This window comes from Talpa europaea, assembly GCF_964194135.1.
Source record: "Talpa europaea genome assembly, chromosome: 1".
Taxonomy (NCBI): Eukaryota; Metazoa; Chordata; class Mammalia; order Eulipotyphla; family Talpidae; genus Talpa; species Talpa europaea.
The window spans coordinates 32,547,941-32,619,044 of record NC_140073.1 but is presented as its reverse complement, the minus strand read 5'-3'; the positions used below and the strand labels follow the sequence as shown (position 1 = coordinate 32,619,044).

At 50.4% G+C, this 71,104-nt stretch overlaps 1 protein-coding gene across 1 annotated transcript; it reads left to right on the top strand.

The window, feature by feature from the left end:
• Positions 1–14,989: 14,989 nt before the first annotated feature.
• LMO1 (LIM domain only 1) lies at positions 14,990–49,653 on the top strand (the record flags this gene model as incomplete). Its single annotated transcript, XM_084246895.1, has 4 exons — positions 14,990–15,014; positions 44,888–45,101; positions 47,820–47,945; positions 49,548–49,653. The coding sequence occupies 4 exons, from the start codon at positions 14,990–14,992 to the stop codon at positions 49,651–49,653; spliced, it is 471 nt and encodes a 156-aa protein (XP_084103021.1).
• Between the last annotated feature and the right edge of the window lie 21,451 nt (positions 49,654–71,104).

Below are 71,104 nucleotides of genomic sequence, written 5' to 3'. Positions count from 1 at the left end.
TGCTCTTCATTTAACAGTACCTCACAGACATCCTTTGCAGTTCTGTAGCTGTAAAATCTTTTAAAGAGCTGCATGCTATTCTACAGATTGCTGGTATAGTTTATTTGCTTGATACTTAAATACTTTCCCATTTTCTGTCACCATGATGCTGAAATTAGAGGATTATCTTAATATACAGATGATTAGCTACCATAGCATATATTCCCACTCATAGGATTTCAAAAGACATGGGCATTTTTAAGTTTAGCAGGTAGTGCCAGGTTGCCTAACTCAAATTATAATAGCCAGTGCCACATTACTTGCTCAGGAACAAGCAAGAATACCTACTTTCTCCAATTTTTCAACAGATGTGAACATTCTTCTCTTTTTAAAAAAGTTTGCCAGTCTGATAAAATAATGAAAACTTATTTTGCATTAATTTGCATTTTCTCAACCAACAATGACGGTAAGCATTTCATTGGACATTCAGATTTTTTTCTCTTGGACTTTTCGCTTTATAATTTATAGAAATTCTTCATATATACAGCATATTTTACCTTTTGCTGTTAGGTATAATGCAAATTTTTTTTCAGTAAATCATTTTTCTTTTTCCTTTGTTAATGATAGCTTTTCCTTCCAAAGTTTAAACACTCTCCTCTAATACATGACTCTTTTCCTTTGGTACTCTTGCAGATATCTTCACCAAATTTACCCTTGTTACTATTACTTAAATCTATTCAGTTGTCTCTGGGTTTACTTAAAATATTTTCATTGTTTCATTTTTATATTAAAAACTCCAACCCATTTGGAACACAATCTTTATTGCATCTTTTTTTTTTGGTGTGGGGGGGCGGGTTAAGGGTTCCATTTGTCTTGTCCAGATGGAGAGCCAATTGTGGCGGCACCACTTTAAAAAACAACTTTATTAAGATATAACTCACATCCCATACATTCCAGCCATTTAAAGTATACAATTCAATGTATTTTAGTATATACACAGGTAAATGAATTACCACAATCAATTTTAGAACTGTTTTTATCACCTCACAAAAAAAAAAAAATACATGTGATCATGGTTTAACTGTCACCCATTACCCACAGCTCCTGGCAACCACCCATCTGCCTTCTGTCTCAATCGACTTACCTATTCTTGGCCTTTCATATAAATGGCATCATATCATAAGTGGCCTTTTCTGACTGCCTTCTTTCACTCAGCATAATGTTTTCAAAGTTCATCCTCTTTGTGGCATATAGCAGTACTTCATTCCTTTGTATGGTGGAATAAAATACATTTGTCTGTTGATGGACATTTAGTTTTTTCCCAACTTTTGGCTTTTACGAATAATGCTGCTTTAAACATTAGTGTATACATTTTTGTGTGGACAGATGTTTTCAGTTCTCTTATATATGTATCTATGAGTTTAGCTGATAGGTTATATGGTGATTCTGTGTTTAACTTTTGAAGAACTATCAAGTTGTTTTCCAGAATGACTGCACCATTTCACAAATCCACCAGTAATGGATGAGGGTTCTGATTTGTTGTTATCTGACTTTTTGATTCTAGTTTCCTAATGGGTATGAAGTGGTATCATATTGTGGCTTGATGTTCATTTCTGATGATGCTTGAACATCTTTTCAAGTGCCTGTTGGCTTATTTGTGTATCTTGTTCAGAGATATGTCTTTTCAGGTGGTAGTAACATTTATTGTTTTTCTCTTATGAATTGATATGCAGATTTCATCACATATTAAATTCTTTTCTATATTTGGATCGATTTATTGGCTCTCTATTATTCTGGTCTATTTATCTCTCCCTGGCTGACACCATATTGTTCAGCTTATGGTGGCTTTGTATTATGTTTTATTATCAAGTATCACCAGTTCAACTAGTTTTTCTTTTCAGGTTTTATTGCCTAGCCTCAGATATTTATTTTTCCAGTTTAATTCAAAATAAATGTGTTCAGTTCCAAAAGTTCAAACGAGGCTTTCTCAGGCCTCGTTGCTGGCGCAGGCAGTTGAACACAGCACTGTGAAGCTGTCCTCAGCCTCTGCAGCACAGGTTTGATCCCAGCCAGCTGGCAAGAATCCCACATGGCAGCAGATCTCTCCTGTCTCGCCCGCTGCTCACCTCAGCCATGTATTTCTTCAGTCTGCCTGTTCTGTTCCCCACTCTGTTTCCGGTGAATCCTCTCACCCTCCCACGCATCTAGCCTGTACCCCGGTTCTTATATAAAAATAAATAAATCTTTAAAAAAAAGCAAAAAAACGCAAAATGCTTTCTCTTTGAGATGCTAATAAAAACTGCATTAAATCTATATATAAATTTTGAAAAGATTCACTTTTTATGAGAAATAAGTCTTTTCTTTGAAATATCATTGTCTTTCATGGATGTCCAGATCTTGTTATATGTCCTTCAATATGATTTTATGACTTTCTTCAAGGTAAAGAGGACATTTACCTTTGTGATGGCTGTTTTCAATTACTCCTGAGTAGTTTCTAGTTTTATCATTACTGCAAATGATTTGTTTCTTCACTTCCATTTCTACTATGTCATTGCCCTTGGAGAAAAAAACTTTAGATTTCTATTTACCTTGTATTTAGCTACCTTCCCAAATATTTAATTCTAGTAGTTTTTAAACTAACTTCTGTCAGATTTTCCTAATATATAATCACACCATATGTAGATGCATATTTTTATCCTTTTAACCAGATATTTATTCTGGTTAGTTATTTTCTTCTCTTTATGAATTAGTTAAAATCTCCAAAAATGTTGAATAGTAGTGATGATAATGAACACCATGTCTTGGTCCCAATTTCTGGAAATAGTTTCTGAATGTCATTATTTATATATTTGCTATTGGATTTGGTAAACAATCTTTATGAAATTGAAGTAGTTTTCTTCTATTTCTGTTTTGTTTAATATTTTATTAGCAATATTTGCTGAATGTTATCAAATGATTTTGGCATCTTTCCCCATAATCATATTTTGTTCCCTTTATTTGTTGATGTACTGACTTATATTGATAGATTTCCTGATGCAGAATCATGTTTGTGGTATTAAAGTAAACCCTCCTTTTTGTGTGGCATGTTCTTTTGATACTTTTCCCATATGCAGTTAGCTAATACCGATTTCTGATTTTGCACTCATTTAAATGGGTCTGTGAGTTATTTATTTCTTTTTTAATTCACTCTTCATAGGTTTGGAGTTAAGAAAATGCTACCTCCTGAAACAAACTAAGAAAATTTCCAACTTTTTCTTGACTAGAATAGTTTAAAAAAACACTAGGACTATCATCTGTTTTTAAAAGACTGTATAGGACTCATCTTCAATATCATCTGTGACTTGTGATTTTTAATTTTTTTCTTAATTATAGTAAAATGCATAAAATTCAACATCACAACCATCTTTTTTTTTTTAATAGAGGCATGCTTTTACTTATTTATTTATTTGTTTGGTTTTTTTTTGTTTATACATGCACTGGGTACAGTCAGAAGCGCGGGAGGGTGAGAGAATTCACCAGAGCCAGAGCGGGGAGCAGAGCAGGCAGAAGGACCGAAGTACACTGCTGAGGGGAGCAGCGGGCGGCAGGAGAGGTCTGCGCACCATGTGGGAGCAGCCGGGGGATCGAACCGGCGCCGCAGACGCTGCGGGCAGCTTCGCAACCCAGCGCTCAACCGCTGCGCCACCGGGGAGGCCCAACATCACAACCATCTTTAAGTGTATAGTTCATTAAGTGTGAGTACATTCACATTGCTGTGCAACCGATCTCCAGAACTTTTTTCATCTTGCAAAACTAAATCTCTATATCCATTAAACAATGGAAAACTCTATTTCTACCTACCCCTAGTCCCTGGCATTTTACTTTCTGTCTCTATGAATTTAACTACTTAAACTCCATCATTTTTTGTGACTGGTTTATGTCATTTGACATACTTGACAACTTTCAGGGCCTGAATAATATTCCATTGTATGCATGTGTGTTTATCCACTCATCCACTGCAAACGTTTGAGTTGCCTTTTGGGGGCGGCTATTGTGAATAACACTGCTGTCAATAGGGGTATCCAAATATTTCATCAAGACCTTGCTTTCAATTCTTTGGATATACGGATATGGAAGTGAAACTTCTGGATCATATGGTAGCATATCATATTTGAATGGCAGAATTTTCATTTCTTTCTAAATCCCTTTGGTTTACTGGCCTATTGAGAATTTCAACTTCTATGCTCAATTTTAATAATTTTGTACTTTGATTGGAAACCATCTATTTCCTCTCAGTTTTCATAGGTTTGCTCATAATATTGTTAGTTATTTAACCTTTCTAGACCTATGATATATCTGTTTTCTTATATCAGATATTGCATATTTTTGCTTTCTGTTTTCCTTTAATCAGATTTGTTTGAAGAGTTCATCTATTTTCTTAGCTTCTTAAAAGAATCAGGCTTGGATTTTAATTTTTGTCCTTGAATTATTTTTTCTATTATTTGTTTATTTTCTATTTCATTAATTTCTGATTTAGCAATTAATTTCCTTCAAGTTCCCTTTGATTTAGTTGTTCCTTTTCTAATTTATTAGTTTAAAATCTAATTCATTTATTTTCAGTCTTTTTTTAATGTTAAAAGCATTTCTGGCTATATTTTTTCCTCTGGGTACAGATATGTCCTAATATTAATAGTTTCTATATGGTACACTGTGTTCTCTTTTTCATTATTAGATGATTTGCAAATCTAGTTTTGATCTTACTTTTGACCCAGTAATAATTTAAGAGAGTGCATATTAATTTCCAAGCAGTTTATGCTTTTGGCCTTGAAATTAATTTTGGTTGATATTGCTATTCCCACTCCCTCACTGCTTTTGGTTGGTTTATCTTTGCCTATTGATATTTTCAGCCTTCTTTGTCATCTTGCTTAGGGAGTATTTCTTGTAAATAGCATTTGGTTGTATTTTTATTTTTTAACTTACTCAAACAATCTGTTTTTTGATAGGGAAATTCAGTCTTTTCACAATTAGTGTAATATATTGATATAATTTGTTTTACTTTTCCCATCTTATTTTATATATTTACTGCTGTTTCTCCCCCCCACCCCCCCTTTTTTTTTTCTTCTTCTTTTGCTGGCTTGGTTGAACTGCTGCTTTATGTCCAGGCTTAGTATTAAGGAACTAAGTGGCTGATTTACTATGAATAGATGAAGGAAAGATTTGGGAAGACAATCAAGAGTTCAATTTGGGGCCTCCCCAGTGGCGCAGCGGTTGAGCGCTGGGTTGCAAAGCTGCCCGCAGCCTCTGCGGCGCCGGTTCGATCCCCGGCTGCTCCCCGGCCACCAGAGGAGGGTCCCGCATGGCGCGCAGACCTCTCCTGCCGCCCGCTGCTCCCCTCAGCAGTGTACTTCGGTCCTTCTGCCTGCTCTGCTCCCCGCTCTGGCTCTGGTGAATTCTCTCACCCTCCCGCGCTTCTGACTGTACCCAGTGCTTGTATAAATAAATAAATAATCTTAAAAAAAAATTTAAAAAAAAAAAGAGTTCAATTTGGATTTTAAAATTTAAGAAGCCTTTAGGATGTCCAAGTAGAGAGGTCAAGTGGGCATTTGGAAACACTGGAGTAGTCCTCAAAGGAGAGGTCCTGAAAGAGGGTCGTACACGGGAGCAGTTGTGGACAGCACCCCAGGGGACAGCGTTCCAAGAAGGACCTAGGCCTATACAAAGAATGGTCAAGAGCTAAATGTGGGATGAAAGAGGAGTTTTTGGCAGTAAATGAAGACTAAAGGGAACATTCATAGAGGGTGGAAGAAAACACAGAGTATGTGCTGTTGAGGCAAGAAATATACACAAGAAGGAGAGAATTAAATGCGTTAAACGTTGAGAGGTCAGGTAAAGTGAGACCTAAGAATAATTCTTCAGTGATGTGAAAGACACTGGCAACCTTGGCAAATCTGTAGAGGCTGAAGTCAGCTAGGAACTAGGACCAGGGGAGAGAATGGAAGATGAGGAAGCAAGACAACAAAGAGGTTAGACAGTAGAGGATCTCAAGATAGACATGCAACCTGGAGGATTGCTTACTTTGCTTGTTTTGGCTGAGACACCTGAGTCTGTGTGCCGGCTGTAGTAAAAGATCCTCCAGATGGAAGGGGAGAGGAAGAACAATGGAACACTTTGACAGGTGGTAGCAGGTAGGCTGGAGCATATGCTGAAGGAAGGGTGAGGAGGAAGGCCACGTTCCCCAGTGCTTCAGGAGGGAAGGGGACTGTGACCAGGTGCCAGTTGCAGATGCTGAAGATGGAGGTAGGAGCGCAGACCTGGAGGCAGCAGGAGGAGGGCCTTCCTGTCTGATGTCCCCTCTCCTCGCAGTAAGGTAGGAGGTCACATCTGCTGAGACAGAAATGGGACGGGGGACCAGATGGTTGGGGAGAAAAGAGGAGAATGAGACAGAAGTTCAGGAACATGGGAGAGCAGGCTTGGCTTCTGGAGGCCCTTTGTAGGGACAGTGGCAGCAAAGTCTTTGGTCTGCCTGACGCTGAAGTAGTGCCATTTGCATCCCCTGCTGAGCTCCTCTACCACCCACACAGAGCTGGCAGTGGGGGATGCCCCCATATTATTTCAGCTCATTCTTGCTCATGCAGCCTTTCATCATGCCTGTCACCTAGCTAAGGCAGGTTGGCATGCTAAGGCCCTACAAATGTCAAAGACCAGGTCTCACACATTTACAATTATTAGCCCCAAATTCTGATGTTCTGGTTCTCCTCTTTAGCATCTTCCTGTCCAAAAAGTTGTGAGAACTTCTAGGAATGGTTACATATGCAACCCAAGTGCCTCTGGATACCACCAAGTTTTGAGTTCTCTCAGATGGCCCCAGGGTGTTGAGGTGGAGTTGATGGGCGAGGCATATAGAAGCCACCCACATGATACCCCATGTTACCCAGTGATGCTCTTTCAACTTATCTATGCCTTGTATGTGCGGCTGCCAGTCCCACCAAGCAGCTGATCCTGGCTGCTCTTGTACATCTTGAGGACTAGAAGTAGGGAGCTATCCTTTTCTTCTAGTGGCCAGCTCTTTCAGAAGAGGGTCCCATAACAAAGCTGTAGAGTGCAGAGTGACCTGGTTCCTCATTTGCACCATGGTCCTCCTCTTCTTGGTACACTGGTCATGGGTGAGGCAGGCCCAGCTTTGCACTGTACCTGGAAAAGTTGCCCCTCCAACTCCAGGCCTTGCTGCTCAGTCTAGTCTCCTCCCTGACCTCACCCCACCCCCGCACCCTGAAGCTCTCCTTGCAGGAACCTGTTTTCCTTCCATCATGGCCCCTTTTGGGGACCTCGGTCCTATGACAAATCTGCTCATGTTTAAATCTCAGCTGTGGACTGAGTTCAGTGTCTTTCACCAGGGGTTGGGGACTCATATACATTCGGAGATGGAGCTGGTATTCATTCCAGTATTCCTGACCATGCTGTGATGGAAAACTCTCCGTGCTTCTCCTTCTCTGAAAATCAGGAGGCTGGTCACTAAGAGCTCACACAGGCCACTGGGTTGGTGGCCCTGAAGGCGGGGCAGGGGAGACTGGGTTGTCACTCCTCAGGCTGGTCTCTCTGAGTGTGAATTCTGGCCTAGCAGGGATACCCATTTGTGGGACAATGCTAGTTCACATGGTGCCTTTATGCAAATTAGAAAAAGGTGCTCTCTCGTGGGGGAGGGGAGGAACAGCTCATGCCAGGCACATGGCACATGGCTTAAAGAGACATTAGAGGGGAGAATTTCAGTCCCTCCTGCCCTGTTGGCCAAATGCCCTGGTGCAGGGATCAGTATACCAATCTAGTCAGTGGCTGTGCCAGAGAAACAAACAACATGGAAATCCAAATATGGGACCTCCAGAGGATGCACCTGCATTCTGGTTCCACACTATCTGAGATCTTGAGAAAAACAGATGATGTCCAAAGTTCTGTCCTTTTGAGCCTCCATTCTTGTATCTAAATCCTAGAAGAGCAGAGTTCTTCCCCTGCCTCTGCAGCTCTCATTTCCCCCAGTGAGCCAGTGTAGACTCTTGATACCGTAGCTGTCCTCCCACCCAGAGGAGAGCTGAAACCCTGCCCTCGGGGGCTGATCTTATCCCCCAGGTCTCAAAGGAAAAATCTACACACTGCTCAGTAACCCAGCCTTCAGATAGAAACACCCACTTCGAGGAACATGGGAGAGAGCGCTTTCCTTGGAGGACTTTGAGAGGTGGGGAAGGGCTTTCTAAGCAGAGAAGGGAGACGAGTCAGCTCACTTACAGAGGGGCAGGAGTATAAGATTGTTGTTGGAAATCAATAGGTATCATTTGAATTGAAGAGAGGGGCACTGGTGGTTTCCCCAGATCCTGAAGTGATAGAATAAGTAGTTGGGGTTTTGTCTTGTGGACAGTGGGGAGCTATGGAAGATTTTAGAGCAGGAGAGTAGCAGGGTCAGATTGTGGCACCAGGAAGATGACTAGTGCTTATGAGGAGAAGGAGGGCACCCCAGGATAGTATGGCCTCATCCAGTGTTAGCAGATTGAGAGCAACAGATTTGGAAGATCATTCTGAGTAGCACCTCTCAGAACTTTCCCTTAACTGGACTGAATATAATTTCACAAACTTCCCCAGATACTGTGTGGGTCCTAGTGCCAAAATGGAAGAAGGCAGAAGGAATCAGAATTAACACCCACCCCCTGCTTCCTCCCAGCCTTTCTCGCCACCCCTCAATCAGAATGCATTTTGATAAGTGGGGGCTTGGGGACAGCATAAGGGTGACAAACTGTGCCTCCCCCACCAATTAAATTTTTTTAAAAAGCTGCTTTGGAAGGAGCGAATATTAGTTTCCTGATTTATAAAGCCAAATGGATTAAGCTCATTCATTGCCTCAGGAAACAAAAAGGAAATCTTCAATACCTCTGTGCACATTGAGAACAGGAACAATACTGGTCTTTAGAAAGCAGAAACCTAATTTGGGGGAATCAATTACCCTCTGTGTCCCTGCCTCTGTGGGCTCTCTCACTAGAGCTCTCAATAGAGATTTCCTGGGAGGTAAAATTTGGAGAAGTTGGTCAACCATAGGCACATACTCAGTTCAGCTTTCAGATAGAAGAGGAAGAACTACCCAGAGGGCTGGTGGAGGTGGGCAGACATGTGCTGGGTAGGGCATGAGGCGTCTGTGGAAAGAGGGGAGGCAGGGGCTGGGAGGGAGTGAGTGCTTTGGGAGTAAAGTGGAGAAGGGGCATTATTGTGATGGGCCAAGAAATGGACAGATGGGAAACCGAGGTTTAAAACTGGGGTGGGAGCTATAGTGGGAGCACATGTGCCATGCACAAACAGGTGGTGGGGGTGGGGGATACTGTACCCTAGCCGGGCTCCAGGTCCCCCACCACCTCCCCTTCTATGACTGTTTCTGAGGTCTGCTTGTCTCCCCGGGGGTTTAAACATGCAGCAGACAACAGCCCGGCAATTGTGAGAGGCTGAAAAAAAAAAAAAAATGCCAGGGGATGGGGCACCTGCCCCGGTAGCCACGGAGTCACATTCACAAAGACACACAGACACACCAGCCCAGTCTCGTACACATTCCTGTGCTGGGTCTCAACCCCTGACCCAGATCCCCAGGTCCACACCAGCCCATCACAATCCTATGTAGGGTCCCCCGTTCACAAGGGCGCCGTCACCGGCTGCAAAGGACACATTCCTTCGCCACCCCCTTCCCATCTCATCTTAAGTTCACACAGCGGCTCAGCACCCCACACAGCCCTCATTCTGGCATGCGGGCGCACACACACGCGCGCGCGCACACACAGACACACACACACACAGACACACACACACACCCCCTCGCGCACACACTCTCTGGCTGTGCTTTTGTGTTTTGTCAGAATTAATGAGAAAAGTTCCCGTGCCCTGCGGGTAATTAGTGTCCTTGGAGTTAAATAAGCTAATGGCGGGCACCTCTGGCCCAAGCAATTATGTTTGTGTATTGAATAATTGATTCAAAGGGGGGAAGGGCCGCTAATCAGATCTGAGCATAATGAATTGATTTAATTAGCAGGGGAATCTGCGGGGCCCTGGGAAAGGCAGGCTTCCCTGGCTGCGGCGAGCGCGGAGAGAGCTCGGGCGCTCGGCGGCGGCTCCGGCTCGGGCCCGGCCGGGGAGCGGAGCTTTGCACCGCCCGGGAGGATCCGGCCGGGAGGACGCGCCCCCGCCCCGCCCGCGCCCGCGCCCGCGCCCGCTGTGGCGCCCGCCCTCGCGCGCTCCCTGCCCGCGGGGCTGAGCTCGGGGCGCTCGTCGGTTCTCGGCCGCCGCTGGCGGGGCGCGGAGCCCGCGCAGGGCCGGCAGCAGCGGGGTGCGAGCCGCGTGCGCCTCCGCGCCTTGGGCCGGCGCCGGGCCGGGTCGGCCGGGGACCATGGTGGTGGCCCAGGAGGACGGTAGGTGCCCGGCGCGCGGAGCCCGACTCGGGGACGCGCGGGCGGGGCGCGCAGGGCGGCGGGGGCGGCACGGAGGAGCCCGGGCCCCCCGCTCCCGCCGGCACGACCCCCGCGCCGGCCCCGGCCGCCCCGCGCGCTGGGAGGCGTCCCGGAAGCCCCGCGGTGGGGCGCGCGCGCGCGAGTGTCGGGGCGCCCCGCGCAGCCCCTGGGGCTCGTCCGCGGGATTAGGAAGTCACACCCGCCAGCCCGAGCCCGCCAGCCCCGCGCGTTTCGGCCGGGAACTTTCTCGCTGCTCCCGCCGCCGCTCGGGCAGCCGGAGCGCGCGCAGACCGGCACCGCGGGCTTCCCAGCGGGGCGCGCGGCCCCCACCCCACCCCAGTCTCCGGGCCTGCTAGGGTCCCCGCACAGCCCCACGCCACCCCAGCTGGAAAACGGCTGCTCCAGGGGGTGCCAGAGAACCCGAGGGGGAGGTTACTGTCCAGTCGGCGTGGTCCCGCGGGTCTGGAACTTCGTGGCTGAGAACGGGGTGACATTGCTTCACCCAGGGCAGGGCTGGGGAGGGCGCTCGCTCTCCCTTCCCGAAATGTAGCCTGAGGGGCGGCGCTGCTCTGGCTTGGCCCCAAATACCAGGTTCAACAAGACTAGATTTACCTAGACACTAAGGAACTTTAGCTCCTGGCTCCTTCAGTGGCAATTTGATATTATTGTGAATTGTATTTATTTTCTTATAGAGGTTACTCCCTACCCCCCCCCCCAAGTTGTATAAGTAAACTTGACTCTCAGAAAATCTGGATTCACCCTTGCATCTAACCTACACCCTCCCCATTTCATCTGTCAGTCTCTTTGGAGAACTCACAGCCCTGGCGGTCTGTACCGTGGGCCTTCTCCAAGGGCTAGGGTAGTTTGTTAGTGTTGAGGAGATGAGGCCCTGGGGCAGAAAATTGCAGGGATAGGTGGGGGCAGGACCTGACTGGGAGACTGTTGTTAGTCTGCAGAGAAGGGTCTGGCTGAGCCGCCTCTCTCTGGTCTTACTAGTCCCTTGTCCCCAACCCCTGCTGCCTTCCACTTGAGTGATCAACTGTTTCGATTTGTTCCACAACCTTCTCTGGGCTGTTGGGCAGAGGTGGGTTGGCCTTCATCCAGAGGGGGGGAGTGAGATTCGTTTTCTGGGATGCAATTTTGACCTAGGCCTCCAAAATGCCTTACAACTTTGAACTGTTTCCTAGAAGGCCGTCCAAGGCTCTCCAGAAACCCAGAGGGGGTTTTCCGACTATGCACTTCTGCATTCTAGCTGGTTACAGATTCCTGTGCATGGGCTGCTGTTGTGTGAGCAGGGGTCAGGACAGGGCATCTGAACTTGGCCAGCAGGCATTCTGATTGTATTGCAGTCTCTAGGTTTCTCTCTGTCCCAGCCACTGTGGCAGCCATTGGGATGGGGCCTTTATCACTCTGAAAACCTCTCTGAGTGTCATCTGGGAGGCCAGCTAATAACCCTATTTTGGAGACAGCTGCACTGAGCCAGGAGCAGGCCCTTAGGCTGAGCCACATCTAACAGCCTCCAATGAAGAGTTCTGGAATATCTGGCCTACCTGGGCCCTTGAGCACCAAGTCCCATTCCTTATTTACCCCCAATGCAGGAACCCTTTCTCAGGACTTCCCTGCCAGGTGCAGTGACAGATAGCTAGGACCTGCCCAAAACTTTGTAAGGCAACCAGTAGCACCCCTTTGTGCTCAACTGTAACCTTAGGGGTACAGTCAACTGGACTCTCTGCTGTCCCCATAGACATTCAAGGCGTTTTGTGAGAGTACACACTGATCACCTGTGGAATGTATTGGGTGCAAACTACCTCTCCCAGCCCCAGGGGATCTGAGAATTCCACTGTGGTGGTATGGGTGTGTCCCTGGACCTGCAGGCAGCTTGGATTGGGGTGAGCATGGGTGCAAGAGTTAACCTGTCTGCCCAGCAATTATCTGAGCTGAGAGCCAGGTTGCTGGATGAGTGAAGCTCAGGTCTGGCTGTCAGTCCATCAGACCCTTTTCTGGCTGGGGGCTCAAGTCACCCAAGTGCTCCAAGCCTTGCTGGGCAGTTCTGTAACCAGAAAGGCCTCTGTGGGGGCTCGTCTTCAGATCAGTGTGGGAGCTCTATGCTCATGTAGGGAGAGCTGCCTGTGGGCACGAAACCCTTCACATGCAGCACCATTCCTCTGCTGACATACCCTCCCAGCTTCTGCAGCCCAGTCATTGCAGCCCAGACTACCCCAGGCCCTGGCTGGGGCACAGGGGCCCCCAACTCCCTAGAGGGATGCCAGCTGTGTGGCTAAATGTGTACTTTGGAGGCTGGGCAGGGGCTGGGGTTGGACAGAGTCCCAGGAACAACACAGGGACAACAGAGTGGGAAAGTGACCCCAGTTAGTCGAGTTGTAGTTTGTGAGTCAGAACCAGACCCTGAAAGCCTGAAAGCGGGGAGAAGCAGTCTTCAAGGTAGGCAGTAAAACTGTAGCCCTCACGAAATACGTGCCTCTGGATAGCACAGAGGCATCAGCAAGAAGCTCCCCCTTGTTGGTCTGGCAGGTCCTTTGCTTACTACTGTCTGCCCTTTAGCTCATGTCAGAGTGAGGGGCTGGCACAAACTGTGCTGGTGGCAGCGGCGCCAGAGCCTCCCTCAGACCCTTAGGGTATGGCTCCGGCTGCAGTGGCAGAGGAGAGATCAAGCCTGAAGTCCTGAGGGATGCTGAGTCTGAGCAAAATGATATATTTAACATCAAATATACTCAAGGACTATTAGGATTAAGTATTCAAGATGAAGAGGAAAGGAAACCCTCTGAGCTGTGGATGAGGCATCTCATTAGAAGCAGCCTCTTGTCTATTTTCTCAAAGCCTGACTTCCCTGCCTAGGAGAGAGGAAGATGGGCTGCCGCACCACTCCCCCATCCCACCCCTGCTCATCACACCCTGCATTGGGGCCTCCCAGGGCGTAAATGGGCACAGCCTGGCCTTCAGGTCTTCTTTGTATCCAGTAATCCCCACCACCACCACCATTGTCCTGGGTGCCACAATTTGCAAAGCACGTTCAGTGACATTATTTCATCTGTTCCCCACAGTAACTGTGGAGATATCAGGGCAGGTCTCCCACTCCACAGATCAGGACACTAGGCCCAGAGGGAGAAAGTGACTTTCTAAGATCCATAGTTAGTAACGGGAAGAGGTGGGAAGAATCCCAAATCCTCCAGGGGCTTCAGCTTTCTTCTCCTTGCCTGGGTCTTGTCATCAGAAGCAGCTGACAGGGATGAATCTCCAACATATCTGTCCAGAGCCCTTCTTGGGCTGAAAATATACCATTATGATTTCCACCTCATTGTGGAGGTCTGTGCTGTAAGAGGAAAAAAAAAAAAAAAAGAGTTTAAAAGTGGCCTTCCTGGAGTAGGCAGCCCATGCACCAGCCCCAGAGCTCTGGGGAGAAACAGGGTCCAGGAGGAACAGGGGTGAACTTGGTCTTTCTTCTTGTTCCCTGAGTTACAAAGCAAAAATCGTTAATTCTACAATAGCAGGAATCATAGTTTTGCTCACTACTCTGTCCTCAGCGCCTTAGAATAGTGCTTAGCAATTAATACATGCTCAATAAGTAGTTGTGGCATGAGCAACACCTTCAAGGCCCTGCTGTGCTTGCTCAGAGAGAAGATGGGACTTGACCCCAACTCTCTAGGGAATCAGGGTGTTCCTAGGGGGCCTCTGGGGAAGGGTGATAGAATAAGGCCCCCAGTGGGAGTTTGTGCCTAGCATGGGGTTGGCTTTACTAAGTCTGTTTCCCAAATAACCAGAAAGCCTCGGCAGAGCGGGAGTCAGAGAAAGATGGTCCGAGTGGGAAGGTACAGAAATCAGGACTGAGGGCCTGGGGGGAGCAGGAGGTGGTCCCCTGGACAAACACCAGAAGGAGCACCCCGGGTCCTCAGCGGAGCCCAGCGCCCTGCAGGTGGCGCTGCGGAGCCGGGCAGCCGCTCGTCTCCACTCCCCATTAACCCGCGAGGGAGGGGGCCTCGGGAAATGTGTGCATTTATTCAGTAGCAGGAGTGCAAACCTCATACATTGAGGGAGAAAGGCAGCGGGAGACGGCCGCCGAGATTCCCCCATCTCTTTGAATATAATTTTAGATTGAGATTCAGATTAAATCCGAGGGGAAAACACTTTATGAGGCTGAAAGCTGTGTCGTTGCCAGAGCCCGGGTTATGAGCTATCAAATGCAATTACATTAAGACAGATTATACTGGGCAAATTGAGCCATTTAGAAGGTGAGAATCAAAGAAACGGCTCTGATCCTCTCTTCTCCCTTCTCTCTCCCTCTCTCTCTCTCTCTCTCTCTAAATTGCAGTTCGTAGTTCCTTGCAATTCTGAGGCACAAAAGTAGGTGAGACTGCTTTTGTATCTGCGAAGTGCTTCACTCCTGAATGTAATTCTAGCTGAGTGCAATCTAGGTTAAGAGCCGGACAAGCGGGTAATTAGAGCCCGCTCGCTGCCCGAGGACCGGCCGCCCAGCCGGAGCGCGCCCGGAGTCGGCGCCCTTCACCTGGCCGATCCGAGCTGCGGCTGGACACGGAGCGCCCGAGATGATGGTGCTGGACAAGGAGGACGGTAGGTGGCTGGCTGGGGTCCGGACGCCCTGCACCCCCTGGCTCCCCGCCGCGGCGCGCGGGAGTGCTTGTGCGCACAGCCTGGTGCGCACAGCCTGGCCGGGCTGGGGTGCCCCGCGGCTGCAGGGAGAGGGCGGGGTGGGACAGGCGGGGACGCGGGGGTGAGCCCCGGGCCGCACGCCCCTGGGCCCAGGACGCCGGTGGGAGAGCTGTGCTCTGGCCGTGTGATGCTCTGCGGGGCCGCGTGGAGGCTCCGGCTCCTCTCGGATCGCTCAGTGGCGGTTCGTGCAGAGCGTTTCATCTTTGCGGCTGCTCCTCTCACCGCAGCCATCACCCTCGCGCGGGCCGCGTAACCTGAGAGGCACTGAGCGCCCAGCAAATCAGTGGCTGCGGGAGAATCGGACTCCAGCGCCTGTGGCGGCCCTCGGGGCGCGCAGCAAGACGGCGCTCGCCCCCAGGTGCCCCACCGGCGTGGGGAAGGCCGGCTCGATCCCTGGGGAGACGCAGCCCACGCAGCCCACGAGCGTGGCTGGATGAGAGTCACCTCCTTTACTGGCCCACTGTCATGCAGCTTCCTGCGCGCAGAGGCAGGAGTTTGGCCCCGAGGAAGAAAGTGGCCACTACCCACTGACAGGCCAGTGGCCGGCTTGCGGGAGCAACCCAGTAGGGTCATGTAGACCTGGCCTGGTCAGTAGCCTCATTATGCTTCAGAGGTCAGAACAGCTGGGCCCATGGGTGCTGGAAGCCACTAGAAGGTGGTGCCACCTACTTCAAAGTCTTGGTGACGGGGACAGCCCTGCAGTAAGTGTCCTGGAATGCTCAGGAGAGGTTGGGGAACCCAACGCCACCTCAGCCTCCAGAGCCAGGAGTGCTCCCCTTCCCTGGCTGTCCCAGACGCTCCTGCCCTGTAGACAAGGGTTGCCTGGTTTGGTGGTGGTACACGGAGAGGTGTTTGTAATTGTTGGCACCCACACAATTGCTGCCTGCTTTCTGCTGGTTAGGAATCGTAGTCATGGGTTTGCTGAAAATCAGTGGAAATCCTTTTAGAGTGACTGGGGTGGCCTTCCTCTGGCCTTCTGTTAGTGATTCTCCACTGGGCCCGTGCCCTCTGCCCACTGGGTCAGAGGTGGTGTTGACATGGTCACTTGGTAAAAATTCGAAGTTAAAGGACTAGTTCAAGGTGACAGAGGATGTGCTCTGTGCTGCTGCCACATGCTGGTGCCCCTAGCCTCCCTGCCACTGTCTGAGATATCCAGAAGTGGCTGGACATTTAAAGTGTCTGACCAGGGGTGGCATTGGGGGAACCCTTGGGCAGGTAAGTCTGTGAAAGCCATTTCTTGGCCTGTGTTGAGAAAGAGAAGAAAGGGGAAACTAAATGCTTTTGGCCAAAATAATCCATTTGCCCGGGTCTGGCTGGATGACATCAGTCTTCAGTATGTCCTTCCTTCATGAACCCCACCCTTCTAGCCTGTGCGGGTCATCCGAGAATGGGGCTGATGTGACCGTGTATAAAAATGAAGAGGAGAAGAACTAGTCCATGTGAGCCACATAGAGAGTAAGGAGGCCTTGACCGAGCTCCTTTTGTCACTAACTTCCTATAATCTCAGACCAGTCATGTCCATATCGAGATTCACTTTCCCTCTTGCTCGAATGAAGGGCGTGGGGAAGCCAGGGCACAGGGGACCTCCACGGGGTCTGTGAGTGCTCACACTATGGGAGCAAGCAGAAACCAGGTTGTGTCTTTTGCCAAGGTTATTTGGCGTGCTTGGCTCCCTAGGCCCAAGCCAGGAATCCAGAAGACCAGGACCCAATGCATAGGACGCCTCATGCAGGGAGATTGTTCTGCCACAAGAGACCCCACCACTATCACATGGGGTCTTGGATCTAGCTTCTGCTCAGGTGCCCCAGAATGCTGCCCACTCTGTAAGACTGAAGGTTTTCAGGCGACCTTAGTGGGTGTGACTCTCTACAGTTCTTACTACTGAGTCTTCTGCTTCCAGAAAACAGCACGCCCTGTGTTTCCCCTAGTCTCCAGCAGCCCTGCGGAGAGTGCCTGGTGTCCCTCGGCCCTCTACCCTGCCCAGGGTTAACAACGCAGTGCCCACTACCAGCAACCCTGCCGAGTTTAGGCCCTATGACAGCACAGGGAAGGCAGACAGCTGGAACCTGAGGAGCCATTTGATTCTTGTTCTGCCCAATCTGCTGCTGTCCTCCAAAAGCAACCTCTTTTGCTCATAAATCTACTCTCCACACCCCATTAGAGTCTGGCGTCCACCAAACCAGGAAACCTTGAAGGAGGCACCTATATTTGGGGGAAGGAGAAAGGCCCTGGATCTGCTCACTTGCCCCTCCAAGCCCACTGCCTAATTTTTCCCTAGCTCTCATGCCCTCCCAGCAGGTGGCCATCTGGGCTGGGTGGCAGCATTGGCCCCCAAGAAGTATGTTCTTCAGAGCTGTAGCATTGCACCCTTTGGCTGCAGTGGGGACTCGAGGCTCCTATTAACTACCCCCAATATCTTTTCTCCACCTGACAGCATCTTGTCAGAAGAGGCTGGGCCTCCTCTGGTTGAAGTCGGGTCTGCCAGCTGCCGAGGACCAAAGCTCTTGCTCTGCTGGGCTGCAGGGCTTTCATGTTGCACTTCTGAAAGATAATAAAATATCAATCGCTTTACCGTAGCAACGGGTTTAAGAGACTTTCTGAAGTATTGAATCGTCAGAAAAAAAATTTTTTTATTTTTTTTTTTGCTTTTAAGCACAGTGCATTATTAATAAAGTAATCCATTAGGTCGAGCAGTGAAGGGCCACCACAGAGAGGAAAGATCTGTTTTGCAAACGGTTAAACTTCGCGTTTTAAGATTAATTGCTTTCATTTGGATGCTTGCTCTTGGCCTAGGCATCTCTACTTTACTGGAACTCAGGGTCCGGGTTTTCTAAATGCCGTCCGGCCTGCCTGTCAGCGAAAGGGAGCCCAGCTCCAACTTTCCCGAAGAAATAGTCTTTCTTCCCCTGGCACCTGTGTTTAGGCTGGCACCAGACTGTGGGCTTGTGGTCCCAGGCTTGTGGTCCCAGGGGAGCAAAGGGAGTTATTGTCTTAGCCCCAAGAGGCCCTTGAGTAGGGCCAGACGGCGGAGGGGCCAAGTAGCCCCACACGTGGTCAGAACCTTGAGTTGTGGGAAACAAGATGGGAAGATGTGGAAAACACCCCCTTGTGGGTACTGGGGTGTCCCCAGTGCATGATGGAGAAGGGCAGGTCTGGCTGTAAGCTGCCGCTGCACAGCCCCAACAGAAGACTGGGGTACCTATAGGAAGCAGCAGACAGGTTGTGGAACTAAAGGACAGGTATGATTCCTAGAGCATTTTTAGTAAGTAAAAATGCCTGAGGAGAATGGAGCAGGACTGAGAAGGCCCAGACAGTGAGTCTTCAATTGTTAATGACTGCTGTGAGCACGGCCTCTAGAGCTGACTTTGTTGATCTGCGCGGGCAGGCTCTTGGCTCAGCTTGGGGACTGAGGAACCAACCTGAGGTGGCTGCTCAGCCACCAGCAGGACCTCCCGGCCTGTCCCGTCATGCTCTGGACCACAAAAGGTCCTGAGGGACTTCTCCCAGAAGAGTGTGACCAGGACCTCCCTGACCCCCTGAGTGGAGGCAGGGAGTGGGCCCTCAAGCCAGAGACCCCAGCCTGTCACCAGGAAGGCAGATCCTAGCAGCACTGCCACCTTCCAAGAGCTGGTAAAGGCCTTGCAAGGCTGGCAGACAGGAGACCTGGCATTCAATCAGTGCCTAGCAGAGGAGGGTCTTCATTGCGTTCTACCCACTGGGTAGACCCATGCCAGCCTCAGCAGCAACTACTGCTGGGAATGCAACATTACAAATCTCGAGCAGCTCCTGTAGCGACTTCCCCTTCCTTCCCAGACTCCACCAGGCAGAGTCTATAAAGCTGAGTCTCCCTACCCCCTTCTGGAGCCTTGAGTAAAGAAGCAGGTATTTCTCTGTTCCCTGCTCTTCCCTTCATTTGCCCACATGGAGCACTAAGGCGGGGGAGGGTGTGGGGGGACAGGGAAACAACATAAATTGGTCTGTCGTCCGGAATCCATGTCTCGCTAATGTACCCAGATTAACTCAACTGTAAATTGTCTCCTTGGATGGCAGTGTCTTGCTAAAAGTTTCCCATATGATTCATGATTTGGATTGCTTTTAACGGCTATTGGCTAAGCAAGCCGGTGACTGTACAAGGTGATGCAATTGGCATTAGCGAGGGGAGGCACGGGAGCGTGTAATGCAGTCAATACTGCATTAACTACTGATGCCCAATTACAGGGAGTGGGAGAGAGCCTTTCAGGAGCATTAGGACTGGGGGAAGCTGAGATCACTGGCCGCTGCTTGCCTAAAAGCTTCACCCTTTGCTTGCCGGGGCTCAGCGGTGGCGTGGCCACTCACTTGGCCTTTGTGGCCGTGGAAGCTGCCTTTCTCTTTTACCATCTCTCTCTCAACATGCCCCACAAAGATGCTTTTAGCACTTGGAAATACACAGTTTCCTAGGGCCAGGGTCTCTCTCACCCCTCCCGAGAATTGATTCCCCACCCTAGCCTAGGTCCCAGAGACGGATGGTGTGGTTGTCTCCCCCATTTCCATTTAAGGCACCTCTCAGCAGGCCCCATTTGTGAGCAGGACCGAGAGGATGTCTATTTTGGTCTCTCCCGCTTGGAGCAGATGGGGGAGTGCCAGTGAGCTTTGGCTGCCGACCCTCTGTGGTCATGGGCGAGGGAGACAGAAGGTTTGGTGTCAGCACAGCTGGGCTGCCAGTGCGAGGCTGCTGCACTTGGGAAGTGGCCATGGTTGGACGTACTCAGGGTTCTTTGAGCACAGAGCTGTGGTGGTACAGCTGGACAAGGCTGATGGGGGAGTGACCCACGCCATGTGGGGGACCTCAGTAGATACAGCCCCCTTCAGAGCTAAATCCCACACTGGCAAAGCTGCCCCTATGTACTGGCCCTGTGTTGTTCAGATGCATCTCCAGGGCCTGGGGGAGCTTCCCAGGAATCCTTGATTCAGGGCATTAGGAAGTTTGGAAGGAGTTAAGGAGGGAGGTAGAAAAAAGGGCATGGGTACCCCTGTTGTGCCAGCTACCATTGGGCTGACTGCTGCCATCTCTACCACCCCATTAGGTCGGCATGTCCAAATATGCCACCCAAAGTTGAGGATGCTTTGCCTCTGTCCCTTCTTATCTCTCCAGTGGGAACAACCATATCTAGCTGGCTGTGTTGTTCAGGATTAAATAAGATAATGTGTATGTACACACTTAATAAACCAGGAAGCCTCCTGTCTCTTTGAGGTGCATTGCTCAATGCAAAGCCACATTGTGATCTGAAATAGTCTGGAACTCATTTCAGTTTGAGTTTATCTATCTTGGCCTTTGCTCACTGCCATCCAGGAGGCAACTGTGCTCAGTCTCACCACTGTCTAGATCCCCAAGGGGGGCAGCATTGTGGGAAGGCCCCAAGATCTTTCTTTTTCAGCTCAACCACTTATAGGGGAACAGTTGAGTGTCCAAGAAACATGAGAGTTTCCCAGAGAGCGCTTCAGGATCATTCCGGTCCATGCCCAGCTTGCACGCCCTCAGACTTGGCCCTAAGGCGTGATGAAGCTGGATGGGAGATGACCCTGATAAGGAGGAGTATCACAGCTGTGTGAGCTCGTGTCCCTGAGTGTCCTGTCATGGCCCTGTCCTGTCTAGTGACAACCCAGGGGATATAGTTCCGTCCTCACATGCAGGTCATGTTGGCAGGTAATAATGGGTGCTAACCTGGCCTGGGCCTCCATGAACTTGGCACAAACCAGAGGTGCCTATGGTAGGTACCCATCTTGCTGGAATTGAAGAACAGTGAAGCATGCAGGATTTTCTCCTATCTCCGCACTTAAATTTTGGGGGTACTGATAGATTGTGTTTTCCTGACAAGTCTATACTCCGGACAGGACTATGCCAGTGGAGTCAACTTGTACTGGCTCATGAAAGCTGAGCTTTCACATCTCTTCCCAACTCTGTGTTCAGTGACATCACATTGGTAGCTTGGAATCAGCCACAGTGGAAGTATGAACATCATGGCACACTCCAAATCAGGGCTCTTCCCTGGAGAGCCAGGGATTGATAGGTATTCTTAGCACACCACTAGCTTGCAGTCATCTGGGACTCTGGACCCACCTCTTTCTGTTCTGCCGTCACTTCTCTCCCTTCCCGCCCAGCAACTTTCTCTTGATAGTTATTACAACCAACTACCCGACCTTGGTTACCCTGGTACATTGATATCTGCCTGAACCTTCTGACATGTTGAACTCTGCAGGCCTAATATGTCCATTTTGGATGTATGCAACATTTGGTGTTCCATGCAGACCCAGCATGTGCCTCCATATTCTTGTTCATGTGGATCTCCTTGCCTGACATGCCCTTTCCACTCTAGTTGGCCTTACAGGACCCTACAGGTGGCCAAAGCCTCTTACAGACCATTCCAGGCCATGCTGCAGTCATATCCACCCACCTAATACTCTCATCTCTTTTTGCTTGCAGTGTGTCTAAGGCAGGAACCCAACAGTGACTGACACAACTGGGGACAAACTTAAGGCAGATGGTGTGAAAGGAGAAGCAGCTGGTTCATGTTGCAGCAGCAGATGCCCCAAAGTGTAGGCCCATGGGTCAGACTGGGTCACCCAGCTGGGCTTTCTTGCAGCCTCACAGCCTGCTGGCATGATTCGGGAGACCTGGGTTCTAGTCCCAGCTGACTGCTTGTGACTCAGACAGCTAGGCCTCAGCTTTCACATCTCTGCAATGGGAGGAACACCTAACCAGCACCTAATATCTGTTACACTTTTGATAATCCAGGGAGCGTCATGCCTGTGTGATGCCATTGCTTTCTGCACAACTACAGTATGATCTCTTTGGCTTCAGCCTCTCAGTCTATAACAGCACTAAAACAGAAATATGATCATTTTACTGAACCCTTCCTTAAAATATGAGGCATTACCTTATGCATGTGCATCAGTTACTTACTGCTGCATAAACACACTATCCCAAAGTTCAGAGGCTCCAAACAATAAGCATCTATTTAGTTTTTAAATCTGCAGGTGATTTAGACTGGGCTTGGCTGAGTGGTTTTTCTGGTCATTTCTGGATTTGGCTGATCAGACTAGGATGCTGGAGGTGACAGAACTGCATGTGCCTCATTATCTAGCAGGCTTGACCAACTTGTTCTCATGGTGAAGACATGTCCAGCAGACAGAATGGAAGTGTGCAAGGCATCTTGAGGCCTCAGTTTGGCACTGGATGCTGTAATTTCCATATTCTGTCGGCCAAAATGAATCACAGAGCCATCCCGTGTCTGTTGAAAGAAGGAGGTGAAAAGTCACATTGCTGAGGGTGTGGATAGTGCTAAGGGAAGGGTGTAGAATTGACACTCTTTCTGGACTCAGCCCCCTAAAGCATCTTCTCTGTATGATCTCATTGAATACCCTTAACCACCTTAGGAAAAAGTTATCTTCATTTTGCAAATGAGAAAATTGCTGTACAAAGAGGTTGTGTGATTGGCTGTAGGTCCCCCAGCGCCCAAGTGCCAGAGTTGGGCCATGAACGCGGCCATCAAAGGGTGGATTCCCCGCCCCTGTGCTCTCATTGCTCTCTCTTCCAGCTGGCTGACTTGGAGATAGGGAAAAAGGACCCTCAGGGAGAGTTTGGGCTTGGGGGATGCAGGGAGAGGATGACTTGGGGGATGGTGGGGAGCCTTGCTATTGGGGCACTTTGCTGGAGGCTGCCATCAGAGTCAGCTCTCCATGCGCCAGTGGAGGGGGACCACATTGAGGACCCCCCCCCCCATCTTCTCGTCATGTCCTCTCTGGCCTGCAAAGCCACTGGAGAGTTGGGAAAGGGTGTGAGGCTCTGTGGTCACCGGGGCTGATTTAAACCAGGAATACATGCAGATGCAGGCAGGCGGGCATCAATTCATTGGTTAGCCCCTCGCCTCAAAACCGGGTGGTAAGTGGGCTGGTGAGAGGCCCGTGTACATTCATAAACCAGCTGATTGAAAAGCAATATTTCAGATAAATACAAGCCAGCGATCTATCAGTGGTTGTAATAAAACCCAGGCTTCAGGCTGTGATTTTATTTTGAAATAATAAGAATTGCTTGATTCTTTTTACTTGAGTTACCATGGTAATTCCGGCGTGGAGCAGTGTTATATTGATTTAGAAAGTGGACAGTAATATTTCTTTTGTGTTATTCTGTTTCTAGGCCTTGATTTCTAATTTCCACTTGGAGATTACTTTTATAAATTTCTTAAGTCCTTCCACTTTTTTTCCTCTCACAGTATAATTTTCCTCTCATACGCTGCTATGTTCTGAGCTTATTGGTTTGCTCTTATTTTAAATTAAACTTGCTGGTTTCAAATATTGAAATGACATCTTTGTCTGTGTCTGTACTTTGGTTTAGCAAAATATTACAGTCTGACGCTTTCTGCTTAATAATTTAAGGGAGGCATTCTGTTGGCCCTCACTGGGTGCTGATAACTTATGACTCAACCAACGCAGGCCTTAAACTCCTGACATTTTAATATTGTGTGGTGGGAGCGGCCGCCCCACTGCTCTGAGTCTCAGTGGGGAAAAATCTGTGTGGTACCCCCGAAGACAGTTTTAATAATTCAACTTTTTTTATTATTTTATTTTTTATTACAACCACTTTGCCAGTTGTTGTGATGACTTGATAGAGTGGGGGAGGGAGACCTGGCCCAAGCCTCTAGAGCCCCCAGTCAGCACACACTCCATCCTGTCTTCCTCCCCACTGACTCTTTAAAAACTTCAATTCCCAATGCCTGGTGACAGGGTGTCCAGGAAGTACTGTGTGGGGGCTGTCTAGGGGTGCCATCAGAACGCCTGCATTTCTGTTTCCGTTTTTCCACTTTTAAAATGAATGGAACTAGCATGGGCTTTGAGTCAGGCAGACTAGGGTTCACATCCCACCTTGTCACTTAGTAATTCTAAGTAGAAAATGAGTATGATCACAACCACCTTTTAGGTCGATTGAGACTTCAATAGGCAAAGCTCGTGACGGCCTTGGAGATGACTGTTCCACCTCCCTCTTCTCCTAGAGTTTCTCTCCCTAGGTGCGGGGGAGAAAACGGAAGTGAGTGTGCTTTGGCACACTGACTGTGGTCCAGATGTACCTGGGATTTGGAGTCTTGGGAAGATTGCTCTTTGGAAAGGACCCAGGGCCATGGCTTTAAGGAGGTGGATCAGCTCTGTGCACATTTCCAGTCTGCCCAGCAGAGAGCAGGGTGTCTGCTAGGGCAGGTGGAAAGGGGAGGCTCTGTCCTCTGGGCTTGTCTCCTCATAATGCTCTGGAGCAGGGATGAGGCCTGAAGAAAACTCACAGCAGCACAGATTGTGGGACAGAGATCTGTCTGCAGCCCCCTCTCCTGGCCTGAGGAAACATCCCTCATGTTCTGAATGTGTGATGTGTGTGTCTGTGCAATGGCGTAGTAGCTATCTGTTGCTGTCTAACAAATTATTTCACCATCTAGCAGCTTAAAACAACATCCATTTATTATCTCACAGTTTCCATGGGTCAGTCAGGAGCCTGGGTACTAGGTCCGGGGTCCTTAACATGGCCCTCTGCTCAAAGCTCTCACAGGTGGTAGGATGTTGGCTGGCCAACATCCGTGGTCTCACCTGGAGACTCACCTGGGAATCAAGCTTACTCACTTGTTGTTGGCAGGATTCAGTTCTTCCAGGGCCGTGGACTGAGGGCCTCCATTCCTCACTTGTGGTGGCTCAGAGGCTGCCTGTCTTTGGGTCTATGTCACATGGTCCTTGAGAGAAAGTGTCTACCAATGAGCAGAAAGTCACAGTCTTGACAAGATATAACACATCTAATGATGGATGTGATATTCTATCTCTTTTGCTGATTTCCTTTTTTTTTCCTTAAAGATTTATTTATTTATACAAGCACTGGGTACAGTCAGAAGCGCGGGAGGGTGAGAGAATTCACCAGAGCCAGAGTGGGGAACAGAACAGGCAGACAGACGAAATATACTGTCGAGGGGAGCAGCAGGCATGGCAGGAGAGGTCTGTGTGCCATGTGGGACCCTTGCCGGTAGCTGGGGATCAAAGCGGTGCTGCAGATGCCGTGGGCAGCTTCGCATCCTAGCACTCAACTGCGGCACCACCAGGGAGGCCCTGTATTTCCTTTCTTAAAAGCAAGTCACTACGTCCAGCTCACCCTCAAGGAGGTGGGGGAGATTACGCAGGGCATGATACAGGAGGCAGAGAGCACCACTAGGGAATGGCTAAGAAATTGGTCTGTGTGAGAGGCCTGCACTGCAATAGCACCTTTGGCCCCAAACAGTCAATAGTTTAGCTGCCCCCAGACAGAGTGAACTACTAACTTCACCAGGAAGGCCCAATGCCTCAGCTTCTTGGGCTACTTTGTACCAGGGAAAACCACAGATGTCTCAGACCTTTCATTTCATCTTCATAGCACCCTTGGGAGAAGGAGGGATCAAATATTAGTCCCATTTTGCAGAGGAGTGGGTTGTATCCAGAGAGGGAAGGACTTGGAAAACCTCAGCAAGTTGGTATATGGGCAGAGTTCAGATAAGAACCAGCCTGTGCCTGCCATGAACCCAGAGAGGAGGTGAGGAAGACATTCCCTGGCCCAGGTGGTGAGGGGTGGCACTGATTATAAGTACACATATAGTGGGGCCAGAACTGGGGGGCTGGAACTGCTGATTTCCCTTTTTTACAGATGGTAAGTTTGCTGAGGCCAGTAGGAACCCACAAACATCTGTCCATTAGCCCTTGGCCTCTCTTCTCCCTCCGTGGTGACCTATCCCTTGGAGGTGGTGAGGGTGGACCCTTCCTGAGATAGTTTTCCTACAGCTGTTGAACTGAGGTCCTCAGTTCCTTGATGGGTGAGGTAGTTGGGACAGAGGTTGCTCCAATAGGTGCTTACCTGGGAGCAGGACCAAGGAAGATGCCCTGTGGGCTGGAGCACAGGGCCTGGAACCAGACCTCCTGCATCACAACCTCATGGCATGTTGTGGCCAGGCCCCTTCCCCAGTATAGGCTGGGTTCCCCCATTTACATTCAAGAGTAGCTGTTGCTTTGTGCCTGCTGGTACTGTGTGCGACATGGCTGTCGATGGGGAGCTGGCTTAGTGAGGCCAAGGCCAAGAGAGAAAGATACCTCCATGAGGCTGTCTTTAGGCTCTTGGGATAGAGATCCCAGGTGTGAAAATTTTTGGCCCCTGGCCCACCACACTTGATCTTGCCATATTTGGATACAGGTAGATGGTTCTATCCCCTGCTATTCCCAGGTATGGCCTAATGGGGAGACAGAGGGAACCCCTGGAGACAGTCCAGAGCCTGGAGGACAGCGAGTAGAAGTCACTGCCTCAGGACATTGGGACCCTGGTTCTAGTAAACGAAGGCACTGAGAAACACCTACTTCTTTCAGCTATCTCTGAGATACTTTCAAAGTACAAAAATCTGGGGCCCAGCAGATACTGTGTCTAGCCAGGCACGGGACACCAGAGCTGCACCCCATGTATGCCTGTCAATCAGAGACTCTCTTGTAGGCAGCTGCTTTCATTCCAGTCAGAAACTGTTTCCCATCTGCTAAGTATCTTCTTGGCAGGGGTGAGGGCTCTGGGGAGCAGAGGGCAGAGGGCTGGGCTCCCTCAGGCACCAGGTTCCAACCTGGTACTCAGCCCAAGCGCACAGTGTGAGGTTTTGGCCTGCCTTTTTGCCCCAAGGATGTTTTCACACTACTCTTTGATCCTGGGAGTGCTTTATCAGATCAGTACTAAAATATGCCTTATACATGAGAATAGCATCTCATTAGTATTATTGAAAATTAAAAAAAAGAGATCCAGGAAAAGATTAAATTGGTTGAAATAATTAACACAAAGTAAAGCTGGCACAGCTAAGGCTGCACCTGGTAAAATATGTTATTGACTAAAAATTGACAGAAAAAAACAAATCTTCCTGATAAAATTTAGATCTACAGAAGTTGGCTCAGAAACTATTTTCTGATAGAAATAATTGCCACAAAAGAAATCTCAGTGGTGGCAAAGCTCTACTTGTAAGATTTGATAAGACTCAAAAACGGATTATGAACCAAATAGTTACTTAAAAAATGTTTTTTTTAATGATCCCAATGTAAGTAATTCCAATAAAATAGAAATAGGGAAGAAATGGTTTAACACTGGTGAATAGAAAAGTGATCAAGGAATCCAATTAACTTAATGATGTTTATTAAGAGCTACTTTCTTGATGGAAAATCATCAGTGACATAGAATATTGGTATAATTCTTATAAAGTGTAGGAGTCAGGGCCAGCCACTACTAGTAGTTGGGATGTGTGGGGATTATTTGTTGAGTGAACAGTGACCGAATGAATGAGTTAACAGGTCAAGAAGTTCCGGCCAGGAGAAGAAAGACATACGGATAACTTTGTCCCAGAGAGAGGGAAAATTTACATTTTATTTAGATCATTGAGGCTACTATGGAGTTTTTCCAACACCACCAAGTAATTCTCCAGTTCTCAGCAGTCTCTGTCCTCAGTTCTGACACTGCACCTGGAGACACCATCAGATCCTACAGGTAAAGGATCAGCCCCACCAGGCTGGTCCCACATCAGAGGCCGGGGAGCGTGATGGTTACTTGTGCTTCTGACTCACCTGCTGTCAGTCGGGGTAGTTGCCACCCCCTCTTCACAAAGCTCAGGGAAATACTTAGCAGTGACACATGCCCATTTATTACAAGGCTATTGAAAGGACACAGATGACCAGCCAGATGAAGAGGTACATTGGGTAAGGTCTAGAAGGGTCCTGAACCCAGAGTTGCTGACTCTGGGGAACTAGAATGTGCCTAGTTCCTGGCACGTGTATGCATTCACCAACCCAGAACTCATCACCTCTTGTTCAAGAGTTTTTGTAGAACTTTGTGTCTGGCCAGCCTGGGAGGGGCTGAAATTTCAACCCTCTGGTCACTTGGTTTTTCTGGTGACCAGCTCCACTCTGAGTCTAACTCACCTCTTTTGCTCAAGCTCAGGTCTGTGTCTACAAAAAGGGCCCCTCAGGAATGACAAAAGTCCACTCTGCCTGTCTGCCCCAAGCCTAGAGACACCCCCAGCTTGCTCAGTCCTGCTTCAGGAATCCACATTTCTTTCCCCTTGGCCCGTGCTCCCTGGAGTTCTGCCCTCCTTTCCAGGCTGAAGGCTTGGGATTCCTTTCCCCAAGACAAGAGACACCCCCCACCCCCACCCCCCAGACACAGAGGTTTAAAATCTTTAAATGTTCAAAAACAACAAACAACCTTCGTCAGCTGCGTGAGGGTGTTTACCACTGAGGTAATTTTTCTTTGACTCGGGAAGGAATGAAAAAGGATGGGCTTTTGGTTCTCATCCTGCGCTGCCGTTCACTGCTGGTGAGATCTCAACAAGTCTGTTGTGTGACCCTCTCTGAGCCTCCGTTTCCTCAAACATAAAGTAGGGCCCAGCACATCCTCCCTGTATGCTGCACAGAACTCGAATGGGGGCAGGTGTTTTTCCATGTGTTTTGCCAGCTGGGCAGCCCTGTGCCCACCCGAGGAATTGTTGGTGAGAGGGCAGTGGCTACATAAAGTGAAGGGTAACTGTCTGCCCTCCCTCTGCCACCCCTTCCTCCTGAGAGCTCCAGAGGACTTTACAGAGAATTTGGAAAAGATGGACATGGTTTCCCTCAAGGGTTGTGTCCCGAGACAGCATCCCTACACTGAAGCCATGAAGACTCACACTTAGAAAATGAGTATATGTTCATTTACCTTAAAGCCCAGATATCTCTTGCAAGTGACAGAGCTGTCCTGGCCATTCTGTGGGGCTCTCCCCATGTCTGGAAGATTTGGAAGCTGGTCTCTCTGCTGGGATGAGGCCTGAGGTACCATACCCAGGTACCAACCTGAGTTGGTGGTTCCCCAAGTTAGGCTCAGGGTAGGTCCCTGAGCCCTGCCACAGCGCAGATGTGGCCCCCCTTGCTGGCCAGGGTGCTTCATCTTCTTGAGTCAGCCTCAGATTAGTCATGAAGGGTGCCTTCCCAAGCCTGGGCCCTGCATCTCTTCCTCCAGCCCATTTCATTTGATCCAAAGGCAGTCTTGCCATCTTCCTACCCAGCTTCTTACCCTGGATCTGAGCTTGCACTTGTCTATCCCAGAGGGAACTCACAGATCCAGGGAGAAGACAGCACTCCTTACTGAATCTCGACTTCGAATCTGGAGGGCCTTACTGTGGTCCTACTCTTTCTCATTTGTGGTACCCAACATAGGACAAGTTTAAGGTGTGAAAAAGGGACTTCTCCCCGGTGGACATGCTGAATTTGCAGCAAGTGTTTGCAGGTAGGACATGGGCCTCGGAGGATGCAGAAGTTTCAACAAAGAGAGGTCTGGGGAGATAAAGCATGAACAGGGTGGTGGAAGCAAATGGAACAGAGAAGAAAGATGGATCCAATAGGGTCTGAGTTTCCTGGGGAGTAGGGCTGCAGAAGTAGGTACTGTCAGATTTCTGGATGGGGTGGGGCTGGAGAAGGAGGCAAGAAGGTGCTCTGCTGTCCTTCCCTCCTTGTGGAGAGGCTATGGGAGATGGGGTAGGGGGTCTGGCTCCCCTGTGAGGGCAGACTCCTGGACCTCCCTGGCTCCCTCCTGTGACCCCACAACCTAGCTCTTTACAAACTGGCTTCTCATGTTCTCAAAGGAATATTGGTTTTGTTCTTGTTGCTTGTTTTGTTTTGCATTGTGACAACTTTATTGAGATAATTTTCATGCCACAAAACTAACCTTTTTAAAGTGTACAATTGAGTGGTTTTTGGAATACTCACAGAGTTATCCAGCCATTGCTATTATCAAATTCAAAAACCCTTTCAGGGCCTCCCTGGTGGCGCAGCGGTTGAGCGCTGGGTTGCGAAGCTGCCCGCAGTCTCCACAGCGCCGGTTCGATCCCCGGCTGCTCCCCGGCCACCTGAGGAGGGTCCCGCATGGCGCGCAGACCTCTCCTGCTGCCCGCTGCTCCCCTCAGCAGTGTACTTCAGTCTTTCTGCCTGCTCTGCTCCCCGCTCTGGCTCTGGTGAATTCTCTCGCCCTCCCGCGCTTCTGACTGTACCCAGTGCTTGTATAAATAAATAAAAAATAAATAAATTTAAATAAATAAATAAATTTAAAAAAAAAAACAAACCCACATGCTTTAAAAAAAAAAAAAAAAAACCCTTTCATCACCCTAAAAAGAGCTCCATGGCCATTAGCAGTCACTCCTTACTCCCCCCTCCCTGGTAACCATTAATCTACTTTCTGTCTCTATGGAGTTTCCTATTCTCACACAAATGGAATAACATGATGTGTGGTCTTTATGGCTGGCTTCTTACCTAGCGTAATGTTTTTATCCATGTTGTAGCAGGTATCAAAACTTGAATCCTTTTTCTGGCCAAATAATAGTCCATTGTAGGTGATGCCACATTTTATTTCTCCATTCCTCAGTGGATGGACATTTGGATGATCTCTACTTTTTAGTTATTGTGAATAATGGCGGTGTGACCATTCATAGACAAGTTTTTGTGGACATCTGTTTTCTTTTCCATATATATATAGGAGTGGAATTGCTGGGTCATGTGGTAACTCTATGTTTTCTATTTCAAATAAATAGTGCAAGAATGTTTAGGAGAAAAAACATCCATGGCTAGCTGAGCTTCTGGAAGGGAGGCTGCCTGCAGCCTGGTTTTTGCTGGGCTTTCCCGGTCTTTGCTAAGTTTTGGTAGAACATTGGATAAGACCTTTCCCTGCTGGCTTCAGTTTTTCCAATGAACAGGTCCCTGCTCATCTCAAGGGCTTGTAGTAGTAATTACTATTCCCATAACTCCTTGAGGATTGCACAGCACGTTGCTAACTTGGGTGTTATTACTCCACATTTTTGCTGGCAGGGAAGCTGAAACTCAGAGAAACTAAAGACTGAGTTTACATTTCAGGACAATGACAGAGCCTGAACTTGAACCCAGATTTATCAGAGGCTAGGTCTCTCCCTGAATGCCTGTCCCAAATGTGTCTCTGGACAACGTGGAGTTCTATACACAAGACAGCTCGGCCTAAGCAGCCACCACGTTCTATGCCCCATTCTTGGTGCTCAGAATCAGGGCTCAGACATGGCCAGAGGTGGCTCTGAGGCAGAACAGTGCTATAGGAATAAGGACTCTCTAAAAGTCCACTTTTTAGCTGTATGACTTTGGATAAGTTATTCCACCTCTCTGAGCCTCAATTTCCCATCTATAAAATTGAAACCATAATGACTACTCCTAACCCTAGAATAAGAGCTAGGTCAGGTGTTGTGTAGGAAGTACCAAGCCTAATGCCAGCCATGTAGAAGGTGTTAGACAGTGGTTATAGAGCACACAAGGAGGGCTTGAAGAGGGCGCAGACTGCTGTGGGGCCACTGAGGAGAGCTGGGTGGCTTCCTGCTGGGCACGGTCTGTGTTAAGAGGAGCTAGCCCTAGGGCTGACCGGGAAAGTGACACTCCAGGGCGGTCTCAGCATTCTGCAGCCTGGGGCACCAGAAATCAGGAGTTTCCAGGGCTCTCATGAAAGTTCTCCAGTCTAGAAGAGTTGGTGGACAGACCCTGCTGGTGCCCCCAGCTCTCACCCCCAGTCTGATCTGCAGATTCCTGGGAGGGGTGGGAGCTGCAAGACTGCTTTAGTTAGCCGGAGTGGTAATAAAACACTTTGAATTTATTGTGACATTTGGATTTAATTAAAAAGTACACACTTAGGGAAGTAGAACATAATGGGGAGAGAGGCAGGGTGGCTTTTCCCCTCCTTTCTTCCCCAAACTAATTAGCGTTGTATTTTAAATTGTTTATGTGCCGCTAATCATCGTAATAAATCATTTATACTGAAAAAGACACGCTCGGCTGTACCCGCCGCGCGGGTTCCGCTCGCCGGGCTCTATCGCGAACAAATTGATCTGGAAGTGAATTTATTAACCACTGGGGAAGAAATCATTAGTGCTTTCTCTAAACATTCCCCAGGTACGCTTTATTGCTGCAGTTTATGCTGTAACTAAAAGGAGCATTACCCAGGCCCATGTTGTAATTTCCTTGCAGAGCCGGCAACCCACTCCCAAGCTGGGGCGTGGGAGGGGTTGGGGAGTCCCTGTCTCCTCACTCATGTGTGGTCTGGTAATCCCCGCCCACCCCCAGTGCTCCTCATTCTGGAAGGGGATTCCTGTGAGGTTTTTGTGGGGCTCAAGGCCTCGGCTACCCCTTCTATTACCCCTCAGCTGAAAAGTGGTTTTTAGTCGCCTGTGTTTATGTCTTAGGAGTGTGGCTTAGCGTTGGGAGGTCATCTTTGGGGTTGGGCTGTGGTGTAAATCGAGGTTAGAGAGACTTGTCATGGACTAACTTCCCCACCCAGAGACGGGGAAGCCATCGGCGGTGGGCTGATCATATGCTTGGAGGAACAAATGTGTCTGAACAGGGACGAAGGCAGGAGCGGGGGCATCATACCTGGAGCTGCCAGGAGAATGCCCTGCTGGCCCAAGCCTTCCAAGGCCCTCCTAGTTTGAGCTCTGGGGTTTCCTCCAGCTTAGCTGACTAGTCTGTTCTGCTCATGCCCCTGAGGAGGCATGCTGCCCTGTGTACCTCTGTCCTTTTCACGATGCTAGGCCCAGAACATTGCTTAGTGCTCCCCTTGTGCTCTGACAGGTGACAGAGAGCATGATTGTCAGCTGCATGGCTGCAGAAGCCAGGCCTTGGGTAATGTAGCCTGTGACCACACCAGCTCTCCCAGCAGCCGGGCTGCCCTGCTGACTCACCCCAGCGTGCGACCGTCTTCCCCTTTGCACTGGGGGACTTCAGATCACTCGCTTCACAGCGCCTGCACCCCAGGACACTCACAGCAGGCTTTCTCCCAGCAGGTTTCTGGAAGGGAAGTACACTTTTAAACCAGTGATCTTTGCCCCGGGAACTCATGACTGGTCTAGGATACAAATTCTTGTCTGTTTGACTCCAAAATTTCATATTTGAAACAGGCTTCATCCAGTGGAGTTTCCTCACCCAGGGGTGAGAGGGGATCTGGTCCAGGTCTGCCTAAAGGAGGGCTGGAGCAGCCGCCATGGCCTGGACAAGAAGCCGCAAAACAGCACCTCAGCAGGCACCAAGCTGCCTCTATCAGCAAGAGCCCAGGGGCTCTGTCCCTGCAGCTCTGGGGCCAGGGTGCTGGAGTCTCTCCTAGGCCCCTTGCCCTCTCTTCTCTCATCTCACCATGGCTAGCAGATGGGCTCGGGCTGCTTCAAGAAGGAAGCAAGACCCAGCAGCTGGCTAGGCCGCGCCTGCCTGGAGGGTCCCCTCCTTGCATCTGGAGAACACATTTAAAAGTTTGAATTCAAAATTGATTTTGAAGAGCCCTAATCTCCGATCCCCTGGCGCTCACGGTGTGTCTGCAGCTCCTGCCAGACTCTCGTTTTCTGGTTCAGCGCGTTGGTGCTCACGTCCCTGATGCTGTGAAATTGAGACTCGTCTGAGAGTCTGTGCCCTCCTCCTCCTCTGTGGAGATTGCAGGCCCCTTGGGAGCCCTGTTTCATTAGATGGGTGACGCGGGCTTTGAGAATGCCCAGGGAGCTGCCGAGATGCTGTCTGGGGAATGCAGCTTCCAGATGCTTCCCTGCTGGTTTCTCAGTCGTGTGGGCCCTGCAGCCCAGGGTGGAATGGGGCTTGAAGGAGGCTACAGATAAAGGCCTGGGCTTGGAGTTTTTCTGAAAAAAACTTCAGGGACTTCTTCCTCCCACTGGTCCCCAGTGAGGTCCGGGACAGATGGGAGGAAGGAGTAGCCATGTCTGTAAGTCAAAGAGGACCCTCAGATGGGGAGCTGGGAGGCTGGGTCTGTGCAGGGGCAAGGAGGGGTGCCTTGGACACAGCTGCAAATGGCAAGACTGGGCTACTGGGGTTATGCAGGTACCTGAGCTGTGGGGCTGCTCCCCCAGACTCCCTGAGGGTTAGGATGGAGTATTTACACACAGGGGAACATGCAGGGGGCTTCATTACTTGTGGGTCTGCTGGGTCTGAAGGACAGGATTGCTGTCTCTCTAAGGGGTAACAGTTTTATATTTGCACAAGAGCTGTCATTTCTCACCTGGAGCCTTGACTGAACCTCTCAAAAATCTAGATGGTGGCCTAGGACCCGAGGCACCACCACCATGTGATTTGCCCTGTTTTGTCATGTCACACAGCTACAGGTACCTAGGAGTGTGTGGCACAGGGGCAGCAGGCTCGATTAAAGCTTCCATCTCTGGGGAGACTGCCCATCTGCATCAGCCCACTCTGGCCAGCAGATTGTTGCCACTAATATCTGGACAGATTCTACTCAGTCTCCTCACTCATGAATGGAACTGATGGTTGAAAAGTGACTACTATGGGGCTCAGTGCTAGGGACACAATAGTGAGCAGATAATACCTCCACCCCCGTAGGCCTTCATGAGCCTTATATTCTTATAAGAGAGAGCAATTATTTTTCTTAAGTAAAATCAGAAAAGTAAAAATTACAAATTGTGACAAAAGTTCAGAGGGAAATGACTGGGAAATCACTTAAATAAGGAAATTAAGAGGTCAAGGAAGTCTTCTCTCAGATGGCATTTACACTGAAACCCAAGATGAGAAGGTGCCTGTCACACGAGGAGGCAGGGGAGGGTGTTCTGAGAAGCAGGGACATGTGCAAAGTCCCTGAGGCAGGAGGGAGACCTGGAGTGTGGCCAGGGCACCATCTGGGAGGGGCCGGGACCACGTGAGGATACTTACGCTTGCTGAAGAGAGGGGGTGTTTTTCTCAGCCCATTGGAAGGTATGGAAAGCTTTCCAGCTGAGCAGTGATCTGACTACTTCATTCTGAAAGATTTTTCCAGCTGTAGTGTGAAGAGTGGATCTTAGGTACTGGCCACAGAAGCTGGTGGGTGTTTGTGCTGATTGTGGGGTGCAAGAGGATGGTGGCTCTGGAAGTGGAGAGAAGCAGGTGGGCTGGGGAGCAGGAATTAGCAGAGAGAAGGGGTAAGGATGAAGAGGACTCATTTTCTGGCCTGAGCACCTGGTTGATGATGGCTGTTAGCGCCTGGGTGTAACCGTACAGGGGCCAGGTTTGGGAAAGGGATCTAGAGTCCTGTTTGGGGCTAAAAGTTTTAAGATAGGTCTGGAACTTTATAGAGATAAGCACAGAATTGGGGGAGAAGGCCTACACACTGCCGCTAACTGTGCATTAACTTCAACATTAGTCCCCGTGACAAACACCAAAGGGCACATGCAACCTCTGATGTTTCTAAGTGCCTCTCCCTGAAGCACCACAGAAGATGATACGTGGCTGTGACAACAGATTCCGTTTGCGCCTGTTCCAGTGTCTCTCAATGCAGAACCATCCTGCTCACCAATACATGTTCTCAGCAGGGTTCCCTAAAGCTCTTGCCTGACACTGAGCTATGCTGGCCTTGGCTTCCCTCAACAGCAAGGCCCCTTGAGGTGTGTGAGGAAACTCCTCAGCCCCTTCATCTGCAAACGCTTAAAGGTCACTGCAGGTTTATGCGTTAGGGCGTACCCGACCTGAGGGCACTGCCTCCACCCAAGCACACAGCAAGAATTCCTTCTGGGAAACAGCACTGGGGACCAGGGCCCAGTCTTGCTTGGCTATATCCTTGCACGGGGTTCCTGAGGGTCTTCTTTTGGCAAAGTCCATGTTGGGTCCAGGCAAAAGTTCACTTTCCCCCTTGCTTAGGAAAAATGTTGATGTGGTGCCACCTCTGGCCACAGGGGAGAGCAGGACACGGTGGCACTTGGTGGCCAGCCATCTGGCTCTGAAGCTGCATGTGGCCACTTAATGGGCTCACTGTTGGGCAGGTTGTGTGATTTCCCTGACCTCAGGGTAGTGGTGGTGATGAGAGCTAATATGTGTAAAGCATCTGGCACATAGTAGGCCTTCAAAAAGGGGTGCTTTCATGTGGTTGAACATGACTACGGTGGTGTTTGGGGACACAACTGGACAAGGCTTTACTTTGGCCTTCCCTACTGTGGTAGATTGTGGAGACCAGGAAGAACTTGGCACGTTTTAGAGAAGGCAGTCATTGCTGGATCTCCCCTTTAGCTTTCTCACCCCAGACAGGCCCCTCCACAGGAGCTCTTCCCCAGGACCTACTCCCTCACCCCCTCATTCACATACAAGCACCCACCACTATTGTGACTCTGGGTCTGGAGCCACTGTTTTATCCTCACAACTTGGTGCTCCCTCAAGGACATGTGCCGTCTCAAGGCTTCTTTGTCCCTCTCTTCCCAGGGCTGCAATGCAAGCTCCTTAGCTCTGCCTTAAAAAGACCCTCTTCCCCTCTGCTCAGCCCTTGCACCTTCTTTGTCCTTGTTTCTGGTCCAAATCCCCTATTGGCCCCACCCAGAAGCCCTTTTGAGGACCCATATCAGCCATGGTTTCTGAAGCACCAGTAGGTGAGTGGAAAAACAGCCCATGACCCTCCAGAGCATGGGCACAGTGCCCAGCCCGGGTGGACCTTTCCTGGTCTGAGCCCCCTCCTCACCCTATGACATCATCTTGCATCCAGATGCACAGGGGAACCCAGTGCTGCCCAGTGAGCCTTCCTCACCCAGGCTGCACAAGAGGTTATGGCCACATGCTGGGTAAGAGCCTGAACTCCTGAGTCTGATGGGCTGGGACTCCAGTCCTTTGCCCTGCCACCTGCACCTTATACCCTTGGTTAAGGGCTTGAACCTCTCTGGGCCTCGCTTTCCTCATCTGTTACATGGGGAATCATTTAGTATCTCAGCGTTAATATGAGGATTCACTGAGGTAACAGCTGAGGTGAGTGTAGATAAATTTTAGGTTGTATGCAGAGTCAAAGTCTTCGCTGAGATGTCCATCTTAGTTCTTTTTAAAATTTTAGGTATGAGATATATGTAGTAAAATGCGTAAGTCTCAAATATTCAGTCCAATGAATTTTTACATGTGTAAGTATCCATTCAAACACCACCCAAGTCAATATAGGGCATTTCCAGGACTTCAGAGGTTTCCTCGTGCTTGCTGCCAATTGACAATATACCCATTATTCTGATATCACCATAGATCAGTTTTACCTATTTGAGAATTACATGTAAGTAGAATTATACACTATGTACCTTTTTGTGTTTGGCTTCTTTCACTCAACATTATGCTGTGTGATTCATCCATGTTGTGTATTTCAGTGAGTTTGTTCTTTTTCATTGCTATATATTATTCCATTGTGTGAATATACTATAATTTATTATTCATTTTACTGTTGATGAACATTTGTGTTATTTTCAGTATGGGACTGTTTTGAAGAAATGTCTATGGATATCCTTGTACATCTCCTTTGGTGGATGTAAGCTCTCATTTCTGTTGAGCAAACACCTAGGAATAGAATTGTTTGGGTCATAAGATCTTTTCTATTTTCTTCGCTGACTTTTTTAGTTTAATGGATTAAACATTGTTATTAGTACTTCATATCCATTACCTAATTTAACCTTAAAAATAATTCTTTAGACTGTCCCCATTCAGCAAGTGAATAAATGCCAGAATTTGAGTTGGGGCTGTCTCTGGAGGACTCCCTAGCCTTGGTATCTATACTACCTGCATCTCTAAGTCAAAGGTGCCAGTCTCTCCATTGAGCTGACCACCACCTCATGAGCTGAGCCCCGATCTCCCTCCCTCTGCCCCAGTAGGGTGTTGGAAGGCCCAAGAGTCAGCCTCTCTCCCTCATTTAACCCAATAAGCACGCCCTGCAGATGGGTGCACACAGGGGGCAGTAATGAGTGTGCTCTAGGTGACTGTAGCCACACGTTTCAACAGTTGTTCTCGTTGGCTTTTGATTCCAAATGAGTAGGAAATGCTATTAGTTCAGGCCTCGCCTGCCACATGGCAAGGCCCTGGGATAGGAGTGCAGTGAGACGAGAAATTGTGGAGATAAAACTGGTGTGAAATGGAGGCCTTCTCACAAGGCTGGATGTGTCCATGTGAAATGAAGTTACTTCTGAGAAAACGAGATTTAAAGAGATTCTGCAGAATTAGATTACACTTTCAAATTTCCTTATTAAACGGGATTGATGCCGGGGAGGGGTGGCTGGCTGGCTCTGCTTGCGATCCTGCTCTGCATTTCTGGGCCCGGGTGTAAGCCCAGGTGGGTCTGAGCACCTAGCTGGTGAAAGGGACCCAGACCCCAAAGGCCACTGACCCTGCCACCTCCACTCCCCTAGCAACTGAAGTGTGTGTGATGGTCGTGGGGCTGATTTTCTGGATAATTTACAGTGTTCCATGTGGCTCATGGGCACAACCTAGGGGCTCACACTCCTCCATTTCCTTGGGGAAGTATTGGGGGCAGAGCACCAGGCCTCTTGTGGCCTTTTACTCAGACTGGAACTTGATTTTGAGCTATGACCTACTTCTTGGAAACACAGTTTTCTAAAAGTATAAACATGCCTGTGGCTGCTCCTGCATATGTGTGCATCTGTGCAAGGGTGTGTGTTCACAGGAACACCATGCATGTGTGTGCCTAGATGCATGGGTGTGTATTTTTGTTCTATTTACTGATAACCTGTTATTTGCTCGTTCTGTTCTGGGCACTGAAATAAAAGTGTCATGGGGTGAACAAAAGACACAGCCCCACACTCGTGGACCGAGGTACTATTAGGTGTTCACATGTAAGTATTTCTGTGCTGCTGTGTGTTTTCGCACTTGTGTCCTGCATCTGTGTACCTTGTGCATCTTCTGGTCTCTGCCATGTCTCCCACCTGGGTCGGTCTGCTAGACCTCAGAGGTTAGCAGCACACAGCCCAGCACCATAGCAGATGGGCCAGTGCTTGCGCCCAGAGGACAGGCTGGGTATGAACCCCCGCACTGTGACTCATGAGAAGCCATAACCTTTCTTATGCCTCAGTTTTTCCATTGTTGAAATGGGAACAGCCATGCTACTTGATCTCCTAAGGCAATCGTGTTCTGCCCCTCTGGGTGCCACACTCTTGCTGTGGCTTCATGGGCATAACCGTAGTCTCTCCTCACTATACTCAGCACTGCTGAGTGTTTAGGCAGTGTTATCTCCCTGGGAATTGCTGTTAGCCCTGGGAAAGCCCAGCCCCAGGCTTCCACCTGCCCCAGAGGAGGGGAGGGGTGCCCATGGTGAGGAGGGAGAACCCCATAACTGCACTTGGCAGCTGTGTTGTGCCATGTGGGTGCTGCTTTGGCACCAAGGCCCATGGAGAGGTTACAAGAAACCACAAGGCTGGCCCTGCCTGTGTCCCCTAGTCTGTCCCCAGAGCAGCCAGAGAGACTTTCCTGAGATGTCACCCCCTGAGCTACCAAAGCAACCCCTTCCCATTTGACTGTTCACTGACACAGCCCTCCAGACAGAAGGGTGGCCTCCCTCTGCACACATTTCAGTGACTGCTAGACAGTCCTTAGGGTAATGCTGGATTCCGGCCAGTTTCTGTGTGACGTTAACCACTGTGGCACATTCAATCAGTTTATCCTCTTCAAAATCAATATCCATCTCTATTTTAGGGACCTGAGCAGGAGCAGTGACTAAGGTGGTCCTTACCCATGTGCTGAATAGGGTCACACTCATCAGAAACAACTCCTGACAGCCAGGTGCAGTTCGTCCTCAGCACTTCACATAGATGAACTTGACTTGTCACGGTCACTTCAGGAGAGGCTAACTACTTTCATACCCATTTACAGGCAGGAATAGTGAGGCATAAAGCAGGTAAAATCATATAGAGGTGTCAGGCAATCTTAAATCGAAAGATATTCCATAAAAGAATGGGCCTGTGTTCTGCAAAAAGGCCAGTGTCTTAAAAAAACACACAGTCTTAGGAATTCTTCCAGATTTCAGTAGACCAAATTGACAGCTGAATGCATTGCACAAATCCATATTTTTATTTTGCCATAAAAGATATCATTGGGGGAACTGGTGAAATCTGAATGAGGCCTACAGACTAGATAATAGTATTATGTCAGCAATAATTGCTGGTTTTGAATTTGTACTGTGGTTATATGATGGAATGGCCTTGCTTTTAAAAAATACACACCAGCTTGGTTAGGGATAGAAAGGGCTCATATCTGAAACCACACTTGAATGAGTCAGGAAAAAATTACAAACAGGTAGGTAGATAGCTATGGAAAGATAAAGTGAATATGGTTTAAGGTGTTTTATTTAGGGAATCTGGTTGAAGGGAATACAGTTCTTTCTATTCTTGCAACTTTTCTGAACATTTGAAATTATGTCAGGATTAAAACTTAAAGGAAAAAACAAACATCAGAGCAGGAGGTATCCTGAGGTGCATGTTAATAACACTCCCAGATGCTGTGCTCTGCCTCCTGGGTGCCACACTCTTGCTGTGGCTTCATGGGCATAACCGTAGTCTCTCCTCACTACACTGTCTGGAGAAGCTATCATGGCCCCATTTCACAGATGCAAGTCAGGAAGGTAAAGGAATTTGCTCCAGGTCCCACAGTGACTTGGAGTTCCCAGACTGGAAAGTAGGCTCTCTGAGTTCAAGGTCTGTGCTCTTTTTTTTTAAAATTTATTTATTTATGCATACAAGAACTGGGGTACAGGCCAGGTGTGGGGAGGATTCACCATAGACAGAGTGGGGAGCAGAACAGGCAGACTGACAAAATACACTGCTGAGGGGAGCAGCAGGCGAGCCAGGAGAGGTCTGCTGCGCCATGTGGGTAGCTCCCTGGCTGGCCAGGGATTGAACTTGTGCTGTAGAGGCTGTAGATAGCTTCATAGTGCTGTGCCATTAAGGAGGCCCAAGGTCTGTGCTCTTAGCTTCAACCCCATTGGCGACTCTGACCTTCAGGGGAGTGTAGAATGGTCTGGCCCAGGCATTTCTTCCTGGGGCAGTGACGGAGTGAAGACCTTGGGGCAGAAGCAAAGAAGATCCATTTTCAGGATGAAAAGAGATATTATTCTAGAATTCTGCAGGGAGAAGACCCAGTGTGCCAAGCAGGACATTCTGGCATATGGGAGGGCCTTCAAATGCCAGGTAGCGTTGCCAGTGGTGGCCACCATGGCTGCTAGCAGGGGAGCCCCAGGGCATAGCCTGGAGTGACCTGGGATTGGGTGGGGCATTCTCTGCAGGAGGAATGACCTTAGAGGAGCACCTTGGGAGATGACTGGAGACCTTTGCAGCCAGGCCCAGCCCGCTGTCCAAGGTGGAGGGATTGGTGGTACCAGGAGCTAGCAGGCTTGGCAGTTTGGGGCACTCCATGAGCTGTGTTTAGGGGCAGCCTGGCCAGATAGGTGAGCAGGAATTGCTGAGGACTGGGTCTAACCTGGCAGGTCACCCTGGGGTGTTGTGTGAGGAGGAGGATTTCTCTTCTGGCTGCGGGGAGGATGTGGGAAGAGCTGAGTGACCTCTGGCAGTCCCTCCCAGTCACTGGGGCTGTCTGGCTTTTCCCCAGATTAAAGAGCTGAGGGTAAGTGTCTGGCAGTGGGATGAGTCAGACTGAGAGGCTGCCTCCTTCCACTGTCAGCCAGCCCTGGGGAGAGGTGGGCTCGGGGTTTGGCCTACTTCCCCTCAAATGTCATCCCCCAATACCCTGAGATTTGGGTGGGGAAACACATGGGTTAGTAAACTGGTTTATTTTGCTGGGTCCTGTGTGTGCCTCTGAGCTACTTCCTGTGTGTGCATGTAGGTGCAAACATCACCTATTGTAAAATATCACTGTTTTCATGGGTGAGTAGTAATTACTGGGTAATGCTTTAAAACCTTTCCTGAAGGAGCGCAAAGCTGGTTTTTTTTTCTAAAGTCAGGAGTACATTAAAAGGATTACCATGTAGATTTGATTTTTAGATAACACTAAAATGGATCCCAAATGGACTTCAGCAAGGGGATGCTATCTCCTTAATGGAAAGTGCATGGCCCGAGGCTCAGCTCCCAGAGCCAGCCAAGGGAGGGAGGGAGAGAAGAGGTGTCTGCAGGGGCAGACTAGCAGGCTGAGTGGGGGGCTGGGGAGACAAGGCAGAGAGGGACAGCCTGGACCCTCGGGGGAGCATCTCACTCCGTTTGGGTAGCAAAAATCCATAGATGTCACCTCAAGGCCCCTGTACCTCCCTACAGGTTTTCAAGCCTCCTGGACTAGCCCAGTGAGAGCACACATAGTGGGGGTGCTCTGTAAAGAAGGGAGGGGTGAGTCAGATTTCACCTGGACCTCAGCCTTTCCAGGCAGTGAAAGATCAAGGTCCCGCAGATGCTCGGGGGCCTTCCAGTTAGGCTGGCCGTGGTGCTTCATGTTTCGGTGGACGTCAGACCCTGGCAGATACTTGGCTCTTGTGGGCTCACCAGGGCCCAGGAAGCAGAGTTGAGTGCCCTAGAGCCGGGGGTCAGAGCCTTATAGAGCCCTGCATGTGCCAGGTCCAGCCCCGGCACAGGCAGGGAGCTAGACAGTGTAGCCTCATTCCTCATGGCCTCAGGGGCCCTGTAGTGCCAGGTCCCCTTGGTGGTGGAATTGGGGCCAGTGCTGCAGTTCACATGCAGGCCAGCCTGTTCCAGGAGCAAGCCAGATAGAAGATGGAGCAAACAGATGCTCCTCGTGCTGGGGTCCCCCTTCATTTGAGGTGTAACTTAACAGGCCAGGTATATCTCCTAAGTATGGATTTTACACACACACACACACACACACACACACACACACACACCACCCTCCCATCCCCCCATTGACAGCAAAGGATAACTACTGAGAGTACAGGACAGCTGGGAAGGGAACGGGCATGCTGCTAGCCCAGGTGAGCAATGAGGAATCAGCCTTGGGGGTGCTAGGCTAGAGGCCAGGCCTGAGATTTTCCAAGTTGGTATTTCTATGCATAGCTGCGCTGACTAGCTGTTCCTCCAGGGGCCCCTGGTACAATAGTCCCTACCTTGGGAGTCCCCGGACCTCCCCACAAACCAGGTCCTTAGACTAGGCCTTAGCTCCCAGGATGCCTGCTCCCCAGCTGGCCTCTGCAGCCTTCTCAGCAGTCTCTGACCACACTGGCCCATACAGAGGAGACATGGGCAAGACTGAGAACAGCCATCCTGAGCCCTACCACTCTCTCAGACCAATTAACCTTTAGAGCTGCATTAAGGAAATTAGGCGGCATATTTCCCAGCTGCAGATGGGTCCTGTGGGGCTAAGGAGGGAGAAAGGAGAGAGCCCCCTGCAGTCGACACCTCCTCCTTGCCCTCACTTGCCCTCCTGCTCTTAGGTTTTGAGGGGTACCCTGGCCAAGGGTCACCCCCTCTCTAAGAAAAATCTGAGAGGCAGTGAGGTTGAGAAAGCACACAGGAGGGAAGGCTCCACACCCAGGGCCAGCCTGATAGGTCACTGACGTGACCCCTGGGGCTGCCTGGGCCTCAGTTGCCCTGTCCATAAAATGAGAGCATTTGCCTGGAAACCCGCTAACCTGACACCTGTGCATTCTGAGACTGAGGCTCCTTGGTGGCTGGTTTCCCCTGAGGAAGGGTGACCCCAGGAAGAGGGAGAGAAAGGGAAGGCAAGTATCCAAGCAGCTGAGACTCGGGGCTGGGGACAGTGGGGATGGAAACCCTAGGGGGGTCTCATGCGAGAGGATGAGAGCTGAACCCAGAGTCCAAGAACATAAGGGGAACTTTCGAGAGGATGGGGCCAGGAGGACAGACTTCAGGGGCTTGTTGGAAAGTCAAGCAGGAAGAAAGGGGTGAACTTTCCAGAGTTGGCCTCTCTTATCAACCCAGGTTCCCCTCCAGGAGGAGCTCTCAGATTGGGGCTTCTGAGACTTGCTGCATTCCCTTCCAAGCCAGGTCTCCCCAACACTCGAGTCTCAGGGTTCCACATGGACACTCAGGCTCATGGAGGACGTCTGCCCCAACATCTCTGCAATTGTCCTTCCCTGTGGTCACTCCCGTGTCACTGGGGCTGGGGACAAGGAACCTGTGCTGCTGTGCACACGCCTCTGCACTGGGCCTTGTCCGCATGGGTGCATGTGAGTGCACCCGCCTGACAGGAGGCCTGTCCCTCCCTGCGTGAACACCATGTTGAGTGCCCTTTGTACTAGGTACCTGGTCATGTCAGGAAGCTTGCAGGGGCCTGAAGGAAGGCCAGTGGCTCAGAGACTCTTATCCTGAAGGGATGAGCAATGGTCCTGAAGCTCTGAGCCTCCTCTCCCTCAGGTCGGGGCAGGCGGTTTGAGTCTAGCTGGAAGCACTGCCGAGGAGCACCCCAGTTTGGCCAGGCCTCACCACCTTCTGCCCGTACCTGCAGGGGCTCCAGAGCTGGCTTCCACTGGGGCTGTCACGGGGGTGTCACACTGCCTTTGACACTTCCTTGGCGCTGCATGAATAGACTGAGAGATTGGAAGCCTGGCTCTTAGGCCCAAATGGTCAAACGCACACACAATGTGAGAAAGTCTTGAGGTGGAGGAAGGGTCCTGGAGCTCTAGGGGACCTCAAGCCTCTTATGAGACTCTGCTTTAAGGCTGCTAAGAGAGTCAGGGATGCTGGCTGCACAAGGAGGCCTTTGGGCCCACCGTGGACTGGACCATGTCAGAGGGTGTGACCGGATGGGCAAGGAGGGGAGTGGGCAGGTCTCCAGGTGACATATGCCCTGCTGCGGAGCACACTTGGGCTCCCCAAGTTTGCCTACAGCCTCTTGAGGGTCCTTCACAGGGCAGGGGAACAGACTGTGGCAGGCAGTGCGAAGAATATCACCCAGGAGGCTACTGGGGAGGAAGTGGGGTCTCCTGGGAACACCCCGAGGCCCAGAGCTGCAAGGCCCAACTGGCTTCCTTCTGTCTATCTCCTGTCCGTCTGCAGGTGTGCCGATGCTCTCCGTCCAGCCCAAAGGCAAGCAAAAGGGCTGTGCGGGCTGCAACCGCAAGATCAAGGACCGTTACCTGCTGAAGGCGCTGGACAAGTACTGGCACGAGGACTGCCTCAAGTGTGCCTGCTGCGACTGCCGCCTGGGCGAGGTGGGCTCCACCCTGTACACCAAGGCCAACCTCATCCTGTGCCGGCGCGACTACCTGAGGTAGGCCACCTCCACCTGCTGTCAGAAAGCCCCTTCCTCCAAGGTCCAGCCTCAGCCTGCTGGGACTCTAGACCCAGCTGTGCGCATGGCCTGTGTGTCCGTTCACCCCCTGCCCTTGCCCAAAGATGCCCACAGAGCCCCTGAGGCCAGGGGGCTTTAATATCATGCCTTTAATACCTTGGACTCGTTGCCCAGCATGGGTCCTGGCCAGGCTTCCTGACAGCACCAACTGGCTCTGCCCCGGCCTCCGCAAGGTACTTCTGACTGCCCCTGTCCCTGCAGTCTGGGAAGGGATACTTAGGGAGCCTCCAGGAGCAGGTGGGGAAACTCAGACTTCCTGTGCCCTTCCTGCTTGAAGTCTCCCTTCCCACCTCTCCCCCTTTCCAGGAGGGTCCTGGGATTAGGCCTCTGGTGTCTGGGGAGCCTGGCAAGTAGCCAGAACCTGGGAGAAGGTCTGCTTCTAGAGCTTCAAGGTCTGGGTTGAATGTGATCTGAGCCTTTGGCTTCTAACCTCCGAGCCTCAGTTTACTGTTCTGTGAAGTGGTGAAAAAAATAACCCTCTGGCCGTGTGTTCCTCAGTGCTCGAGCCTACCTCCCCCATAGCCTGGATGGCAGTCCCTGGGGCTGCCTCCCCAATAAACCCTCCCTTAGGCCATTCATGACATCAGCAAGGTTGGAAGGAGGCCACAGAGCAGGGGCCTTGGCTGAAGCCCAGCATCTGCATTTGGCTTGCACGCAGTCTGCTGGGTGGTGACCGGCCTTGGGGGGAGGAAGCCCATCGCGTTAATTAATAGGGCAGGCAGGGCAAGGGTTTTGTGGGGCTCCCTCTGCTCAGGTCTGGGCATGTTGGGGATAGGGTTATCAGAGGAGGCTCCTCTATTTTCCTGAAGAACCTAAGATTTATGTGCTGTTCCTTGTCTTTTAGCTTTTGCCTTTTGCAGGGGTTTTCTTAAAGCGGAGCAGTAAGCCGGGATCTGTGAGTCAGAGCTCCTGGCTGGGGTGAAGGAGAGTGGCTGAGGCCAGGGAAAGGGGCTAAGGAAGGATGCTCCTGGGAAGTCACCCCTCAGTGACCTGGAAAGGGCCCCTAAGTCTAGAGATTTGGGACATCACCTGGGGGCAACCAGACTAAGGGGAGGTGGTAGACACAGGACCCAGAGAGGGAGGACAGGGTGCAGGATGGGCTTGTCAGCAGAGCAAAGCACCCCCACACATTCTGGGCCCTGGCAGCTACTAGAGCCTGAAGGTATTTTCCTGGGCTCTGGCAGAGGCCAAGGCATGACTCTGTGGCCAGATAGGCCAGTGGGCCAGGTAGGGTGGGGCTTCCTTGAGCTGCTCAACCTCAGAGGAAAACTATCCAGAGCCCACTCTGTAGCCATGGCTCATTGGACTGGGCGAGAAAGCCCCTGTTGCAGGCAGATGCTGTGGCCCAGCCTTTGTCTGCCTTAATCTGAGCCACCAGGCAGCTCAGGCTGATGAATAATGGAACCAAGCTCATCTGCAGGCGCCTGAGCTTGAGCTGGACAAATCAGGGATTAGAGGGGCCTCCTGCTTGCCTCTCAGCTCCCTTGCTGCATATGGGGCTTGCTCTGTCAGTGTGCAGAAAAGAAATGAGGAGGAGCCTGGCTGGCTCAGACCATTGGAACATCCAGCCAAGAACTGGCCTGCATGTGGAGGGACTGAGCGCCCTGGGCCTCCGCCTGGTTTTGCAACCAGAAGCTAAGAGGAGGAGTCTCTGACTCAGAGGCATTAGGCCAGATGTGCCTGGAGCTCCCTTTTGGTATAGGCCTGTTTAAGAAACATCTTTGAACAAGACCATCTAATTCCGCACCCTCATTTTAAAGAAGGATAAACAGGGCCTCCCCGGTGGCGCAGCGGTTGAGCGCTGGGTTGCGAAGCTGCCCGCGGCCTCGGAGGCGCCGGTTCGATCCCCGGCTACTCCCCGGCCACCGGAGGAGGGTCCCACATGGCGCGCAGACCTCTCCTGCCGCCCGCTGCTCCCCTCAGCAGTGTGCTTCGGTCCTTCTGCCTGCTCTGCTCCCCGCTCTGGCTCTGGTGAATTCTCTCACCCTCCCGCGCTTCTGACTGTACCCGGTGCTTGTATAAATAAATAAATAAATCTTTAAAAAGAAAAAAAAAATAAAGAAGGATAAACAGACCCAGGGAAAGGAAAAAGGGACAGGCAAGAGTAAAATGATCCCTTCTGAGGACTGTTGTCAGGACGTGATGAGTTGATCTTGGTAAAACCCTTCGAATAGCATCTGGCACATGGAACACACAATAGAGGTGTCTCCTAAGTGAGTTGTGATGGGGAATTTGCAAAAGTTTTCACAAGTCTGTGAAAGATTTTTCAGTTCCTTTTTACAGTTAAAATAAAGGAGGCTCAGAGATACTTGACTGAGGACATACAGCCTGTAATGGGTGAACTGTGTCTAAATTCAGGCTAGTGAGTCTGGAGTCCTGCTCAAGGTCCAGCCTCGTGGGCCCCTGAGGGGCCTCAGTGGGAGCCTGTCAGCCCAGCCCCAAGCCCCTACCCTGCCCTCCCTGGATGAATGTGCTGATTCTCAGAAACCTGAGCTCCAGGCTGACTAGACGCCCCTCCCTCCTTGTTCAGGCCATAGAGGTGAGGGTATGTGGATCCCTGGGTGGAGACAGCTCCCCTGTTCGACCGCCTCTGGCTCTCTGGCTGGCCCCTGAACCTTCTGCACCTTCCATTCCCAGGCTCTTTGGCACCACAGGAAACTGTGCCGCCTGCAGCAAGCTGATCCCGGCCTTCGAGATGGTGATGCGGGCCCGGGACAATGTGTACCACCTCGACTGCTTTGCCTGCCAGCTGTGCAACCAGAGGTGAGTGCTGGACTGGTAGTAGACCTAGTACATACACCAGGCCCCAGCTGATGCCTGCTGGGATGGGTCTGGATTGCAGTAGAGGCGTGCAGTCCAAAGTGGGTTCTGTGTGTTTATGCGGCTGTGTGTGCATGTGGCCGTGAGCATGCCCATGGAAATGTGTGCTTGGTGTAAGCCTCAGCCCTGGGGCTAGCCCTGTGTGTGCAGTCCAGTACTGCATGTGCGTGTGCATGGGTGCATCCTGCTTGAATGGAAAGGATGTGCAGGGGCTTCTTGTGCATGCACAGTGTGAAAACGTCATGCATGTGTGCATAGTTAGATTGCTCAGCCATACTACCATTATGTGTTTTTAAATGTCACGTCCACATGTATGTATGATGGAATCAATAGGCACACGCACATGTGCTTCCAAGCATCCATGTACAATGGGCGTGTGTTGCTGTGTGAGCATGACCAGCGTGCATGTTCATGTGTATTTGAAATGTGTGTGTACAGTGTTCTGTATGTATGCCTTATGCCCTGCATATGTGCATGCACACGCATGTACCTTCTAGCAAGAAGGGAATCCCAGACCTGCAGGGCAAGATCCCTTCAGGTAAAGGCCATTTACTGCTCACCCCACTCCTGTGATTCTGGTTCCAGCTCAGCCTCCCTTTGAGGTCTACTCTGTGCTCCAATCCTTTGTCCACCCCCAGGTATCCAACAAACCAGAACCTTCCTGGGTGGAGGCCTAGCACCCGTAGGCAGGACCTATCTCAGGGGCCCCCAGGTCAGGAAAGAGCTCATACAACAGTGTGCCTGGAGGGTGAGGTCCAGAGAGATCTGCAGGGCCCAGGTCAGCCTAGGGCCGGGGTCAGACTCACTGCTTGGGGGGCTCAGTGAAGTTGCAGTGCCACCTGGTGGTGGGACTGGGCTCTGCTGGGACTGGGCTTGTGACCCTGGGGTCCTTCTGAAGACCTCAACTGACTGGGGACTTTTGGGGAGAAAGGGCTGAATCCTCTAACACTTGAGAAAGACTGGAAGGCGGGGCCAAATCTGGCTTTGCGTAGGATGGAAAATGGGTCATCTCCTCCTGGAAAGATGCTCCGGGAAGCCCCAGGTTCTCTTTAGAGGAAGAGGCCTGCCACCGCGCCGTCCTCTTCACGAGGGGAAGGAAAGAGTGCGGTGGAAAAATCAACCATTTTATCCTTCCTTCATCCCCGTCTCTCCTCTGTCCATCTCTTTTCTCTTCGTCTTCTGTTTCGCTGTCCTCTCTCTTTTCCTTCTCTTGGACTGAGGTGAATTATTCCTAAATCTTCCTACCAACCCTATTCCTCCACTGGAGACCAGACGATGGAAGGCCCATGGCCCAGGCTTGTCTGTCTGTCTCTCTGTCCTTCACCCTAAGGTGCAGGGTCTGGTCAAGGGCTCTGCTGACCCAGGGTGATCAGCCAGATTTACTATGGGACTTTTGGGGGATTCCCTCTGGAAAATTCAAGGAGAAAACACCCCAGGACCTCACTTCTCCCATGTCTACCTCTGGAACCAGTCTGGGTCCTGTCTGGAGCCCACGCTACCCACTGGGACCCTCCATGGCCTCTCTCTCCTGCTTGGATTTTCCAGATTTTGTGTGGGAGACAAATTCTTCCTGAAGAACAACATGATCTTGTGTCAGATGGACTATGAGGAGGGGCAGCTCAATGGCACCTTTGAATCCCAAGTTCAGTAACGCCCGCCTGGCGCCTGGCCTCCAGGCTCATCTGTCCATCTGTCCGTCTGCCCGCCGCCCACTCGCCCAGCTGGCCAGCCACTCTCCTGCTGCGTCAGAACTCCTCCGTCCTCAATGGGAGGGGCGGCCTTTCCTCGCCGCGCCTGTCTGTGTGTGACCCCTCCTGGGGCCGGGCTGGGCCTGTACAGTCTGTCTTCTGTATATAAATGGGAACATTTATTTTATGAGAAATGTAATGCGATTTTATTACTGGCGTGGATTAAACTTATGAATGTTTCCGGGGAGGTTGCTCTGCGTTGATCACATGACTGACACAGACTTGGGGCCCTTCCCTCTGCTGGAAGTGGGGCGGGGGCCTCCCTTCTAACCAGGTGGGGTGGGGGTGCATGAAGCAGGGCATGGGCTCCAGTGTGTGTTGTTGCTGGATGGTGGGGGGCTCAAGTTGCTTGAGGAGGAAGAAGATGGAGCGAAGTGGACGACTCCGAGCATCTCTACCCAGAGGTGGGAACTGTGGCGGCCTCCCCTTTCCTGGCTAAACAAGTGCCCTGGCCCTGATCAGGCCCCCAAGATGAAGAGGACCAAGATGAAGCTGCCCTTCCTTGAGTTTCTGTGTGGTATTCCCCCATCAAGATCCCCGGATGGTCCCCTGACACCCCCAGGCCCCAGCCCTGGTCTCCTCCACAGTAGAACCCCAAATCCTGACCCCCTCACATGCGAGTACCATCCTTAATCCCCTCCGCATTTCAGGGTGACAGATAGCATTTGCTGTCTCTGCCCAGAAGCCTGGTCCCAATCTGGGACCCAACTTTCTGCTCTCCTGGGTGAGCCAGAACCATCTTCTTTCACTGTCACTCAGCCCATGCAGACTGAAGACTTTCATTCATTCAGTTAGCAATCCTTAATCCATCCTGTGTTACCCCCATGCACCAGACCCTGGGATGAATCATGGACCAGATACAGTCCATGCCCTTGAGGAGAAGGGAGAAAGCCAAGGGAAGCAATGGATAGAACACAGAAGGGAGAAGCTGGGGCAGGCCAGCTCCCTCCTGTGGACACAGGACCACTGGTCATGAGCTTAAGTCAGAGACAGACAAGTTAATGGATATACAATCAGGCAGATACATGCCCTGGCCAGCTGGAGAAATGGGCTCACAAGCACATGGTGTATAGACAGAGACAGGACAGACAGTCTGTCAGGCATCCAACTCAGGGCAGAAGAGAGTCAAACAGGGCACTTTCTATCCACCTGCTAAGCTGGGCTGCTCACCCTCAGGGCTGCTCACTGGGTCGTGGCTGCAGCTTGGAGCTGAAAACATATCACTGAACCATATTAAAGAGAGGCTCTTTGCATCCGAAGCCTGGACGAGCCAAGGCTGTATGGACACCCGCAGGCCCCTGCTCCTCCTTTCTCAGGAAATGTTCCTGTGCCGGCCACAGCCCAGGGTGGATGGGGCGGCCCATGGCTTCAAGCTCTGTCAGCCGCTGGACAGGGACCTGGCTGCCTGGGTGGGGCTGGGACCTCATGTCCCACTGCCTCAGGCTGCCCCTCCACTTTGGGTTAGGTGGGTGACGACTGGGCATTTATGGGCCCTGGGATGAGTTTTCATCTCCAAGTTGCAGTTTGTGGCCAGTGGCCCCATCTGTGGGATGGGATCGCTAGGGCCAAGGATAATTCTCAACTTTGAGGCATCCACTTACTGTGAAGAAGCTGCACCTGCATGTGTGAAGTGAAAAGGAGCAAAGAGCCAGATTGACTGGCCTCTGTGATGTGAGTCTGAGGTGACTGTGAAACCGGGGACCTGTCTGGTTGTGACCGTGTGAGATTAGGAATGAGTTTGAGGCCTGGAGTCCCTAATGAGGCATTTTCTCACTCAACCTAAAAAAAGCCAATGATTTTCCTGGATTGTGGGAGATTCCCCCAAAGCCAGACCCTGCCTGGTCCCTCAGGTCTAGGGTGACTGTGCCCACCCTAAGGGTTCCAACTCCCAACTTCAGAGTTTGCTGCAGATAAAGTCGTAACACAAGTTAATTACATGGTTATCGAGAGATAACAGAGCCACTCAAATGCAGTTTCTGGGCAATTACAATTGTTTCCAACAGAGTTACCATATTGCAGCCATGAAATAACATGTCATTTTGCAGTAATTATGTAATTAACTTGTCTCACCACTCTAGGTTGCACAACAATTAATTCACTCTCAATGAGATAGACTTAAAGTCAGCAGCCGGGCTTCAAAAGCCCCCAAGAGCTGGCCTTCTAAGAGGATCCCAAACTCATTCTGCCCAAACCAGACCTGGCCAGGGGACTGCCTCAGTGCCACGTGGCCTCGAGCATGCCAAGTCCAGTATTGCTGCCCCATGAGTGCTGTCTCACCATCCTCATCCAGGAAATGGGGGTGATTTGTTTCCCAGAGCAACACGGGGCTCAGGTCTACACGGGGAAGTGTGCCTACATGAGCTGAGGTCATCACCTGGACATCATGAGGCCCTGAGTAGGGTACTCTTCACCCAAAAAGTCCACAGCCTCCTCCAAGAGGCCACACAAGAACCAATAAGGGGGTGTGAGGAGCAGAAGAGAGATCAAGGGCTCTCTGTAGCAGGGCAACTGAGGCAGGGCTACCGTGACTACTGGGTGCCTGGGATGATGCACCTGGATAGTATTGACTACCCCTAGGGGTGGCCCAGGAGAAGCCTGACCTCTCCCCAGCCACGGTGATGGGGACACTTGGCTCAGTATAGGGCATGAATGGGCCTTTCAGGTTTCCTTGGGGCTGTGGTACCACCCGAGGTGGGACTGGGGTGGGGGGGCGCCAGGGAGCACTAAACATGCACTGTTAAGAGGCTGTAGTAACTGGACCCTCAGTCTGGGCGTGAGGTGGTGCAGATAGAGACAGACATTGTAGTGTAGCTATGTGCAAGTCCTCTCTTCCCCCATGGGACCCCATCCTCTCTCCTACTTTCCTTGGTGGCTTGTGTCAGAGATACCCTAACAGTGGGTCTGGGACCCAAGGAGTATGCCACCACTCCTTGGCCTGAAGGGGGACCATGGAGTCACATATGGAAAGAAGTTGGATTCCAGTCTTGACACTGCTGCAGGCCCATCATAAAGTTTCACATGGGTCCTTTCTTCCCCTGGGCCTGCTCTGCGTGGGACATTTAGAGCCACAGGCAGAATCCACAAAAAAATTCCTGCATGGGAAATCTCATCTCTCTATGGAGAAAATGGTTCTCTAAAGCTGTCAGAGATGGTCATGGCCTGACTCAATTACAGGATCACCCATCTGGGAATGCTGCCACCAAGTGAGGGTAGATTCAGAAAAGATGCTCTGTAACTGCAACTGTGCATCATTGTTGCTGAAAAATTCAGTGGGAGAACGCTGTCAGTCTGTCAGTCAATACTTTATGTTAAATCTAAAACTATAATGCCCCAAAATGAATGATGATAGGCTAATACAAAGATGAGTTGGTCTGTAACAATACTTGTTCAAGCCTGGTTTCCTATGAAAAAATTATCAGATGACCCAAACACACACACATACACCTAAAACCCAGAAGAATGCTAATTAACTTGGAACCTCATGAGCAAGTCTCATCTCTACACCTGACCCCTGGGAAGACTTTTTACTGCCTTATCCCAGCAATTGTGGAAGCCTCCTCCCACCAAATATGAGGTTCTCTCAGACTCTTGGTACCTGCAAAATAGATTGTTCTTGGATTCCCTCCTGTTGGGGCCATTTTTTGTGGCCCAGAAACATCCCTCCTACCAGTTGGTCTGTCCTCAGCTTGGCCTCACTTCTCCAATCCTGCCTGCTCCTCAGAGGTCCTGATGGTCTCCAGCCCCGACCAGCCCTTCCCTCTGCACTGGGTTCAGTGATCACATGAAAGTTTCACCTTCTTTTCCACCCTGTGGTTTCCCCTTTCACTTCCTGCACCCCCTTCTTGGAGCGCAGGACATTCTTGCTGGGGCCACTTGTATTTGAGTTAGACACTCACGACCCTCTCCAGGGACTTACCAGGAAGGAGAATGCAGTTGCTGCTGAAAGCATCCGTCAGGGCTGCTGGGGCACAGGCAACAGGAGGGCCTTACTATGAAACTGCTGTAGCAGGACAAAGAAGAGTCTGGAGGTACTGAGGGACTGAGACAGGTTTCAGGCTACCTCTCTTGTTCTAATAGGTCTCTCTGCTGCACTTAGGAAACATGGAGTCTCTTCCCCCCACTGCAGGTCCAAGGACCCTCAAAGTGACCCCCTTCTCCTGCCTCCTTCCCGTCTGTCACCACAGGGCAGGGATCTGAGATGGAACAGTGACCTGAGATAAAGTGAGGAGTAGAGACAGGGAGACATGAGAGAGAAGGGAGGTGGGATAGAGAAGAGAGGGGAAAGGAAGGAGAAGGGGCAGAGAAGAGAGAGTGCTTGAGAGCTCTGAGTGACTAGAGGGAGGTTTACTTCAGACAGAGTAGGCAGGAATGACTTTTTCTTTCCCACTCTTAGCAACCATCCTTTACAAAGGGCTCGCTTTGGGGAAATTGAGGCCCAGAAAGGGAGTGATGGCCAGAAGCACAGTGGAGCCAGTCTGGACTGGGATCCTGGGATCCTTGGATCCTTGGCCTCCATGGCCTCCACCTGAGCCAGGCTCTATCTCCTGCATCTCCAGTCTTGCATTCCAGCCTCAGCTCCTGCTCAGGCGCACAGGATGGGGGCCAAGGAGGGAAGCACCACGAAGCCCTAACACCTGCTCAGTGCTCTCTTCCTTTATTTTCCAGGTTAATAAGAAATAGTCCCTTAGGATGGCGTAGGGGTTAAGTTTCAGCACTATCATGCTATCACTGCTGTGGCCTGAGCTACCCACACATGGCACAGCAGACCTCTCCTGTCTCACCCAATGCTCCCCTCAGCAGTGTATTTCAGTAGACCCACTTGTTCTGCTCCCCACTCTGTCTCTGGTGAATCCTCTCATCCCACACTCCTCTGGCCTACACCCCAGTTCTTCTATGCATAAATAAATAAAAATAAATACTGAAAAAAGAGACATATTCCTTAAAATATCAAAATCTGGGCTTGAGTTCTTGGCTGCCATCATTGGTCTCCTGCCACATAATGCCACTTCATTGGGACACTTTGGCTGGATCTGTGGCTTCTGGGGATTCTAGCCTGATTGTTCTGGAATTACTGTCCTACACAGTGGATACATCAAGAAAGTAGGTTTCTCTGCAGACTCCGCATGACCAGTTTTCCAGGGGAAAAAAGGATTTGCTATAACAGCAGGAACTGGCGATGCCCAGAAGGTCACAGAACAATGGATCTGGCGTGGAGGTGCTCCCTTCCATTTCTCTAAATCTCACTGCCTTCAGCCCAGCTGTCTGTTCTGACGGGATTAGGTTGAGGCTCAGCTTCCAGGCTCCTGGTGGACTTTGCTGCCTTCTGGGGTCGTTGGGGCGGGGGGCAAGCCCAGAGGGGCTCTGTATCACAGGGTCAAGGTGGAGGGGCACCTGTCTGTTGCCTACAACATGCCCCATCAGCTGCCCGCAGAGGAAGGGTTGCTGTGTCAGACTCCATGGTTCCTCTTTCCTGCTTCATCCTGGCATTTCAACTAGGGTTATGGATTTCCAGAATCTGGCCCAGAGTAGAGCCCGCTCTTCTAGGTTGGGACCACCATCCACCCCTAGCTTCTCACAGGGAAAGAAGGAGGGGGACTTTTCATAAAGCGTTGAGGTGGGCACAGTTTCTGTGGGACTCAGAGGACATTGGTCCCTCTTCACAATTTTCCATGGGTTGATTCCCCTCAGCTGGCATTGACTGTCCTTCACCCTCTTCCCCTGCACCTGCTGCCTTCTTTAGGACCCATTTGAAACTAATACCTATGCTCATTAAGTGGACCTTTCTGCTGCTCCCCTGCTTTCATTAAAGACAAGAGAGTTAATTATCAGTCCATTGTAGGCCCCGCTATAGGCCATTTTAGAGCTGACACAGTCCTTAAAATGATTTTTAAAATTCCCATTTTCCTGCAATTAGCCCCATTCAGGCTAATTACCACATACTCCCATCTGTAGAAGGACCCTGCTCCTCGCCCTCCTTCCCAGCCCTACCACAGGCAGTGGCTCCCACAGAAGCCTTTCTAGCCTGCTGGAAAGGGAGGCAGAAGCATCAGAGGCTCTTAGCTCTCCAGCCAAGTCTTCCCAGTGAGTTCAGGAAGGCAGAGCCTGGAGAAGATTGGGGAGGTCAGGCCTAGGCTGGAATTGGACAGAGAGATGTTGAGGAGGCGGGAGAATGAGAAAACCTGCCCTGAATGGTGACCACCAGCCTCTCTGTGGCCTCAGCATGGCAGAACTCCCCTAAGTCCAAAGCTTGAACACACCCAAGGGAACACAACCAGAGCAGGGGCACCAAACTGCCTGGAGCTCTCCATGGTCCTGAAGTTCCTGAGCCCGCACCCTTTTGCTCATAAACAGATGCAGAATGTAAGGGGTGATGGAGACATCTCCAAATACTATGTGGGGCCTTCTGGGTGGAAAATCTGAGCTCCCCACCTTAAGAAACAGATCACTTCCAAAAAAGGAGTTCCCTGCTCAGGCCTCTCTGACTCCGGGAAATGATGCCAATACTGCCCTTCACTGTGACCCTGGTCTTCTTCCCCTCTGCCTCCTGCCTGGGTCCTGCAAGGTGGAAAAGCCAAATTAAAAAATTAAACTGTCTAAAAAGGGATGATTTTAATTTATATATATATATATATCTTTCATTTAAAATATATTGTTTTAGATAGTATTTTTATTTAAATCATAGAGTGGTACCCTAACATTTTTTTTTTTTTTTTTTGGTGGGACCCTCGCCGGTGGCCGGGGATTGAACTGGTGCTGCAGAGGCTGCGGGAAGCCTCGCAACCCAGCGCTCAACCACTGTGCCACCAGGAGAGGCCCGGTACCCTAACAATTTTTAACTTCTAGGGCCTCCAACTTGGACTCCCAACTCTATATGGCTCTGCTCCCCATGGGGGCTGTGCTACTGTAAAGGCCGGACTGGGCACAGTGCAGGTTTTCTGATCCCATGCAGACCGGGTAAAGGAGTCAGAGTCCTCAGTAGTTTTGCAGGTTTTTTATTTGGGGTTCACCAGGCATATGGCAGGCAGGGGTGCTGGCTGGGGTCTGGGAGGCTGGCAGGCCTCCCAGCCCCCAGCAAGTCTTTACTCTATCTGGGCTCTCTGGCGTTCGTTCTACTGCTTCTACTGCTGCTCCTTCAGCTTCTGCTTCGGCTTCTACTGCTGCTCCTGCTGCTGCTGCTGCTGCTGGCGTCCCCCCGTGACGCCGCCCTTAAAAGCACAGTCTTAGCTCAGCTGAATCCCATCTACCTATGCCCACACCCTATTCCAGGTGCCCGCCATCAGGCATGCATTCAGGACTAGGATCCATCATCTATCCTGATGGCGGAAGGGCAGAAAAGCCTGACATTTTCTTTACCCTACAGCTACATAATCCTTGAGGTTTCTTTCTCTCCCTCATTCTGAGAGTCCTTCAATGACATGTTGTGGTGGGCTGTCACTGCACCTCTCTTCCCAGCCCCACCAGTAGATGCACACCAATGTTTATTCTTGTTGAAGTAGGAATATGAAAAAAAGATGTGGCACTGTCTATTTTTTTGGGGGTCCCAGGGCCTCTGCAGTGCAAACCTTGGGCTCTGCTCGGGTCAAGCAGGGGTCAGATTCTACCTTCTGCCACTGATTTTGTCTCAGCTGACTCTCATCATCAACAGCCCTTTGAAGAGTGAGATACCATACTCTAATGCCCCTTCATTCACACTACCTTCCAGCTTTGCCTTCTGATTTTGTAGAAAAACAGTAATAGATTAAAGAAAAAACTCCACAGAGAAGAATGGGCATAGATTCCAGAGTGCCACAAAGATATGTTCCAGGCACCTGACACCATCTTGGTGGTGACCAGATCCCCATTACACTCTGGTTGTCTTCATCCCCAAGGGGAATACTCACATTTTCACCTATCCACTTGGGTCATCAGTAGCCCCTTTATCCAGCAAAATAATGTGTTTGGGCCCAAGAGACTTTAGAGAGAGGATAGGAAGGGTTTCTTGTTCCCCACAGGAAATCTCCATTCCCTCTGGGAACTTATCCATCCAATAGTGTGAGTGACAAATCTCTATAATACAAATGCTTCAGCATATTACAGCCCTGTCACCCCTATTGCTATATTGTGCCTCACAACCTCCTTGCAAATACACAGGTTAATATCCCATTTTACATGTAAGGAAATAAAATGCACTGGAAGGTAAATGGTGGTGCAGAGGAGGAAAGAGAAGTCAGCTCTTCCACATCTTGGGGCAAGGTACCTGCTCTGTGGTACCTCAAGTATACACCACTACTATCAGCAATACATGGTGAGAGTGAATGAGTGAGTATTATGTTGTGAGAACTCTGAGAAGGAGGTGGCCCATGTGGCACAAAATATCTTCCAGGCAGATACTGAACTCCTTCATGTAGAAAGAATAGTTAGAGATATGAGAAAAGGCCTACAGGTACAAGGGTCGGACTGGAATCTTGATTGATTGAAATAGAAGAGGAGACATTAAGAAGTGAGATGTGTTTAGAGTTGAGGTGGGAGACAGGCAAGTGGAAGCTGAGTGGAGGAGTTGAAGCTGTTATGTACAAGGCAATAGAGAGCTATTGTAGGTTTCTGAGCAGGTACGGCACATAAATTCTCTGTTTTCTATGTCTTGGATCCTGTGGACACTTTCAACATATCCTTTCCTGCAACCACACAGAGAACCTCCTTGCACATCACTTACCAAATTTCTGCCTTAGGAAAGAGCCTGCAGGGAAGCTAGAGTACCAAGGAAGAAGTCTTTCAGGGAGATTGGGCCCAGAAAACAGAATTGACTCACCTGAGATGGGTCTAGAATTTGTCTGGGTGGAGATATTGAGAAAGGACAAAAAAAAAAAATCTGAGACAGAAGCAAGTATAAAGGCCTAGCAGTGGCACAGTGCTTGGAGGAGCTCAGGAAAAAGGAGGCAGCCAGGTGTGCTGGGTGGGACATGGGGAGGCTTCCTAGAGGGAAGAGAAGCTACCAGAAATGGGTAATAGTTCATGGAGCTACTGGATGGTCTCCAACTTGGGGAACAAGGCACATTGTTGAGATCAGGGAGTGCCCTTTATTGGGGAGAACTCTGAGGCCTGATCAACCAGAAGGGTTCAGCAGGTGGCAGAGCTCAGCACAAGGAGGGCGACATTTTTAAATGCCACCTCTGCTGAGGGGCAATATCACTGATTGTGAAGGAGATGTCCAGTCTTTTAGCTACAAATTGAGCATGATATGACCTAAGGCAGATCCCTGGGGCTGGTCACTACTACTTCCCATCAGGCTACCATTAATTGGTGCTCTTTGGGTGAGATTCTTCAAACAGCTGGGTTGTACCATGTCAAACACCATTTTCCACCACAGACATGGAGGTGGTTATGAAAGAGTTTATAAAAAGTCCAGACACTGCAGAGCATCCATGATAGCAGTCTAGTGACCTTGGCAGAAAAAAAGTGAGATTGTTTTCATTCCTCCTTCCAATCCTTCTTGCACCCCCCTTTCTATCTATCTAATGTAGGCTATATCTAAGGGAGAATAAGCCAAAAGAAATGAAGCAAGACCCATGCCCTCAAAAACTCTTACGGAAATGGAGGGGATATGGGAGCCAGCCTGTAAAAGAGTCACAGCTCAGTGTGGTTAGGGTCACTACAGCCCTGAAGACAGGCTTCAGATAGAAGGGAAGGAGGTCACTGACTCAGCCTGGCAGGTGAGACAGCTTCTGAGGAAAGGATACTTGATTTGGTCAACAAGGGATGTGAGCATGGCTGGCAGTGGGTAAAGGCACAGAAGTGGGGGGAGTGGGGCTTGAATGGAGGGCTCCCAGAGCTAGGTGTGCCTGCAGCATGGAGCACAGAGGCCCTCAGGGAGAGCGACAGTGCTGCTGGCAGGGCCTCTCATGCTAGGCTAAAGAGATGGGCCTTTATCCTCTAGGCAACAGGGAAATGTCAGGGCTTTGTAAGTAGAACAAGGACATGATCAGATCTGCACTTTTTGAAAGATCACTCAGGTGATATAAAGGGTGAATCAGAGGGAACAGACTAGGGGGAGAGGGAGGGGGAGGCATGCAGCTTCAATTGCCAGGTGAGAAATGAGTTTTGCATGACTTGCTCTTCGTGAGCCCCTGCTGGGCTTTTTTATTTTTATAGCCATTCAAAAAATGTACACTAGAATCCTCCTGGGGATAGAGCCGTAGCTTCCAAGGTCTGCTTTTTCCCTTTTCAGAAAACCTGGCCTCCCAGATCTCCTCCCAAGAACTTTTCCCCCTTTTCTGCTCCTAAGGCATCTTCAAGCACAGAATGCAGCATTCAGAGGAAAAAAATGCCCAAAGGATGGGTGTTCACATTGGGCCCGCAATTTCCTAGGAGAGGAGACAAACTGGATACCTCCCCAGCTCTCTATTTCAAAAGAAGACTATTGAGCCTCATAGAGAAATGAATGGAGAATGATATCACTATCCAAACTTCTCTTGTGGGGGCATTTTCTGAGAATGGAGGCTTCTATAAAAGCAGGATCAGAAATGAGTCAAACAATTCCTTGGTACAATAATTCCAGGTCAGAATTATCGGAGAGAAATAAAAATTGGTTACTGGGAGGAATATTCATTGCTCTGCTGAGAATCAATTTTGTACAGTGGTGAATTTTTCTTAGATAAATCCAAGAGGAAGCAATGCATCCATGTCTGGTTGAGAGATTGAACTGAAGTCAAAGCATGTATATCTTCCTCTAGCTCATGAAAACAAAAGAGACCTCCTCTGGGGTGGACATTGGGTTGATCTGCAATCTCCATTCCACAGATGAGCCATCTAAATCAAAAGGGTGTACCTGGCACCTATTATTGGCCCAGAGTGCATAGGTATTCGAGTTGTCCTGATCGGCCAAAGAATCTACAGTCTATGACAGAAGAGGTTTGTGTCTTTATTTTTGTATGTGAATAAGAAAAATGTAGCCTTCTTTGCTACTGTAAGCATCTTATGACCACAAAGGAAACCAGAATGAAGCTGAAATCTAGGAAGGCAGAATGGAGAAATAAAACACTTATGTCTTCATCTCAATGAAGATGGCTTCATTAAGCTGCTGGTATACATACTCGGGGCCTGCCCTACTCCTGATGTCTTCATTCTTTAAGTCCCTTTAAGTCAGGAGTTTTTGCTATGTGTAACCTAAAGCTTCTTTACCACTATACTCTCAAAGACTCCAAAAGTGAAATCTCATATTCTTTGGTATGATCCAAGGGAACTTATTGTTTGCATAAAACCTTAAGCCATACTTCTCCAATTTTTTATACTGATTTGTGTGTGTACTTGAACCCCTCCATAGAAGAACTGCTCAGAAGTCCATCCTCTGGAGGCGGGTATGTACTGGACCCGAGGAAGACAGGCAAGGTGGCACTCAAAGAAAGGGCAGGACATTCTCCGTCCTAGACCTGCCTTTGGATACCACTGCCCAGAAAGATTTCAGACCATAGGCAGATTCCCAGGTCTTACTGTCCGAGGGATAATTTCCTGATTTTCCTCTCAAAAGATTATCAACAAACCATGAATTCACTCTACCTGAGGGCCAAAAAGGAGGGCCTTGAACCCCAGGGGTGGCTGTCCTGTCCACAGGTAGCAATATATTCAGTCTCCCCCCCCATATGTTCACCCCTTCCCTGACCTCATTGCTTAAGGAAAGGAGCCATGTATGTGCAGGTAGCAACTGGAAGATGCACTGTGGTTGACTAGAGCCAAGATGAATCCCAAGGGCAGTGCCCCAGGGGGCCACCTGGTAGGCAGGCAAAATCTGAAAGCCACCATTCTCTTAGGCTGAAGGTCAGCTAGGATTGGTTCCTAAAAGTGGGCCCTGAAAGTAACACCTGCAGTTCAGCCTGCCCTAGCTCCACGGCGCGGTCCAGTTGGGACAGTGGATGTCATCGGAGCTGTTCTCCGCCCCTCCCCCTCCCCTGCCTTGGGCTCATGAAAGAGATTCTGATGCCCCGTGCTGGCTGCTTTGCTATCTAGCCTTGCCCGCAGAAAAGCCCTTCCCACTAAATGTTCTCTGTCTCATCCCTGTAACTCCCACTCTGTCTCCTCTTTGTCTCTCTCTCTCTGTGTCTTTGCTTCCCTCCCTTTCAGCCTCTGTGTAGCCAAGATCTTTTTCCTCAAATCTGAGTCACCCTGTGGGAAGCAGATGGACTCCTGGGAGAGGCCACCACAGGGTCTTTCCTCGCCCAGAGCTGAGGTTGCCCATCCCGCACTGCTCTTGCTTCTGGTGACTGGGCACTCACCAGTGCTTCTGCCTACAGGAGAAATGGGAGCCTCACTCTGTGACCTAGAGAGGGGCTCCCCCGGGACACAGAATATTCCCCAACCCTCTTACCTGGAGCCCAAAATTCTGCCACTAGTAGTCATGACTTTGGGGCACCCCTGCCCCCTATCACCATGTGTGAGCCTCACACTTTTCTTCTGAGACCCCATTTATCAGAGGAGAGGAGCCTTGGCGAGGTGTGCTCTGCCATATGCACAAGATTTTTTCATTTTCATGTTTTGCCTTAGAAGTTCACATGCATCTTTGTATTATAGTTCAAGTAATATATCATTTTATGCTTTTAATTTAAATATAAGACAAAAGTGCTCAAATAATCAATGTTTAGCCCACTCAGTTGTCAAAGTGAGTATCTCTATGTCACCAGCATCCAGGTAAAGAAAAGGAAGAAAAGGAATATTATCAGCACCTGAGAGACCCTTCCGTTCCCCTTCCAGTAAATAACCCACTAAAGATAACCTCCATCCTGCCAGTCTGCAATGTATGGCTTCCAGAACACATGTTTTAAATTCCTTTCTGCTAATTTTTTTCTTGAAGAAGCCCATGTTTGTTCTGTGATGTTGCCTAACCCCAGCACAGCACTGGACCCCACAGTCAGACCTTCTTTTGGCTCAGCCCTCCCAATGAGACAGGCTGGGTAAAAGAAATTGGGAGTGGTAGAGTGAGTCGCCCTAAGCCCTGTTCTAAGAGGTGGACTGAATCGTAGACTGGTGAGCTCTGTCCAAACAGTTTGGCCCACCACACTGGCCAGGAGCTGCCATGCTAGACAGAAAGTGTTAGATTCTGATAATGAGTAATGATGATCTCACAACGTTCTGGAGGGAGAGGGGCAGAGAACCCACATGTGCAGTTGGAATGTGACTGTTCTGCGCATGCCCAGGAGTAGCCTAACCCAGAACAAGCTGTGACGCTGCTCTCCTCTGCCCCACCTCGTGGATTTGCCATTTAAATATCTCCTCCTAACTCCCTTTGAGGAAACAGGCTGAGTTCTTCTTTCCAGCATGGGTTCCCGCTTGCATGAGTCTCTAATAAAGCTCTGCCTGGTTCAGTTACACCAAATTCTCTGGTGAGTTCTCCCCCTAGAGGGCAAAGGACTCACTCTTTTGGGCCACAGCCTGTAACACCAGCAACTTCATAGGATGAGACTGGCATTATTATTTCTACTCAGCAGCCAAGAAACTAAGGTTCAGAGAGATATGACTTGCCCAAGGCCCTCGAGCCTGAGTGGTGAGTCAGGGATTTGAGACTCTTGCCAGAACCCCTGTCAATGGAAACATCTCCAGGAGGCCATAGATTTGCCCACTGGAGCCCGTTGTCCCATCTGATGTAAGGATTCCTCTTGAGAGCCCCCAGAACATCATGTTAGGGAGGTACAGGAGCAGGGAGATGGCGTTTAAGCAATAGTGACTCCTAAAATGTGGCCATGGGCCTGCGGGCAGGCCTCTGGGCAGCCTGACTAAGATAGCAGGTGGGTCACTGGATACTCCTTCCAGAGAACCAGGCTCCTAAGAGGGGGTGATCTTAGTCCTCTGAGCCACATAGGACCTTTGGCCTCCCAAATCCATGTTCCTTCCCTAGTGGTAGAGGAGAACAGGATATGATCCTGATCCCTTAGTGTAAACTGGGTGACCTTGAACAGGTCTGTCCCCTCTCCTCTTTACAAAAAGAAATAGGGATTTCTCCCCAAAGACCCAGTGTCACCTGTGGCCCCCAGGGTAGCCAGCAGGAGGCGCTCTGCCAACACAGCCTGGGTTGCATTGAGAGAACAGGGCTCAGATTCTGGTCTAGGAGGGTAGAACCAGGCCAGTGCAGCCTCAGTGGCCTCTCTCACACCCCTAACTCTCTGAGAGGGCTCCAGCTGTCCACTCACTAGAGCCAGAGAAGGGGTCCCTGTGCAGATTCTGGGGATGTAGCAGACCTGCTTTGGGAGGATCAGGCCAAATTCCTCTAAATTCAGGAAACTGAAAAGGATGATCCTTTCGGCTCCTTTTCAAAGCAACAAGTGAACTTGGAGAGTGGGAGGTTGGGGGGGGGGGGCCTGGCCCCTGGCTGAGGAGTCTCCTTCCCACCAGGATGCATTAACAGAGTATAGTGTCAAAAATGGGGAAGGTGACAGGCTTGCTCTGCGCTCTCCTGACCAGGCCACCAGGGTTAGGCATTGACCTTCAGGAAGCAGGCCCCAGAGGGCAGAGAGGAGAGAGCTTGTTAGATGAGAAGCATCTGCAGCAGCAAAGCTTTTTACCTGCCAGAAGAGCAGCTTCGGGACCACGGATGGAACAGAGGTCAGAAGTGGGGGCTTTGGGATCAAGCACTGTAGATTTGGAATCTAATGCCTAAGTTACCACATGCCTGTGCCTCAGAATCTTACCTAGCTCACAACGGTATTAGAAAGATTAAATGAAGTGATGAGTGACAGGCAATTAATGCTAATATGTGTCATAGTAGTTCCTCAATTAATATTAGATACTGTGATTAATACTGTTTTTAGGTGAATAGTTGCCATGGGGAGAGGGAGACTCTGGCGGTGATCAAGTTCCCCAGTGGTTGTGAGCTCCCCAGCCTTGGAGATGTTCAAACAGAGATGGGGGGACCTTCTTCCCAACTCTAAGGGCCACTTTCAGTTCTTAGCCAAACTTTTGGAATCCCTGCCATAGCTTTTGCACCTGGTGAGGATGCCCCTCACAGTTTGCCAGTTTATCTGTTGGGACTTTATTCTAGCCCAGAGTAAAGGAAATGGGCAGATAGTTTGGTTCCAGCCAATGTCTGTAGAAGACGATGCCCGCACTCCATCCTGACTCATCTCTCCACTTAGAAAAGTCCTCAGAGTTCCTCTTTCTGAGCACAAGCGGCAGGATAGGAACAGGGATGAGGGCAGGAAGAGGTGGCTTAATAAAAAATCCCAATAAAGCTCTGCAGCCCCTGGTGGCCAAGGGCAGGTCCTGGGCACCTGCCTGCCTTAGACCCGCCCACTGGGGGGGCCCCAACTAATATTCCTAGAGCCTCTGCCTGCCCCTGGCTTCATTAACGATGCTGAAGGTGCTGAGAGGTCCAACAGGGCTCCCCAGTGCTGCCTGACAATATTGGCGCACCATCCACGCCAGCCCCACCCCAGCACAAGTACCCCCTCCTATTCCAGACCCTCTGCTGAAGAATGGACTTGATTCAATCAGCCATTTGCCTCTGGGACCATTCGGGTCAACTTATTATGGGCAGATGCCAGCTCCAGGGAGTCAGGCAGCCCTGGTGTGAAATTGGAGCAAAGATATATTAAGAGCAGCAGAGAGGTGCTGGCTTGGGGTTCTGTTTGCCTGGAGCAACCAGACCCTGGTTAGGCTCCAGCAAGGGAAGACCAGGCTGGGGCTGGACAGGTAAGGATAGGAACGGGGGCCGGTCCCTAGGGGGCGCTGTCCTGCAGGGCACAGTGGGCCTCCCTCTACTGTGAACTCGGGGTGGGATGAGCAGCGCAGACCTTGTTCTCACTACCCAACCCCTGATATAAAGCACGGCGCTTTAAGGAGTTTGGGTTGGGAAAAGCGAAGTCTGGCCAGTTAGAAGACAGCCAGACAAAGACCTGGTGCGGGACCGCCCGGAGTGCCTCAGCCCTCAGCTGCCTACAAAAGGAACGTTGCAGTTCAGCTTAAAAAACAAACCTGTGAAACAGAGCCAGCCTCTCCCCACTCCCCCCTCACTCCAGCATTAACAGGAGGGGCTGAAAACATTTGTTCAGAGAGCGAGGGGGGGGCAAACCCTAAGTGCTTCTGCTTCCCTTTTTTTGCCAAATCATGCAGAAGATGCTGGCAGCTGCAAAGATTCAATTATGCACAATGCGAAAAATCATTTACAAAAATAATGGCACTCGAAAAAAATGGCCTCTCCAGAAATGGCGTGGAACAATAAATCCGTTAATTAGCTAATTAATATTCAATTGGGGTCAGTGGGCTTAATAGAACCTTTCTTGGAGACCCAAGAAATTCTAAACTGCCGCGAGGCGCCTGCCCATTGCCATTATCTCCAGCGAGCAGGCCCTTATCGGGCTGCCAGCTGTCCCTGAACAATGCAGGCCCTTATCAGCTGGGGCAGCAGCCCTGGCCGCTCACTCGGGCTCCCCCCGCCCAGAGGAGCATGCAGCCTCTTGGTAATTGATATATGGTGCAGCTTTGTCTGAGGCTGTTTGCTCTGCTGGTATTTAAGGCAGCGCGGGCCCCCTGATTGATTGCCATTGGCCAAGTTTCTCCCGTCAATGACAGCCTGTCAATGAGGGACCAGCCAATGGCAGGGCTAACACTCTTGATGCCCCTGCCATCTGGGCCAGGCAGGAAGCCCAACACGTGGCAACGTGACCTGCTTGGGTTTGGCTTGAGTTTGTTGCCCTCCTCAAGTGGAGAGCCAGCCCTCATAGATGGGTGTTTGCATGGGGCCAGATCCCCTGCCCTGAAGCAAGGGCCAGATCCTTGCTTCTCTACGTGTGGCCCAGGGACTGGCAGCATCCATCAGCTGGGAGCTTGTTTGGAGCTCCCAGTCTTCAGTCTGTCCCCTCCAATCTCCTGAATCTTCAAATTCTTCAGTCTCTCCCCTCCAATCTCCTGAAACTGAGCCTCGGTGGGTGGGGCCAAGGAATCTATGTTTCTTCAAGTTCTCTGGGTGATTCTGATGCATACTTGAGTTTAAGAATCAATTGACACCATCAGAGTTTCTACCCTTGTCTGTGTATTAGAATCACCTGTGGGAAGGGGACACATGTAAAAGTTCCTGGGCCATGTAGTTTAGAGTCACTTTTCGCTCACCCATGAAGTGTGTGCCCTGAGTACCAGCGGTTACAGCAGACGGTGCCAACACGCACAGGGCAGGTTCACTGCCATTTCAGGCAGATGGATAAAGAAAGTCCTAGAGTCCTCAATGGGGTTTACTGGCCTTTCATGCTCTCAGGAAACCAGGTACACAAGCAGACCAGGCAGGGAGGCTGGGCAGTCAAGGCAGCAGGCACAGGGGACGGGAAGCTCAGGAGGCAACAGAGCCTCCAGCCCCCCATGAATCTATGTGTTCTTTCTCTGTCCTCTCACTGGCATTTTCTCTGGCATTCTCAGTCTCGTGTTGTCTGGTGGTCTCGCCCCAGAGTGGTCCTTCTTCTGTGCTGCCGCTACCGCCTTTAGCGCACGACTTGGCACAGGTGTGAGCATTCACACACGCGCACTCCCGTGCTCTGTGGGCCCAGGTATCCATACTCAAAGGTGCGTGTGCCCCATGCCCACGCCTCTTGACCCCAGGCATCCATGCAAGCAGCGGGAGGGCATGAAAAAGACTGATTTTTAACTTCATTTACTCTACACTAGGGTTGACCTGCCAAGAGCCAGGGACCCAGGTCATGGCCCATCAAGGACCTATCCAGTGCGGAATGGGCTGCACACAACGAACAGTGTTAGAGAAGCTCTGGATAGGATTTGGGCCCCAGAAACCCATTTGGGAGCCATTAGGTGTTCAGATACTTTCCTACAGAAGTGACATTCGCCTGGGAGGAGCGGTCCCCACGCTAGCACTTGGACACTGATGAGACCTACAGCAAAGCTGAGTCTCGGCATACCCCCTTAGCAGGGCTCATGGGATGAGGAAGGGGAGAGCAAGGAGTAGAGAAAGTCAGGGAAGGAGCGCTCTTCTCACGGCTCTCACACAGAGCTACTTTCTGGGAGGGCAACGTATCTGCATTCCCATCCTGCCCCATCTTCTCTCTTCATGCCGCTAGCCTGTTGTCTCAGTGCAGGTAGCAGACCTGCCCTCTCAGAGGCCACAGCAGTGCCTTCTCCCTGCCACCCCGACCCAGATCCTGCGTGTCCAGAGTCACAGGCACACAGGAGCAGCGTGGCCATGTCTCCTCATGGGAGTCACTGAGGTCGAAGGATGTAGAGGGATCTGAATTGAAGTCAGTCTAGGGCAAGTGGGAAGAGTCTGCCTGCACGGCTGTATCCTACCTCTCTCAGGGGCTGCCTGGGAGTTAAGCATTAGGAGCCAGGGTTCCACCAGGAGGGGGCAGGTAGCAAGCATCACCCAGCTCAGGCTCAATGCCCCCCCGATCCTAAGGAGCGGCGCGGGGTCTGCAGGTGGAGGAGCATGGCGATGGGGAGTCAGGTCCAGGGGCAAGGTGAGCTGGGCTTCAGCAGCGGGCAGGACTGCAGCTACAGGGTCTGTGGGCAGGCAAAGCTGGTCCAGATCAGGACAACTCGAAGCTTAGGAAAATGGCATCCTGGGGAGGGGAGCCAGTGGATCTTGAACCCCGTAACATGTTGGGATGAAATGATCAGCGCTGGGACCTCTTATAGAGACCAGATGTGATACTAAACAAGGCTAGAGTAATGCCTGCTGCGTCACACGAGACCACAGGTGTCGAACACCCAAGGCAAGTATCCGTAATCACCACTACGTTCAGTTAATTAGCTGCCGTTTTGATGTATTAATATATCCTAATAAAAAAAACAGCCTTCTGTTAAGAAAGTAAAGCACTGACTTGAGAACCCGGAGGTTAACCTGTCAAATGAGAAATTTACCTCTAAGGCTGCCCAGAGCATCAAAAACATTCCTTTCGTCGCCCGTATGCATGTCCAGTACGACTGCCCCTCGCGGCATCCCTTTATCCCTCACGGAGCAATTCAGCTCTTTTGGACAATTGGGGTCTGGCTCATCTCATCAGATCTTGCACAAACCCGTGCAAGAGCAAGACATCTCAGCCTCCCTTTCCCAGGTCAAATCTGTTCTGGTTCTGCTTCAGGAGGCTGAGCCTCCCTTGGAGAGTCGCCCACAGCCAGTTGTTGGTGGGAGAGAGAGATGGTGAGTGGGAGAGAGAGATGGTGAGAGGCAACAAGAGCGCCGAGACATGGCAATTGGGACGTTGAGAAACTGCAAAACGCAGAGACGGACTTGGGAGAGAGGCGTCCAGAGAGCTGGTGTGTTTGTGTGAGAGCGAGGGACGCGCTCATCGTTGTTGGTTACCTTACCTGTGACTCTCCTTTGGCTGCCCCCGAGACGTCCTGTGTCTGTGAGGATAGTGAAGCTACTCGCCAGACCAAGTGGGGGCTGGCCGGGGCCCTGCAGGTTTTCCTGGTTCCAAACCCCTCCTCTGGCGTCCTGTGAGCCCCGAGTAGTCCTGGAGAAAGGAAAGAAAGGTGCTTTCTCCCACCGCCCTTTTGCCACTTGTCCTAAGACACCAGACTACTGGGAGCCTCCTCCCACGCACCCTGACCCAGATGAGGAAACTGAGGTTGCCGCACATGGGAAGTCGCACATGGGAAGTCGGGAGCTGGGCCAGGATGACACAGCAGGATTCCCCCTCGCCTTTACCTGTCTGGCTGCTGTTCTCGCCTCTCACCTGGTTCCAGTGAGGGGAGGCGAGTCCAGACCCCCCCACCAGGCGAAAGAAAGTTCCTGTTCACCTGAAAAGCAGGCACAGGAGCAGGAGGCCCCGAGTGTGCCTGCAGAGCTTGGCGCTCCTTCAACTTCACGACTAATTGCAGAGAGGCAGTGGGCGGGCTCTTGGCAAGCGATTAGCTGTCCCACTGCATGAATAATTTGCATAGAAAATGCTTTATTTTGGCAATCTATTAAAGGGCCCACAGTGCTGTGGCTTATCTCCGTCTCGCAGCAAGGAGAAGGCTTGGCTATCTCGTTAAGTTCTGTTGATGCATAACAATTTGAAATGGGCACAAGCTAGTATGACATTTAAAGATGCCTTCACTTAATTATATTACACAAACATGGGGTTGTTTATCCTTGGGAATAAAGTCTTTTTGAAGTCAAAGTTGGCATGTGTATAAAGGAGGGCATTTAAACTGATTTTTTAAGAAGGAGCCTTCTCACTTCAAACTTGGGGGGGCTGCATTTCCCTGGGGCCTCGTAACACAGAAGGTTCTATGGCTGAGATGCAGACTTTGAGATTGGTTCTCTTGTTCTTCTTCTCTGGGGGTGGCCTAGGGTTTGGCACTTAATACAAAATTGTGGAAAGAAAAGCTTATTAGAGCAAGGAAAAGAGACTGGCTGTGTGACCTTGGGCCAACCCCTCCCCTTCTCTGAGCTTCCATTGCCTCTTGTGCAACATGTGGGGGTAGGGGGAGGCTTTCCTGCTCCGTGGCAATGGCTGGCAAACCACAGTGTGTTTTTGCTTTCTCTTTGCCTCTCATCTTGTTGACTCTGTAAATAAAAATATGGTCCCTTGGTTAAAAGCTAAAAGGAATCCAGGTCCCCATCATATGCTTTCTAAGGGCAGGAAACATGCTGGAGGGGGGAGGTGAGGACAAATAGGAAGGGGCTGCAGCTGCAGCAGACACTGGTTAGTTTTTGCTGTCAGGAGGTCCCAGGAGATGACAGAGCTAGCAGCTTCGCATCACTTCCTTGAACACTAAGAAGTGTGTCCTGGCTGGAGGGAGTGTAAGGGGAGCCCTAGAGGCACTGAAAAAAAATTCACAAAGCACTGAGAAGCCTGCTGCACCCACAAGGTGCTTGTGGAAAAGCTGCCAGCACCGGCTCTCTCTTCACCTCTGGTCACCATAACAAAAACTAGTGTTGCTGTCTCTGAACACGATTGGGGGGCTGAGTTCTGCAGAGCAGAACCCCGATGTCTCCAGTGGAGCGCCGCTTGAGTAGGTCATTCAGTAGAAAAAGATGCAAAGAAAGGAGGGCCCTGACTTCCAGGTTCTCTGTTCCCCTGGATTCAGGCTTTCTGGGAAACGGACTCTCCTCCCACCTCCCACTGAAAACTGCCCTCTTCTCAGCTCATAAGCATGCTTCTGCTTTTGCCTCTTCCCAGCACTTAAAAACTGTACTGGTGGGGCCTCCCTGGTGGCGCAAGGGGTTAAGCACCGCACTAAGAAACAATCCGCAGCCTCTGCAGCACAAGTTTGATCCCCAGCAGACCAGGGAGTAACCCACATGGCGCAGCAGCCCTCTCCTGTCTCTCCTGCTGCTCCCCTCAGCAGTGTATTTCGGTCAGTCTGCTTGTTCTGTTCCCCACTCTGTCTCTGGTGAATCTTCTCACCCACCGCATCTCTGGCTTGTGCCCCAGCTCTTGTGTGCATAAATAAATAAATAAA